Here is a 57,401-nt window from a genome sequence, read left to right on the forward strand (position 1 = left end):
GGTCCCGTTAAATGCAAATGAGCTCTGCTCGCCCCGCCCCTCTCTGATGTGGAATTATGAGCCGTTTAGCGGCGAAACTTGCTAACGAGCATATTATAAAGAAAGGCTGTTTGCAAAGATGCATAAGAAACCCTTATACTCACTTCTGTGGGTGAAGCTGCATCAGGAACGATTCGCACAAACTAGACGCATATGTATATCAGAATCGGCCCTATCCTTTTTAAAAACGAAAGTAACGTTATCTAGGGCTGGGCGATATGGCAAAAAGCTAATCTCGATAATTTTTTCCCATATTGAACGATGACGATATATATTTCGATATAAGCTGTTGATGTTGCCAGCTTTAAAATAGTATCCCAATAATGACTAAAGCCACAAAAATTAAAGGATTCATTAAATTAAATTATTAAGTATAGTTTATTAACAAAAATCAGATTACAGGTTTGGCCTTAAAAAATAAAATAACTTACTAAAATAAATGAAAAAAGTTGTTAAAATTGTGACAGAGTATGGTAAATGAGAGTAAATGTACAAAATGTGAACATAAAATTATTGTAAAAACATTATTTGTAACACATTTATTTATTTATTATTATTAACACAATTGTTTATTTTCTCTATTATAGGTTGAGCTATTTAAATTAGAGGCAACCACTGCATTTTGAAACAATCTACGGTATAAATATCAAAAAATTACGACACAGCTCTTTCTTAATCGTATTAAGTGCAGACAATTCAGCCAGAATCAAAGTAGGCTACTCTCTCATTATTCAAAGTGCAAATAGAGACGGAATATTTCAAGCATGATACAGAGCTATAGACATACACAACCTATTATAGTCTACATGCAGATAACAGCCTAGATATGTCATGTAGCCTAATTTGCGCGCATTGCGGAGTCACTCTCTAAACAAGGGGGATTTAAATTGCTTTTGAATGCGCGTGCGTTTTTTGCTTTCGGTTTCAGTTTTAACAATCGCGCCAAACTCTCAGCTGAGCTGAGAGTCACTTTTCAGATAGCCAAACCACTTACGGAATTCGTGCTACCTTTTTTGTCGACAACTTCAACATCTTTGGATAATAACTCGAGGTTAGTTTCTCTTTCGTCGCTGCTTCCACTCTCTTTTTTTTTTGTCGTCCTAGTGTAAGTTTGCTTCGCAAAGTGCTGTAGAAAATGAACTTTGTACTTTGACGTGCACACGCACGCTGCACGCTGATTGGCCGCTGTCGCATATTTCTGCTGTATGATTGGCTCTTAGATTAATCCATATCGAGCAAAAAATGTCTATAGCTTATCATCGTTATTAACATAAATTTTATCGCGATTCGATATTATATCGTTTATCGGCCCAGCCCTAACGTTATCCTCTGCGCCTTCAGCGGCTCAGATGTCGGGAGTAAATGGCTACTTCTTTGTTCATTATTACATCTAACAACAGAACACCTCAATCGCTCAATCAGAGACATTCTTGTCTTCCCCTGCACCTGAGTCACACAATAGCGGTCGGAGTCAGACTGTTTCATCTCGGTGAGGGCGCTCATGTCAATCAACTATTGTGGGAGGCACGCTGTAGCACAATGCTACAAGCACAGCAGATATTGGAGACATTTTAATCGTCCACTTTATTTCTTCCAAGTGTAACAAACAGAAATTTATAACTGTTTATGCAGTAACGTTGAATGAGGACTAAAGCTTTGAAGATTCAAAAAGGACCATCAGAGGAAAAAAAAGAGGATTTTTTTTTTTATTCACTTAAAGGGATGGTTCGGAGTAGAATTGACTTCATTGCTATGCACTCCGAAGCCCATGTAAATACACCATCCGAAGTTTTTTTGACCTTAGTCAAACATTTATGGAGATATTAGAGTTTTTCGAATTGCTTGTTACAGGAGTGAATGGTACATGTGATGTATCTCGTAAATTGCACCACTAAATGTGCAAGTAATCTTACCAAACTTGTGCAGTAGTGTAAATAGGTTATGTACTCACAAAACGCTGCAACAGAACATTTGTAAGTCCACCATGAGTGTTTTAAAAACACGTTTTAGCCGATCCCTACTAGTCTCAAAAACTACAAATGGAGGCACGTCGACGTCACTTCCCTGGGTTGAAAAAAGCACGTAAAAGTCCTCCTACAAGTTGACATGCACACAGATGTAGTAGGAGGACTTTTACGTGCTTTTTTCAAACCAGGGAAGTGACGTCGACTTGTAGTTTTTGAGACAAATAGTTCTCGGGTAAAACGTGTTTTTAAAACACTCATGGTGGACTTACAAATGTTCTGATGCAGCGTTTTGTGAGTACATAACCTATTTACACTACTGTACAAGTTTGGTAAGATTACTTGCACGTTTAGTGGTGCAATTTACGAGATACATCACATGTACCATTCACTCCTGTAACAAGCAATTCGGAAAAACTCTAATATCTCCATAAATGTTCGACTAAGGTAAAAAAAAACTTTGGATGGGGTATTTAGATGGGCTTCGGAGTGCATAGCAATGAAGTCAATTCTACTCCGAACAATCCCTTTAAAAGTTCAAAAATGTGTTAAATGCTAAAGATTTGAGTATATCTAGCACTGATATAGCTATTACGCACTTTTAAGACTTTAGCTCAATCAGTGAGAGCAGCGGTGCACCTGAGCGGAACGAAGCTGTGTCTAGACGCATTTAAATGTTTTAAAACTCTCAAATGGCAAAAATAAATGACGCATTCTAATGCATGTTTACATAGGAAAATAACTCTCAAAAAGAAGCCTTTTGTGCATATCCACTTCGTCCAGCGTTGTTTGTTCTCTGTGCTCTTAAGTAATGCTGTACTGCTCGTTTTAATGATTGAGAAGCTGCTTTAGATGATTCAGTGAGAGAATGAGTGCAAATCAATACAGACCTTTTTGCAAAAGAAAGATATTCCTAATCTTCTGAAATTGTACAGTGGTTCTGTTTGAGGAACAGACCGATATTTAATCCAGTACTAACTGAAGATCTTGACATTGGCTCTAGATCTGCTTGGTTTGTTCATGAGAGCTAGCCATATCAGAACAAACCATTTTTTAATTATGTTCTGTGTATAGTGTTATGCTTTTGTAATTTTTTTTTTTTTAGTTAATTTTAGTGCTTCATTTAAGTCCATTTTTATGTGAAATTATTAGGACTTCTAATCACCAAGGATGCATTAACAAAATCAGAGGACATTAATAATGTTAAAGTTTTATATATATGCTGATCTTTTGACCTTTCTATTCATCAAAATTCATAAAGCATACACAGAACTATAAAGCAGCACAACTGTTTTCAACATGTTTCTTGAGCAACAAATCAGCATATTAGAATGTTTTCTAAAGGATCATCCAGACTGGAATCATGATGCAGAAAATTCAGCTTTGCATCACAGGATTTTTTTTTTTTATTATTGAAATTGAAAACAATTATTTAGATTTATAAAAAAAAATTCACAATATACTATTTTACTGTATTTATGATCAAATAAATGTATTTGATAAATGACAAAGCACACTATTAATAGTTCCACCCTGTTTACTTAATTGTCTCTATAAGAGGTTTTGTAGTCATCTGGAATCCTGAAAACTTTGTCTAAGGTAGTTTGTGTCAGTTGGAATAGCCATTTGCTTATAAAGCCGCCTTGTGAAGTTGAATCATTTTTGTCTTTGTTTAGTCTCAGTGATTTTTCTTTTATTCTGTTAGTCAAGTATTGCTGTAAATGTCTTGGCTGCTCTTTCTTTTACTACAAAAAATACCTGAAAGTTGAAATTTTAAAAATGATGTGACTGAATGATTTTATAATTATATTATATATTTAAATTCTTAATTATTTTTTATTTTATTATTTTAGTTGTATTATTTATTATTATTATTATTATTATTATTATTATTATTTTCATTTCAGAAATTGCTGCTACTTTGCTTTTTATACATTTTTTTTATAAGTTTTTTGGTTATTTTAGTGCTTCAATTTCATTCCATTGTTATTTAATAATTTAATAATATTGATAATTAATAATCTCTTTTGTAGTTTCAGCAAGTTCCCTGGATATCCTGATGAGTGATGGTGAGGAGGAGAGCTCCTTCCTTTCGTTGCCCAACTCTGTCCTTCAGCGCCACTGTTTGACCTCTGATCTCTCTGAATCAGCCACCTCAGAACAACAACAGCTGCTCATACAGGTACGAACCTGTGAGTGGTGTTTGCTAAGATGAGCACAACTATTGTCATGTTTCCTTCTAAGCATTCTAAAACACTAGTCATTACTAAAGGATCAGTGTCCTTTTAGGAAAACCCACTATCTGGGCAATTAATATTATAAGTTGTGCTCTCTAAAGCAAGCATCATTATTTAGGTTGCTTATAGCTACACATTATCTTCAGATTCTCTGTACTAGAGCATTTGCACTACCATTCAAAAGTGTGAAATGAAGACTTCTAATCACCAAGGATTCATTAATAAAATCAAAATACATTTATGTCTTTATAATATTTTTTAATATTTTGACCTTTCTATTCATCAAAGAATCATAAAGCATGCACATAACTGTTAATCAGCACTACATTTTTAAACATTGATAATAATGTTTCTTGAGCAGCAAATCAGCATATTAGAATGATTTCTGAAGGTTCATGTGACACTGAAGATGCTGAAAATTCAGCTTTGCATCACATGAATAAAAATACACTCTCTTACTGTATTTTTGATCAAATAAATGCAGCATTGGTGAGCCCAAACTTTTGAATGGTACTATATGGTACTATATATGCATTACTCCTCCATCTGTGTTTCTGTGATCCAGTGTTGTGATTGAATCCATCTTCAACAGATCACTACATTCAGGGCCTGGTTTCTGTGTGAGTGGTCTGTTCTCTAGCTGTGTGATCTTTGCTTAATTGGTTTCACAGGGTTAATAAATCACAGCTAACAGGCAGCGCTACCTTTGTGTTCTGTGTTTAAACAATGTTATCAGCTTTAGGGCTTCTCAGAGGAGCTGGTTGCTCAAGCTGTCTGTAAATGACCACAGGGCCTGTGTGTTTCAGTGTGAGATTCCCTCAGGGCAACGTCTGATCACATTTGTTACATTAGATGAGCTGCTGTTTGCTCGTCCACTGATCTTGTTTCTTAGTCTGTATTAAATCTAAAAACTTTATATTTTTATGCTTTAAATGGAAAGTTTTATAACATCAGTCAAGCTAAATGTTTACTTGTGGTGTTTGACTATGATGCTATGTTTGGGAGTTGGTGCCATTGTGTTGCTGTCTGGTTGTTAGGTAGTTGTTTATTGGTTACTTGGTTACAAGTGAAATAAGTTTCCAAGCCTCAGATGTTTTGGGTTGAGTTGCACTATGTGTTTACAAGTTGTTACTTAAATTGGAACACACTAGAAGATAGTTTGTAGATAATTCTGTACTTTATTTGGTTACATTTCGAGTTCTTAAAGGGATAGTTCACCCAAAAATGAAAATTACCCCATGATTTTCTCACCCTTAAGCCATTCTAGGTGTGTATGACTTTCTTCTTTCAGAGCGAATGCATTCAGAGTTATATTAACCCTTTGGTTGTGTTCTGATTCCTGTCACACCCTTCAAATAATTGCTTATCTCTCATTATGCTGTATTATCACCTATTATTGGATTCAATCTTTTTGTCAACTTGTTTTCTTTCATTTAGGATTGGTTTGTGTTTCTCTTTGCATCTGATAAATCATAGGTCTCATTTATCCGAAAGTAGGTGCCTGATTTTTTTTTTTTTTTTTGAGTGAAAAAAGCTTTTTTATGAATAATTTTCACAATACCTGATTTAAAAAATATATTTTTAAAAAATTGCACTGTTTCTCACACTAGTGTGCTTTTAAAGTTTATCAGAAAGTTTGCTTTTAAATGCTTTTATTTTGTACAAAATTGCAAAAAGTAACACTTGCGGTGCTTATAAATTTCTCATTATGGTATATTATCACCAAATACTGGATTCAATCTTTTTGTCAACTTGTTTTCTTTCATTTAGGATTGGTTTGTGTTTCTCTTTGCATCTGATAAATCATAGGCCTCATTTATCTGAAAGTAGGTGCCTGATTTTTTTGAGTGAAAAAAGCTTTTTTTTTTTATGAATAATTTTCACAATATCTGATTTTTAAAAAATATTTTTTTTTAAATTGCACTGTTTCTCACACTAGTGTGCTTTTAAAGTTTAATCAGAAAGTTTGCTTTTAAATGCTTTTATTTTGTGCAAAATTGCAAAAAGTCACAGTTGCGGTGTTCCCGGTCAAAAATGACCGGACTCCAAACAATTGCTTATAAATTTCTCATTATGCTATATTATCACCAAATACTGGATTCAATCTTTTTGTCAACTTGTTTCCTTTCATTTTGGACTGGTTTTGTGTTTCTATTTGCATCTGATTAATTGTAGGCCTCATTTATCCGAAAGTAGGCACCTCATTTTTTGAGTGAAAAAATCATTTTATGAATAATTTTCACAATATGAGATGATAAATTATGAAAATGTGCACTGTTTCTCACACCAGTGTGCTTTAATGTTTAATCAGGAAGTTTGCTTTTAAATTTTCATTTTGTACAAAATTGCACAAAGTCACAGCCTTCAAAAGTGAATGGGGAAGATCACAAAAAAACAGCCTTTATTTTGAAATGCTTTTATGCTTTTAATGCTTTTATTTTCTGAAAAGGGACACAAAGTAACACCTGTTCTGTTTCTTGTTAAATCTGACCATCGTTACATACAAGAAAGAACACATTAAGATTATTTACATTATAACATTTCATGGAACAACAGACCAAAACTGTTATATTTCAGTTATGTACATCCTACATACTGACATTGTCAAATGGAGACAATATCATGGAACAACAAATCTGACCATTGTGACAGAGAAAAACACATTAGCATTGCCATATAGAGAACCACATCAACAAACACCTGGTTGTTTAAACTCATGCATGTTATTGACACTAAACATTAGGTGCCTACTTTCAGATAAATGAGGCTCACGATTAATCAGATGCAAATATAAGCACAAAACCAGTCTTAAATGAAAGAAAACAAGTTGACAAAACAAATGAATCCAGTATTTGGTGATACATATCTCTCATTTTGCTGTATTGTTAGTAATTGTTTGGAGTCTGGTCATTTTTGACCAGGAACACCACAAGTGTGACTTTTTGTAATTTTATACAAAATAGAAGCATTTAACAGCAAACTTCCTGATTGAACATTTAACATAAATTAAAATTGATCTCATATCATGAAAATTATGCATAAAAAATGCTTAAATGAGGTGCCTACTTTCAGATAAATGAGGCCTACGATTAATCAGATGCAAATAGAAATACAAAACCAGCCTTAAATGAAAGAAAATAAGTTGACAAAAATAATGAATCCAATATTTGGTGACAATATATCTCTGATTTTGCTATATTATTAGCAATTGTTTGAAGTCTGATCAATTTTGACCAGGAACACCACAAGTGACTTTTTGCAATTTTATGCAAAATAAAAGCATTTAAAAGCAAACTCCATGATTAAACATTAAAGCACACTAGAGTGATAAACAGTGCACATTTTCATAATTTATATCATATCATATGAAAATTATGCATAAATGCTTTTTTCATTTAAAAAATGAGGTGCCTACTTTCAGATAAATGAGGCCTATGATTAATCGGTTCCAAATAGAAACACAAAACCAGTCCTAAATGAAAGAAAATAAGTTGACAAAAAAATGAATCCAATATTTGGTGATAATATATAAGATTTATAAGCAATTGTTTAGAGTCCAGTCCATTTTGACCGGGACACCACAAGTGTGACTAGGTGAAATAAAACCCATAAATTAAGAAAATTAAAAAAAATAAATAAATAAATAATGGAGTCAGTAAGTTTGAGTCTAATGCCAGTTTATTTAAATCTATATATGCACAACAAGGATGTAAACATTGTCAAATATGTGTAAAAGATTGAAGTTTACTCGTGGTCAAAGGCTTTTGTAAATATTTATTTTTATAAAGCGACATTTCAAAAGTATAATGGTGCAACGCAAAAATATTCAGTAGTGCGGAAGTCTCACCCTTAACGTCAACGCTAGGCTAAGTTGCGTGTATTGTAACTAGTGAAACCAGCCGCTCGTCCCTAGATATGACTGGAGTTACATAACATGATCCACTGTTAGTAAGTGACACATTAGAAATGCAGTCCTCCTCTCTTTGATCTCCAAGGGTGGATCAACATCTCTGAAAAGGACAATCTGGAGTGAGATTTGAGCGTGCTGGGGTTTCCAGTCTTTTCAGCATACCATGAGCACAGGAGAGATCCGATTGGCTGGAGATCACATGTGTGGTGTGTCCCAGCAGCTGCTTTTCAATGCATTGACGACTCTTCTCAATACAAACAATAGTTTAGACATGGGATAGCTTTGTATGTGCTTCTCTAGATCTATCTGTGTTGAGCAGGCAGTGCTACCTGTAAAGGTGCAATGATTTCCAGCCTAATGAATCTCAGGATTTTAAGACATCACATTTTCAAATCTTCAAACGTAGCTTCATCTCAGTGAGTCGGTATGTGCACATTTTCCTGGGATTTAAAAGTTTGAGTAATTTTATTTGATTTGAAGTTTCAGTTGTGCATAATTCTGAGTTGTCTTTTTGTTTTCATGCTTTTCTACTCACCATTTTCCCTCTCTGTCTCTCTGCACTACCTTCTCACCATTTCACCTGTACAGAAGGTTACTTTGTCCTGTTCCTGGACGTCTGCCTACGTAATTCCCTCTGATTCTTTCTTTGTGCTTAGCTGTGAGCTACTTTGCCTCGTTCTGACGTCAACTTGACAAAGCATACTGTTAATAGTTCCACCCTGTTTGCTTAAATGTCTCTTCTAGAGGTTTTGTAGTCATCTGGGATCCTGAAAACTGTATCCAGTGTAGTTTGTGTCAGTAGGAATAGCCATTTGATTATTAAGCTTTCTTGTGAAGTCAAAGGAATAGTTACATTTTTGTCTGCATTTACTGTCATTCCAAACTCATGTGGTTTTTCTTTTATTCTGTTGATCAAATATTGTTGATGTAATGGCTGCTATTTCTTTTCCTACAAAAAAATGCAGTGACCAAAAATACTCAAAGTTTAAATTTAAAGTCTGAGTGACCTAATTAAATGATTACATTTATATTATATATTTAAATTCTAAAATTATTATTTTTGTTTTCAATGGAATAAAGTCAGTCATATGGGATAGGGATTAGTAAATGATGCCTTTTTTGTTTTCAAGTTCTTTCCTTCACAGTTCATGTTGTATGAGTTTTTTTTAGCACAGCTGACATTCCCGGTTGAATTTACGCATTCCTTGTGTGTTTGTGCAGACGCTGCAAGAGCGAGTTTGTGAGTTCCAGGCACGTTTGCGTAGCGAAGACGCTGCAAAAAGACTCCTGCTGCAGCGACTGCAAACACACGACCACCAGCTCAACCAAGACAACCACCTGGAACATTCATCCTTTAACCAAGAACCTCAAGAGCAGCCCAAACTGCAGGACGGACAGCTCAACCAAGCTGTGTCACCTACAGGTGAGATTGTTCAGATTAAAGTGGAAAAAATAAGTAATATTTTTATAATTATTATAAACGATTACATCTGTAATATTTTAGATCTATATTTTTATGCATTTTTTAGAAGCATTTTTTTTTATTTAATAATTAATACATTTACAATAAATATATTTATTGCTTGTTTGTATGGCAGAATATGGAAAGTCATACGAGTTAATTTTTTTTTTTTTTTTTTAGCTTTTATAAAAAGATAATTGCTTTTCAGATTGTAGAAACAGTTACATAAATATAAATGTGATTTAATTATTATGGAAGTTTATATTTCTATAAATTAGTTGTATATTTCATTAATAATTGAGTTTGAGATTATGAGTAGAGTTTTTTTTTTTTTTTTTTTTTTTTTTTTTTTTTTGGCTTTTATAAAAAGCTGCTTGCTTTTCAGATCGTAGAAAGTTACATAAATATAAATGTGGAAAGAGTTACATAAATATAAATGTGATTTAATTATTATTATTAATTATGAAAGGTTATATTTCTTTAAATGTTTTTGTTGTATATTTCATTACTCATATAATCTCAAACTCATTAATTATTAGCTTTTATAAAAAGCTACTTGCTTTTCAGAATGTAGAAATTGTTTATTTAATTATTATGAATTAGGAAAGTTTATATTAATAATTAGAGTTTAAGATTGAGTGGATTTTTTTAGCTTTTATAAAAAGCTACTTTTTAGTAGTTTATATTTCTATACCTTTATGTTGTTTATTTCATTAATTATTATTTTTGGATTATATGACTAGTTTTTTTTTAAGCTTTTATAAAAAAGCCACTTGCTTTTCAGATTGTAGAAACAGTTACATAAATATAAATGTGATTTAATTATTATTTTTAATTATGAAAGTTTATATTTCTATACCTTTTTATGTTGTATATTTCATTAATTATTATTTTTTGGATTATCTGACTAGTTTTTTTAGCTTTTATAAAAAACTACTTGCTTTTCAGTTTGTAGAAACATTTACATAAATGTAAATGTGATTTTATTATTATTATTATTATTATTAATAATTATAAAAGTGTATATTTCTATATATTTTGTGTATTTCATAATTAATACATTTATAATAAATGTTTTTACATTAGTCTTGTGACCTAAAAGTTAGAAAAAGATGTTTTCCATAAAGTGTGTATATATGTGTGTTTGTGTAGGTGTGAGGAGCTCTAGTGTTTTGACTCAGAGGTCTGTGGATTTTCCCAGCGCTGTAAAAGTGAGTAAAGTTTACTCACAGGAAAAACTGCAAAAAGACAAGGGAGAACAACTCACTCTCATTACAGGGCTGCGCACACAGGTACGTTTACACACACACACACACACACACACACACACACAGAATAGGGCTCAGTTTTCTAGCCAGACTCACAAGATCATTTTCATTCCTCTAGCGCCGTGTATTGTGACCTTTTATGCATTGATATTCATTGTTTGTGTCTGGTTCGATTAAAATAGATCAATACATCATGAGGGTGGATGCATGAAGCTGACTCATTTTCATAAAGGGATTTAGCTGAATAATGCTGTTGGTTTGTGGTTTTGTAGGTCAAGGAGCTGGAGGAGAAACTAGTGGATCAGACGCAGGAGGTGGAGAGACTGCGCTCTGAGCTGGTGAGAGACTGAATTATTAGGGACTGTGGGAGTTGTGGCACACTCAGTGCTATTGTGTGAATCACCTGATCCTGGTGAGCTAAAGTCACCGCTCTTGTGTGAACCACATTTCTATTGTTTAATAAAGAGCTCATGCTCCTGCAGCTTTACACTGACCTGATTTAGTTTTTTTGATGGGAGGAGGAGGAGTGTTAACCTGGTGATCTAGTTCATTGATAGCAAAGGAATGTATCCCTTCAGCCCTGGAAGATTTACAGCTGGCACTGATCTCAAATTCGAGATGGGTGTGGGTGTACTTAACTGTACTTTGCAACTAATTATAATAAAACCTCACCCTCTTTTGGAAAAATAATTAAATAAACTGTTAAATCACTCAACCTCTCAGCCTTTCTTGTTTAAAAAAAAAAAAAAAAAAACAAGAAAGAACAAGAAATCAGTGACAGTATAATAAAGTGACAGTTAATGTCAAGACATTTCAGACACATAGTGCTACAAAATATTTTTTTAAACCAATGCTGTTTTTTTACTTTTTATTTATTAAAATAATCATACATGAGTAAATGTGTTTTTGTTTAGGGGGCGACAGATCTGGAGAAACAGCTCGAGGTGCTGGAGACTGAAAACCAGCGGCTCAAACAGGAGCTGAGGGCCAATCAGACCCAGACCACCTGCTCTCCCAGCCACTGCCCACACAGCCAGGTACTCATAAAAACCATAAATCTCAAATACAATCAGATTGGTTGTTTAATGGGTTTAAAATTAACACCCGCCAAATGCAGGTAAAAATCAGCTGTGCCGGGTAACGCTGTCAAACCACTAGCCAATTTTGCTGGTTACATTTTGTGTGTGATCACTCATTAATTTATTGGGGAAGTTCATGCAAGCCAAATCTGCACAAGTTGAGCAAATAATATCAAATAATAATATGTAAAATCACACAAAGAGTGCCTTTTTTTTTTTTAAATCAGCATTACTGCAAATGTGATATTGATTTTATACAGTTCAATAAACAATAAGAGACTTACGTACATTTTAGACACCACATTGGCTATTTTTGCTCCATTTCGCCAACAAAAATCGTTCCAAACACAGCCACGGCAATGTTTTGCGTCTCAGAGCAACATGACAGTGTTTCTTTCCTGAATGAATCAACCGTTTAAATGATTTGGTTCAATTGCAGTGACTCACTTATTAACAGCGACTTGCTTGCTGTTTTAATTTCACATTTAAAGTGTCTTTTCATTTTTAAAATAATTTCAAATATCAGTATTCAACGTTTTATGTTTAAAATATCTAAACATTTATGCATTTGTTACTGCAGGTTAAAGCATTCCATGTCCCTCTGGGCTTCATTAAACGCTGTGGAAATACATCTAAATGACACCTTAGATGCAACTTCTGCAAAGATGAATTTTGTTTTACTGATTTCATTTGTTTGGTAACAGCCTGAATGTATTATTATAATTGACTGATTAAATGTAAGAATTTTAGTCAAAAGATGCACACTTTTTTTTTAAATGGCTTTATAAAGGTAAAAATCAAACTTAATTAAACTTATTGGAAAAGATTGATTTCTATCACTGCAGTGAACTGGCCACACAGAATATGAAGAATATCAAAGAATTCAGGAGTCGGACACAATAACACATTCCGCATAATATTGTCTAATTATCTTTATCAATGCTGTTATCTGTAAAATCCCAGAAAATATTGAGATATTATTTTGTCAATATCACACACCCCTAATACTGACACCAAATGATTTGCAACGGTCGCTTTGTCACGTCCAATGTAGACCGCCTCAAGCTGTTGGTTTATTTCTGTTTTTTTTTTTTTTTTTTGGTGTAGAAGTTATGAATGGCCTGTAACTTAAACATTTAGTAGCCAAATTGGCTGGTGAGTGAAAAAGTTAATTTCAATCCCTGGTTGTTTCTATAATGACTGAATAATTACTTGATGCTATATTTCTGTTCTGTAATACTCCATCTTTCTATCTGCATTGGTCCCAGGATGTGGAGGCCCTGCGTGGAGAGCTGTGTCGTAAGGACGAGGAGTGCCGCGAACGGGAGCGGCGACTGGCTGCATTGGAGCAGCAGGTGCAGGAGAGGACTGGTGTGGTAGTTCAGCTTCAGCAGCAGTTGGAGGAGGCTGCGCAGCGTAGACAGGAGCTCCAGCAGCAGCTGGAAGAGGCGTCACGTCTCAGGAGCCAGAGCGAAGAGCAGCTGACCTCACAACTTCGTGACTCTGAGGAGGCTCTGTCTCGCCAAGCTGCTCAGCCGCTGCAGGTCAAGGTGAGCATGTGCCAGCTAAGCATTAGCTGTGTCTCGTTTTGAAGCCTGCACACTCCGGGTCACATAAGTCAGCTGCATATGTCATAGAGATGTCTCATTTAAGAAAAATAACCTATTATAAATATACAGTGCCCTCCATGAGTATTGGAACAGTAAAGACAAAATTGTTTTCTCTGCTGTGAAGTCAAGACATTTGCAAGTATGATCAGAAAATGAATATGAGACAACTACAGAATGTCCCATTATGTTTTTTTTTTTTTTTTTTTTAGGTTTTTCGACACAAACATGTTTTGCCTAATAAAAAGGACAGCCATTTTAGAGTTCATCCCATTATTTGATGTGAGCATAAGTAAATTTATGGCAGATGTAATTGATTTAAAGCAAATATTTATTAAAGCAGATCCCTTGTGTGCAATCACAGCAGTGAGTCTGCGACCCATAGGCATCACCAGACTCTTGGTCTTATGCTTTGAAATGCTTTTTCCCAGCCTTTAATGCAGCCAATTCAAACTGTTGCATGTTTTCGTGAGTTTCTGCCTTTAAGCTCCTCTTCAGCCGGTGAAATTCATGTTCAATCTGATTTAAATCTATAAAAATGATTAGACTTTCCATTTATTTGCCCCGATAAACTCCTTGACCGAACTGGCAGGGTGTTTTGGGTTATTGTCCTGATCCAATATGAAGTGGTTTCTGATGAGTCTGGTGGCATTTTCATGATTATTGGTAGCCAAGATGGTTTTGGCGCTGTGTATGACTTATTTCTTATAAAGCCGCAAAATATTTTTTTCTTTCTTTACTGTGCATTGTAATGGTTATTTTTCGTAAACAAGGCAGCCTCAATTACCTACACACACGACAGATGTGACCTCTGGATTATGCAGGCTTCAAAATGAGAAACAGTGATTTTATTTTAAATTTATTGAAATGTAATCTTCTATCATAGAGACTTTGTGCAGATAATTTGTGTTTGTGGATTAGTTTTTTTCTTCCTTGCATTTTTTTTTTTAATTAGTTTTAGAATTTTTTTTTGTTTTCATTTTGGACTTGCATTTTCAATACCAAATACCCTGAGAAATCACAGGGAGCCCGCTATAATCAATGCACCCATCTGGTGACCAGAAACGAGATGGACTTTTCCTAACTAAATGCATCTGTTTCACACTCTTCCTACAGTATGTGACCAAGACAGTTGAGGTGGAGTCAGCTCAGTGTAAGCAGGCTTTAATGGAGGCTCAGGCCCGTAACCAGGCTCTGCAGGAGCAGCTGAGTGTGCAGAGGCAGCTCCTCAGAGAGCTGGAACAGCAGCTCCACGAGTCCCAGAGAACCAGCAGTCAGCTCCGCCAACAGGTACCACACTCACTTGTATGCAGTGTTTTGAGTGTCAAATGTTGCTCAAATCTGACCCTGTTTGTGGTGATAATGGTGGTTTGTTGATTTCTAATCTCATGGCTTTCACAAAAGCCAAGTGATTTGATGTAAAGTTTAATTGGGTGCTATGAAATTTTCTATATGTTTTTTTTCCCCCACAAATTCTATGTTTTCAGTTTTAGATTTTCTGAATTTGGTTTAAATTTAAATGGTTTAATTTAATTTTACTTTATAAATGTATTTTATAATTTTAATGTGTTATGTCAAAACACAATGATAATCAAATTAATGCATAAAAAAGTAATGAATCTTATCAAATATAATCAAATGAAATGTGGCAAGCGAAGTGCTGCACAACAGAGGTTAAAATTAAGGTTTGAGTTAAAACATGGATGAAAAATTCTGATATTGTGTGATATTCCAAAAAATTTATTTTTGTTATTACTTTGAGAAGTACATTTCTCCACTACTGTAGTAATCTATTATGGTAATATATTGTCATAACTTTGAAGTAAACCCAACTTTTATGTTGGCTGGTTGTAGTGAAGTGAATTTCTGGTGAAGTGAGTCTCAGAGCAGCTCTGGAGATTATATTCACGTGTTTACATCCCTCACATAGTGGGACAGCAGATGCTGAAAACTCATGATTCAGTATGTGTTGTAGATGAAACTGTCATGTTTGTGTTTGTCTGTGATAACTCATTCACACAGAGACGCTTCATATTTAAAGGGATAGTTAACCCAAAAATTTAAATCTGATGTTTATCTGCTTACCCCCAGGGCATCCAAGATGTAGGTTACTTTGTTTCTTCATTAGAACACAAACAAAGATTTTTTAACTCAAACCGTTGCAGTCTGTCAGTCATATAATGGCAGTCAATGGGCTCCACGGATTAGAGAGTCCGAAAAACATACACAGACAAAACCATTGTAGAGAATGTCATTAGCTCAAAGAATTTAAGATGATCAATATATGTGTGTATATGCATGAGACTGTTTCTCTCATCACATATACACTGCAAAACTCCACCAGGTCTTCCGACCAATGTATAGGGTGAAATGAGTTATTTAAAACATACATTTCGGTCAGGGAAAGTAGTTTAACTCACAGGAAATTGTGTATAATAATCGTCATTAAATATACGCAATTTCCAGTTTCTGATCAGTAACAGTAATGATGATATCGGCTTGTTTCTTTGTCCAGCAAATTACTCAGCGATACTCATTACTCTGACGTTGGCCGTCGTCACGGCAACGTTTTTCTTTACGAATCAGAACGGAGTTAAAACAATTTGAACACAATAGGGCTTTAAGGTAGCAATATGAGATCGACACAGTTTAAGTGACTGTTGTAATGTAAGCATTCAGCACAGAGAATCATTATATGTGAATATATGGTTGTTTATTAAACTCAACTATTTACAAACGATCGCACATAGACAAACATACATAAAACACAAATAGACAGAGAACGCGTGAGAGAGAGAGTAAGAGAGAGAGTGAGAGAGAGACAGAAAGTGAGTTGCATTGGACAGGTATGAAACGGTTCTGAACAACCTGAAATCGTTTTTATAAACGCCTTAAACGCAGCTATCTACGTTAGAAAGGACAGATACTTGCAAGCTTTGTTGTTGTGCATTGGTTCCGTATGTGTTCAGTTCAGAGAGTCCTTTTCAGTTCCTTGAGTGTCCTTGGAGACCGCATGGCTTCGAAGAAGGGTTTGTAGGCCTCATGATTGCAGGGTGAGCACCCCCCCCCCCCCCTCCTCCCATGGATCTGGGGGGGGGGGGCGCGGGTGACGTGTTTTCAGTCCAAGAGAAGAGCGAAGAGTAAAAAAAGAGAGAGGGCGGAACTGTGGGGGAGCCCTTTAAAGGCTTGAAGAATGACGCCCCCCCCCAGCCTGGGTTTGACCAATGAGAGAGGCTGAAATTCCAAGCGGGAGGTTTGGATAGAAAGGGGGCTTTTTATGACCCTTTTCCTGAGAGCATGTGGGTACTCATTCATATCTACTAGGGATTCATGCAACTGTAATATGTTGCATGTGTATTGACATATAATATGTATCATCCTTTAGGCCATCAAAATACGAATTCAGAGATACCAAACATGACCATGTGGTTACACCGCATAACACATCCATCCATATCTATAGTAACACATGCATAAAACATTACACCAAAAGACAAGATACCTAAACCACAATGAAATACACACTGACTTGGGGATTGGTGTGTTCATTCATAGGAAGGTTTGTTAAAGAATTAATGAACGAAGTCAGTTACTATTGCAGTCTGTTTAGGAGAGAGTTGGTTGGGGAAGTTGCGATTCACATTCTTTTGCGTCGTAAAGTTTTTATGGTCTGGCAGAGATGTCCTGGTCACTATAGCAACCGGGGCCTTGTGGGCCATGTGAGACTTGCCGGAGCCTACAGTTGGGGACTAAGAAAAAGGAGTGTGTGATTTTTTTTTCCTACTTCTAATGAACAATTGTGTGTTTGATTGGTCCAGACCCTACATATCCCCTCTTTCGAACGTTGTTGTCCGTCCAACAGACAACAGCGGGCGACGTCAAAGGTGCGGAACAGTCAGACATGCACCCGGCACTCACGGCTGGAAGAGAGAGGTGGCTCTCTGGAGGTTGGTGCTTCAAGGAGTGGCTGTGGTGCCGTGGTCAATGTTATCAGGTGTGAAAATGTAGACGGTGGCAAGGTATGAGTCCTCGAACTCGTGCGGCAGGTGTCGAGGCACTGTCACTTGTCATCCTGACCCAAGTTGGTCTGTGTCAGGTGGTTGTTATCTAGTATCTGTGGTCCCTGCAGTCTGGAATCGCTGGTTGGACTCTGACTTGTGAGATGGCGGGTAGTTCCAGTGTTCGCAGAGAATTGTCATAAAGATTTTGTAGTGTAAAGAAAGTTTCAGACGGACCCGGTTAGGGTTTAATAGGTCAGCTAGCGATGTAACCTACAGCTCATTGTTTCGGGGCATGGCTTGCAAGTGGAGTGTCTTCTATGATCAATATCTTAGCTTTGGATGCTAAGATTTGTGTGATTCTGGGAGTTTTTCTTTTAAGGGCTTAAGCCGAGATTTAATAAATGACTTAAGATGGTTCTTATGGTCAAAGTATTTCTCAGAATCTCCTGATGGCTCGCCTCAGGCTAGATCTCTTAAAAAGTAAAGGAAAGGAGGGAAAGGAAGGAGGACAGCTTTCCTCTTCAAATAATGCTTGTTACCAGTGTGCATGACTATCGTTATGCCCTTGTAATCATTTAGATTACTCATGTAGGAGGGTCATGGTACTTGGTGCACTCGTTGAGAACAAGCAGAATCACAAATGAAGTTTCTCTGGTTCCTTACAGCTCTATGGAGATATGAAACCACACTCGAACGAAAGGGATTAGCGTAACTACATCAAACAGATGGAAATAAATAAGTGAATAGCTGACTGCTAAGTTATTAGCACCACAGGGTGACCTGGAATTGGGAATACTCAATAGCAATCTGGATCGACCATTAAGTTTGCTTTGATCATCATACCAAAGTGGCTCACTGCTGCTGCGTGTTCAAGACCACATCATGGGTGTTTCCTTCCTTAAGGTTTTTAGCCAACGTGCTATTGAGTAGTTCCCAACATGAAATATCTCCAAAAGGAAAATTCTCCTCTAACTGAACAGTTAACATGTAATTAAATATTTAAATTTAACTAAGTAACTGCAAATTTAGTTGAACCAGGAGGGAATACACCTAAAATAGTGATGGCGAAAGTGGCTGAGGAGACCTCAAAGTAAGGGAAAAACAAAAGTTTAAGAAATCAGGAGCCAGAAATATGGTTAAATGACATTGGGTTGGATCACTTTGCACTGCATGCCCACGAGCTGTAGTTAAGGGCTTCGAATGAATGATGCTAACTGCTAGCTACTGACGTCATTAGCTAACTTAGGGTTGCAAGGTATCGTCAGCTTAAATGGCACAGGTGATTTGCTTACAGTCTGTTGTCATGCCATTTGTGCTCTCTGGAGGCAGTGTTCCTGTGACAAGTCATTGTTGTGGAAATATGCAGCAGTGTCCATTCAAATTGCTTGTAGCAAGTGTCTGTAGGTTTCAAGAGGGCCGTGCATAGTCTGTTGACATGTAAGGCTTAGATGTCCATTTAAGATTTCCTTTCAGGCAGCCAAATCCAAAATCTGTTAATGGAGACTCTTGCTTCCCTTGAGCACATGTTTTCATGTTGTGAGTCTTAGGCTGACTAGGAATCTTTATAGGAGGGTCTTGCGCTGAAGCCATACCGGGGTGCCTTCTGGTGCCAACTTTATCCTCTGGGTTTGTAGATCACAGTCAGTGGGGTCTTAAGAACCTTTCTGAGCAGGCCTTGTGTGTGTTTGTTAAAGGCTTTCTGTGCCAGGTGACACAGTTGTTAAAGGCATTGAGTGGAGGCAGGCCAGCATGCCTAAATGGTGACTTGCAATAGGTTGGAGGTTTTGGATGAAAAGGCTCTTGAAGTAAGCCCTTGCAAGCTCCGAAGTAAGCTCATTGAGGTCTATGACAGTAAGCAAAGGGAGTTTCATTATAGCCCTGTTGAGTGGCTAGGTCAGCGTTCAGTCCATGTTCAGACTCCGAGTCTGAGAATTACTTAATGATAGCTTGTCTTAGCTGCTGGTAGTCTGATTGAATGGGTCCTGGGTGTCGAGCCAGGAAGCGTTGGACCTCTGGGCTAGAGGTGACCCAGAGCAGACGGAGTCTATCTTGGTGATTCACACTGGTCCAAGACTACAGGTGAAAGTCAAATGTCTCACAGGTAGGCATGGACATCGTTGTCTCCTACAAGTTCTGGTGTGAATGCAGGGATGTCTGTGTCCATTCGATTGAGATCATGTCACTTCATGTGCTGTTTCAGGACTCACCTGAATGAGTCCTTTTCCTTCTGACACTGCAGAAGTTTTCAGGAAGTCGACTTGTGTCGAGCAGAGGGTTTTGCCCCTTCCCCTCTTGTATCTGTGTACCGGGATAAGGGGGTCTGCACTGCCGGCTGTGTGATGTGCAGCAGGGTGTATGTTATTTGTCTAGTCCATCTGCAGTCCGTAGGACTTTTCCAAGTCCTTCTGGACCGTGTTGAGCTCCTCTTTAAGGTTGCAGAATTGCTGAGTTAAGGTTTGGACTTCAGCTCTGGCTGCATGCAGGAGGCCTTCTACGGCCTTGGCTCTTGTGTCTCTGTTATTAAGTTCTGTGTGCACTGTTTTAACAGTGACTTTGTGTGGAACAGTTCTCTGTTTAAGTCTTGTCTGGTGGCATTTTCAAGCTGCTCCCTGTGTCTGGCAGCTGTTAAAGCCTTCGTAAAGACTGGTGATTTCCTTCCATTGCTCTGTCAGGTTCCTTGCGTCTGTCGGTTCCTTCTCTTTTCCAGCGAGTGTCGGTTCCCTTTGGAACTCTGTGACTTGCAGGTTCAGTTCATTTACCTCCTGTCTGAGACCCTTGAGGGTGTGGGCCAAGGAGATGATGATGCTGGTCAGCTCCTGCTTGTCCAGGCTGGATGTGAGGCGACCATGTTGCAGTCCCGCTGTTCCTTTCTCTGCCGTTGCAGGCTGTTGGCTGCTTTAGGCTAAAGGATGTCCCTCACAGCACTCTGCCGAGTCTCCAGTTGGTCCTGGTGGTTGGCAGGGCTGGATGTCTGAGACACGCTGGTTAACTTGTGGAGACACGAGAGAGAGAGGCAGAAGGCAAATGCAAGTACAAACACAAAACAGAGGTGCTAAGCTATCTTTATGGTGATTGGCTCTGTAGGCCAGGTAAGGTGTGGATAGCTGTCGTTGGGGAGCTAGTGAGATTGGACCCTGAGATTCTGTGCAGGTGAGCACAAAGGGAGTGGTTTGAGTAACTTTAAAACAGGATGAAAGCAAGGGTCAGCTACTGACCATGCTGTACATGTGGTCACATTTTTACTCAATGCACTGATGGTTCTCAGGTTGGGTCACTAGGAAGGTATTGAATAAAACAAACCGAAATAAAATCGTAAAGAGACAGTGGGAGAAAGAAGGGCTTTCCTTATTTAGTTTAAGTCTAAGATACGACCTAGCAGTTGTCACTCGTTCAGAGGAATGCTGCAGGAGTGTCATTAAACCTAGGGGCTGTTAGCTCGGCTAGCAGAGACACATCAAACATCTATGTAAGGAGGGGTATAGAGAGGGACAGGAATTAGTCTGCCAATAACCTGCTTGGTTCGTTAAGGGGGCAGCAGTTTCTGGAACTGCTATAATCCTATACCGGGGCAGAGATGATGGTGATGGTCGGACAAACTTAACTAAGGTGAAAGCTTAATGAAAGTGTCCTAATAGCTTTAGAGAACACAAGAGAGAAGTGAATAAATTGATTTAATCAAATTTCTAATTTAATTTAAATCATCTTAGCTTAATTTGTTACATTCAAGCTAAATAAAGGTTAGTAAATTAAACCAAATAAAAGAGAGGCAGAATGAAGTCAAAATAAAGATAACATGGTCAAAACCAAAGTATGTGAAGAGGGGCTACCCTGACTGATCCTACATAGAGGGTGACAGCCAAGCAGGAAATGAATCCAAGAGAAAGGGGGAGCTAAATTGTTTAAACTAGTGATGGGGTCTTTGAGCATACTTTGTAGAGGTTTGGGCCCTCAGTCAATTCCTTATTTCTCGAATCCATGATTCGGAGTGCATGGTGATTTCAGTAAACGAGGCTTCTTACACCATGGCTTTTCAAATTGAATTGAAATTTCAGCCGTTCGATGCTAGGTCTCATGAACCAATGTCTAAGATTTATATTCAATCTTGGATCAACTCTATATATTGTACACATTTAGTGACACATTTAAAGGCAGGAGGCATACTTTAAAGTCTCATATTGGTCTGATTGGCAAAGCTTTCATTCGTTTACTGAAATATAACTCATTAAAAGACCCTTATTTTTTAAAAGTATTAGGGATCGTTGATCACCTTTAATTAATTACACCTTCAATAAATCATTGTTTATTGGTTTGGTAGGGTGTTTCATTGAGTTACATTTTCACTACAGTTTCCCTGTCTTGACCAGCAGGGGTTTCCAGCACGGGGCGTTTCGCAACAGTGAATCATTTGTGGCACAAATGAATTGTTCGATTCAAACCTCAAGCAGCTTTGCCTCTCCCATCACTAGTTAAAATCAAAGTCCCTTAGTCTAAAATGTTCCAAAGTCTGTATTCTTTGGGTTAAATGTTACACTCCACACTCACACGTGTCTAAGTGTTAGCTGAGTGCTAATAGCTATCAGTTGAGGTGGAGGGCTTTAACTTGCATGCGTTTAGGGCTGCTACAGAGCTAGCTTTAGCTATACGCGGTTGTTAGTTTACCCTAAGGTCTGTGAATTGGGTGGTGCCGTTATCAGATTAACCCAGAAGTGTCTGCTCACATTTCCGGGGTCATGTGTTGCTAAGAGACCAATGCAAGCTCACAACACCGCCCAAGGAGAGCAGTGATTGGTCCGTGCTGTGAGCAAGCACAGGAACTCATATGTGGTCAGATGAGGTGTGCTCAGTCATGACGTCACATGCAACTCTTTCACAAATAAAAAAAAACAAAAAACATGTTCGCTTCACAGACAGTGGTGAATTATTAGTCAGCTACACTAGAATAACAACATTTATTTGACGTAAATGTTTCACATGAGCGGATCGATGTGAATACACTGATACATAATACATAATTAGGCCTTAAATCAGTGAAATGAGAGGCATTGCTCAGATCACCATATTGACCCCCCTTTTGTTCCTGAAAAGCTGGGAGCTGTCGCGATGTTAGGTTATCAGGAACAAATGTGAAGATGTTGTCAGCTAGATGCAGAATGTGTGAGACATCACTGAGTTGTTTTTGGCTTAGTGCCTCAGTGTGGTCGGACAGTGCACGGTTAGGTGTCAGCATTGCTTGTGAGCAGTGGAGGCTGCTTTAGCAGAGCTATTTTGTAGATGGAGCCAGTGTGCATGGGTTTGATGCAGGCGGCGTAGCAGCGTGAGGTGTTTGCTTGTGGCTTAGAAGCGATGTTTGGGTTGGGTGGGTGGGTTTTTGTTGTTGAAAACCTTAGGCAGCCACAAAATCCCTCAGTTTTTTTCTGGGCCTTTCACTGTTTTTCCACGGATGAGCATGTAATGTTCATATTGTGATGGCAATGCTTGTCTGGAATAGGTGTTGATGCTCAGCTGGCTTCTGGTTTGCTCTGAGTGGTGATGTTTGAAACTGAGCTTAGCCTACTTTGAGTCTATGCAGGTTGGTAATTTTCAGAGGGAGTTCTTGCGACTTGCTGTGACAGAAGGGTTGATCCGATTGCCTTCACTCTTGCTGTGATGTCAGGTGGCCCGGCTTAAGGTGTCGCAGTGGGACAGGCTTGTCGTTTTCCACTAGGTACCTGCTCTGGGCGTGTCTTGCCTCGCTCTTGGGTCTATGAGCACATGGGTTTGTGTGCGTGGGATCCTTGGTCTGCAGGCATTGACAGTTATAAACATCACACGTTGGTGGCAGGTCTCTGTGATTGTCACATCGCTGGATGGCTTGTGCAGCGCCGCTGTTGACATCTGGGTGCTGGGCTCTGCTGAGAGCCGCTGCAGGTGTAATCCACCCCCCTTCTGGCCGTGCTGTCAGTGTGGACCAGGGTGGAGGTAGTGGATGGCAGATGATATCCCCTTCAGTGTGTGCAACTCAGGGATTTGGTGTAGCGCAGGTGTCATTTTGGTGTTTGTGACACTGTCTTGCGCGCTTGTTTACCTGAGTGGGTAGTTCTTTTCACAGTTTTCCAAGCTTGTAGGTGGTTTCTGTGTAGCCCTGGATGCAGGTAGGCTTGGTGTGATGTCATGTCGTTCTGTGCATGGGACCATGTACATGACATTAGTTCTGGATCATCGTCATATGTGGAGAGCAGCTTTGGCACTACTTCGGAGTGGCCATTTTCTCTTAGGCTCTTGAAATACCTGTATGGTATGTACACTGCAAAAGATTATTTTCAGAAAGGGGGTGTGGCTTCTAGAGTGGGCACTGCCTCACGTATTCCATTGAATGTGTGTGCACCGTTAGGGTTTTGGCCACACCGTGTTTTGAGCCGAACAGTGACCCCTTTTGGTGAATGCAGGTAGTTCGTTCGCCAGAGTGTAAACATCAGGGAGTAATCTTATCTAGCAGGGCTTTCTCGCAGTTGAGGGAGTATCGTAGGGTTGTGAGAAACAGGAAGTAGCAGGTTTTGCATTGTCTATTCGAGGTTAAGTTCAAAGCACAGGTGTCCTCAGTGTTGGCCATGGTGGTCAGGCATTAGTGCGATGGAAGCTGTATGCACTTGACATCTGACGAAATACCTTGTGGCCTTGTAGTTTTGGGAGTGTGTGAACCGTGGCTGGGATGTCACACTTGACTTTTGTGACCTGGCAGTGGACTTCCGATGAGTTGACTGGTTGGCTGGCTGGTTAAGTTCCCATACTTGTGCCCAAATCTTTGTAATGTGTGGTTTCAACACGAGTCAGCAGGTTGGTGCTGATGAAGAAAGGGCGTGTCCATCTGTGATTTGTACATGGTGCGTACATGCACTTAGTGTTGATGGTCAGGTGCGTGGGAGCTCCAGGCTTGCATCTTTTGGGCCGTGTGATATGGTTTACTGTAAACAAATGCTGCAATCTGCCCCTCAGGCAGATGTAGCACTTTCCAGCTAGCACAGCTCTGTCTTCTACTATTTGCTTAATCTTTTACGCCGTTTCCTATTCTACTCTGGTAACAGTTATGCCACCAAAATGTTTCTGTTCCTAGAAGCCCTTGTTCCTTTTTTTTTTTTTTGTCATTTGTTGGTCTGCACTGATCTCAGATCACTCCCACACAGTGATGTCGCTGCGTGTTCAGCTCCCATACACCACTGTATGTTCGTTCACCTTAGTCAGTCAGACGTTCCTCTTGGCATGGGGCAGCTGGTCAATCACTTTGCTAATCTTTATTGCCTTCTGGTGCTTGGCCGTTTTCCGGCTGTCCGTAGAGTCTGCTGAATCGAGCCATCGCTGTACGGAAGAAGGCCGTAGCATTTGGGTGGTGACTCACAGTGTGATGTGGATATCTGAGGAGAAAGAGTTCTGGCGTTGATGCCGTCTTCCTTTGGTGTCTGTCGTGTTGTCTCACGTAGGCTCAGATGCTGGTCGTAGCAGTCGTGTTCTTAGCTGCTGTATTCAGTTTTGACAGTTTTGACTGCTGGTATAAATGGCTGGGGTCCTGTTGGCTGGAGGTGGAGCTAAGCGGATCTGTCTCGTGGTCACACTGGGCAATGTTCTTGCTTAAAAGTCAATGTTTTGCAGACAGGCGTGTGTTGTAGCCTACTGCAGTGTTCAGGAAGACAGCGTTTTGTGGTGACAGCTGTCAGATTCCCGGCCAGCGTGCTGGCGTGTGAGGTGTGAACGGTGGGCTGTTAGGCCCGGGAGAGATTGTGTGTTGAGCTCTCCTGTTTGTTCACATTGTTATCTGCAAGCCTTTGAGTTCTTTAAGGTGTGCTGGGTTCAGCTCACTTTGTTTCTTTGCGGAGTCGTTGCTTGAACTTCGGCGTACGCTGCTTGCAGGTGGCCTTTATAGGCTTTGGCCGTGGCATGATTGTCATTGTCTGCCTGGGGCCATTGTAAAGAGAGCTTCTGCTGTTTAGGAGTGTTCTGCTGTACTGCTCTCTGCGCTCAGTCTGTGGGGGTGTTGCAGGCGTGTCTTGAAGCTTTTCTCCTCTCTCCTCCTGTAGGTCCTTGTCCTCTCCGTCCGCTATCCCTGGACATCCAGCTGGTCTGGGCGGTTCTGCGCGCTGTCCTGGTTCCGTCGTGGTTGAAGCTTTCTCCGCTGCGGGTTTAGACAGACCATCTTGTTGAGGGCGTGGTCACTGATGATCCGGGCTATAGATGAGTTGATTGGTTCTCTGCAGCTGCAGCTCTTGGCTGGATCGTGATCCATTCGCCTTTGTGCGTGGTCGTCCGGCTGTTCTCCGCTCAGGTGCTGTAGTCACTAGACCCAGGGCAGGATGGCATCTTTGCCTTGTCTGGACTGGATGGCGGGACTGGATGGTGACATGTTGACACAAATAGAGAGGGAGAGACAAAGCACAACGAGCCAATGCAAGTCTGTACAGAACTAATGAGCTAAAATGTTGCTATGTGTTGCGCACTTAACTGATGTCATCAGATGGTGACGCAAACTAAATGCTTATTATCCTAGCTGTAAAGAAAGGGTCAGATAGTTTGTGTGGGTAAACACAGGAAACTATGAGTAAACTTAATGATGAGCGATTAACTTTGGAGCTATTCAGTTCATCGGTGTAGTTACCAAAAGATTTCACTGATGTTCAGACAGGTTCAGTCTCTAATAGGGAGAAAAACAAAAACAAAATCCATCAGAAAGAGAGGTATAAAGGGTTAAAGCAAAAGAGAGAAAGTGAGCTGACTGCCAGCCCTGGGGTCAGTGACGGGGCCCACCGGGTGGGGGCGCTATGGAGTCGTCACACCTGGGAAATGGCAGAGCTGAGAAAGAAAAACAGACCTCCTGGGATGGGCTGAGTTAGCTTTTTGGGGTACTGAGAGTGCAACTTGATCGATTTGGTCAAAGTTTAAATTTTAATCAAGACTGTTTAATCAAAAATTTAAAATGAGCAAATACAATTATAATTGCTAAAGGGAGAGTTGAATCTAAGGCGGTGAAATAATTCAAATTAAATCACACAAAAAAGAAAACATACATTATGTTAATTATCATTATGGTTCAAATAACAATAATTAATAATGTAAAATCAAAAGGGAAAAGAGAAGGGAGAGACTGACTGGGACTATCCATAAGCGTTTTTGCCCAAAGAAAACAAAAACATGAAATCATGCATAGGTATTGGAAAAGGTTTTAGACAGACTTCTAGCTTTTAATAGAAGGAAATACCTTTTTATGCGGGATTTCAGATTCCACCTTGTGTGGATTTAAACGCGCATCTAAGCGCCGTTACCACGGCGAAGAGTTATCGCGGGTGTATATTTCTTATGTCCATTTACTGAACACAGGTACATGTGTGGGTTTGCAAACCTTATCTTAATAGGATGCGTTCACTATTAAAAGGTTGCTTAGTTACTATGCGTGCACGTCGATCTTGAGTCAGGCTGCTGACACAAGACTTGTGTGTGCTTTGCACAAAAACAAATAAATAACACTCGATCAAGATTTGTACAGTAATGACGCGAAGTTGTTTACTATATTAAATCTATTCGACGAGCAAAAGGGGTTAATTTTATCAGGTAGCTAATCTGAGGTTTTAACCCAAAGGAGCAAGATAGCTGATTAGCCTTGGAATGCACATCAATGGCTAATCTATCTACACTCAAAATATAAATATAAAGGCCTTAAAGTGAAAGAGGAAACTCGCTCAATCAGCTTCTTCACGCTAAAAAGAGGATTTCTACGCTCAATTTAGGGTGGCTTTAGGACGCGCTATAAAATATTTCTTAGTTTTATAGGGTCAATATATAAACTGCAGTTAAGTTACATCTTTTACAGCTGTTAGAGTTTCTCTGTGCGAGAGGCTCAAGCATCTGTGAAGGTGTTGAAGGTGGGCGGGTCCACACCGTTCTTACACACACACACACACAAACAAAAGAGACGCGAGTCACGAGCCAAGTTTGAATAAACAAGCATGGAGAGACACAAATTATTCCTGAGTTGCTCACATCACATAGTTTAAAACTGCCCCGCATTCTAACGCCAATATGTAGAGAATGTCATTAGCTCAAAGAATTTAAGATGATCAATATATGTGTGTATATGCATGAGACTGTTTCTCTCATCACATATACACTGCAAAACTCCACCAGGTCTTCCGACCAATGTATAGGGTGAAATGAGTTATTTAAAACATACATTTCGGTCAGGGAAAGTAGTTTAACTCACAGGAAATTGTGTATAATAATCGTCATTAAATATACGCAATTTCCAGTTTCTGATCAGTAACAGTAATGATGATATCGGCTTGTTTCTTTGTCCAGCAAATTACTCAGCGATACTCATTACTCTGACGTTGGCCGTCGTCACGGCAACGTTTTTCTTTACGAATCAGAACGGAGTTAAAACAATTTGAACACAATAGGGCTTTAAGGTAGCAATATGAGATCGACACAGTTTAAGTGACTGTTGTAATGTAAGCATTCAGCACAGAGAATCATTATATGTGAATATATGGTTGTTTATTAAACTCAACTATTTACAAACGATCGCACATAGACAAACATACATAAAACACAAATAGACAGAGAACGCGTGAGAGAGAGAGTAAGAGAGAGAGTGAGAGAGAGACAGAAAGTGAGTTGCATTGGACAGGTATGAAACGGTTCTGAACAACCTGAAATCGTTTTTATAAACGCCTTAAACGCAGCTATCTACGTTAGAAAGGACAGATACTTGCAAGCTTTGTTGTTGTGCATTGGTTCCGTATGTGTTCAGTTCAGAGAGTCCTTTTCAGTTCCTTGAGTGTCCTTGGAGACCGCATGGCTTCGAAGAAGGGTTTGTAGGCCTCATGATTGCAGGGTGAGCACCCCCCCCCCCCCTCCTCCCATGGATCTGGGGGGGGGGGCGCGGGTGACGTGTTTTCAGTCCAAGAGAAGAGCGAAGAGTAAAAAAAGAGAGAGGGCGGAACTGTGGGGGAGCCCTTTAAAGGCTTGAAGAATGACGCCCCCCCCCAGCCTGGGTTTGACCAATGAGAGAGGCTGAAATTCCAAGCGGGAGGTTTGGATAGAAAGGGGGCTTTTTATGACCCTTTTCCTGAGAGCATGTGGGTACTCATTCATATCTACTAGGGATTCATGCAACTGTAATATGTTGCATGTGTATTGACATATAATATGTATCATCCTTTAGGCCATCAAAATACGAATTCAGAGATACCAAACATGACCATGTGGTTACACCGCATAACACATCCATCCATATCTATAGTAACACATGCATAAAACATTACACCAAAAGACAAGATACCTAAACCACAATGAAATACACACTGACTTGGGGATTGGTGTGTTCATTCATAGGAAGGTTTGTTAAAGAATTAATGAACGAAGTCAGTTACTATTGCAGTCTGTTTAGGAGAGAGTTGGTTGGGGAAGTTGCGATTCACATTCTTTTGCGTCGTAAAGTTTTTATGGTCTGGCAGAGATGTCCTGGTCACTATAGCAACCGGGGCCTTGTGGGCCATGTGAGACTTGCCGGAGCCTACAGTTGGGGACTAAGAAAAAGGAGTGTGTGATTTTTTTTCCTACTTCTAATGAACAATTGTGTGTTTGATTGGTCCAGACCCTACACCATATTAAACCCTGCGGCTCGTGACGATACATTGAGGTCTTAACACACAAAACAATTGGTCTGTGCAAGAAACTGAAGAGTATTTATATAATTTTTTACCTCTGATCCACCACAATGTCCAACTGTCCTGAGCGTGTTCACAAAAGCCGGTGTGTGACAAAGAGCAAGCAACCATAACTTCAGTCGATCAGGCTCAAAAGTTGGGAGTTGGTGAAAAGTCAACAAACGCGGATGAGTTTGTGCAAGCAAACAAAATCTTTTAGTTTTGAATCGGTTGCAACAATCAGGATAAGCACAAGTAATTACCATTTTGAGTGGCCGTTGTACACACAATCTCTCTGCACTGTATAAACAGAAGAAGCGACAGATCGCTTCTGCTTGTGTCTCTGCTATGCCAGAGCACGTAAAAATTTATATAAATACTGTTCAGTTTCTTGCACAGACCAATTGTTTTGTTTGTTGAGACCTCAATGTATCATCACAAGCCGCAGGGTTTTTAATTTGGTTTTGTCTGTGTGTTTTTTTTTTTTTGTTGTTTTTTTTTACTCTCAAAGTCGTGGGTCCCATTGACTGCCATTATATGACTGACAGACTGCAACGGTTTGACTTAAAAAATCTTCGTTTGTGTTCTACTGAAGAAGCAAAGTCACCCACATCTTGGATGCCTGGGGGTAAGCAGATAAACAAAATTTTCATTTTTGGGTGAACTATCCCAAACTTTATGCACCTTAATATTCACAAACTCTAGTTGATGTGGTGATATGATTAATTGTACATCCCTGCTTTTGATTTTATGAATCTGGATTTTGCCAAGTTCCACAGCATTCCGCATTATACTGTAAATTCCATTTTTATGACTTGGTTCCGTAATTCTGTCTGCGTCTTAGAAATCTCAGGACTCTAGCCTCTGTGATGTGGGTTTTTTACGGCTCTCTCTTCACTTGCGTTGCAGCTGAGGACGGACCGCGGCCGTCTGTATGGTCTGCTCTCCAAGGCGGTGGGTGGGGGTAACAACGAGGTCACCCACAGGCTCTCTAAGGTTGGCCAGATTACTCTGCAGAAATCAAAGGTCAAAAATGTGTCATGGGTCAGATTCCAACTGTGATTATAGGAAATGATTTACTGTGGGCAGACTTCTGAGTCTGTGTCCTATTTTAAGTGATTATAAAAATTGTAGATGTTGGCTCATGCTCATCTTTGACCTATTTTGCAGAGTAACTAGCTCACATTCCCTTCAGGGTTATAATTTACTACCTGCAGTATAGGGCTGGGCCGATAAACGATATCATATCGAATCGCGATAAAATTTATGTTAATAACGATGATAGGCTCTAGACATTTTTTGCTCGATATGGATTAATCTAAGAGCCAATCACACAGTAGAAATATGCGACAACAGCCAATCAGCGTACAGCGTGCGTGTGCACGTCAAAGTACAAAGTTCATTTCCTACCGCACTTTGCGAAGCAAACTTAACACCAGGACGACAAAAAAAGAGAGAGGAAGCAGCGACGAAAGTGAAACTAACTTCGAGTTATTATCCAAAGATGTTGAAATTGTCGACAAAAAAGGTAGCACGAATTCCGTTATATAAGTGGTTTGGCTACCTGAAAAGTGACTCTTAGCTCAGCTGAGAGTTTGGCGCGATTGTTAAAACTGAAACCGAAAGCAAAAAACGCACGCGCATTCAAAAGCAATTTTAATCCCCCCAATGCACGCAAGTTAGGCTACATGACATATCTAGGCTGTTATTTGTATGTAGGCTATGATAGGTTGTGTATGTTCTGTATCATGCTTGAAATATTCGGTCTCTATTTGCACTTTGAATATTTAGAGAGTAGCCTACTTTGATTATGGCTGAATTATCTGCACTTAATACGATTAAGAAAGAACCGTGTCGTAATTTTTTGTTATTTATACTGTAGATTGTTTCAAAATACAGTGGTTGCCTCTAATTTAAATAGCTCAACCTATAATAGAGAAAATAAACAATTGTGTTAATAATAATAATAAATAAATAAATAATTGTGTTACAAATTATGTTTTTACAATAATTTTATGTTTACATTTTGTACATTTACTCTCATTTACCATACTCTGTCACAACTTTTATTTTTTTAATTTATTTTAGTAAGTTGTTTTAATTTTTAAGGCCAAATCTGTTTTTGTTAATAAACTATACTTTAAATGTAATTTAATGAACCCTTTCATTTTTGTGGCTTTAGTCATTGTTGGGATACTATTTTAAAGCTGGCAACATCAACAGCTTATATCGAAATATATATAGTTATCGTTCAATATGGGGAAAAAAATATCGAGATTACATTTTTGCCATATCGCCCAGCCCTACTGCAGTAGTAATCCCCATAATTTACTGTGAAATAGTTGATGTCACCCCCGTTGTGTACAGTACGTCATATGTATTGATGGTGCGTGGCCCCAGCTGCCCTTCCCATGTTTGACCAACAGCCCTCCACCCACCCCACAAGTCGTTTTTCACTTACCTGACTGCATTAGATCAGTCTAACTAATGACTCTAGTTAGTAATTCATGACGTCTTTTGACGCTAAGTTTGTGTTGTGTTGTTAGAAGTAATAACATTTTATTTAAAGAAGGTGGAATGCAGTCTATCTGTGTGCTTATGTGATGTTGATCTGTTTTTGGATTATTTAGCATTATTTAATGTGGATACAGTGAGGGGAAAAATTATTTGATCCCCTGCTGATTTTGTACATTTGCCCACAGACAAAGAAATGATCAGTCTACAATTTTAATGGTAGGTTTATTTGAATAGTCCAGAAAAACGGATTTCAAAAAAGTGATCAATTGAATTGCATTTTAATGAGTGAAATAAGTATTTGACCCCTTTTGCAAAACGATATCAGATTCTTGACTGGTAGTGTAAATAAAGCATGCAATGTTTTAGCATCACCAATTACTTGCACAAAAGCATTTTAAAATAATTATGTGAGCTTGATAAAATCTGTCAAATAAATAGAATTTATACTTTATTTACAAAACCTTCTTGGTTCTGTAATACTATTAGTTATTTTTGCTAAAAAAGTAGTTGTTAAAACACAAATTAAAAGGAAGTTAGTCTGGACACGGATTACAATTGAGGACTGTTTGGTTGTATATTTTGCTTTTTCAGATGTTTGGATAACTGACATCTCATGACAATTATCTCATGACTCATGACATCTGAATAAGATAAAATCAGTGGCTAGCACCTGTAAAAGACTGTTTACACTGACAGTAATCTTGATACAGTTGAGTATGAGCAACCAGTCATACAGTGAGTTGCTGATTTAATCTTTGTCATTGTAAACTCCTTAATAATGAAAAAAATACCTTATGTAATTCCTCATGTCAACTATTTACCATTTGCATAGAGCTTATGAGCTCAGTGAGGCATCTGGTTCGGATGTGTTGACAGTAGTGTGTGTTTGTGTGTGTTAGATCCTGGTGTATGAGGGTGAGATGGAGAGAGCTCAGGGTCAGCTGGAGGCAGAAATGCAGAATCTGGAGGAGGAGAAGAACAGAGTGATCGAGGAAGCTTTCATCAGAGCTGAGAGTGAGATGAAGGCTGTCCACGAGAACCTAGCAGGTGAGACCATGTGTTTGAGTCCGGTGTTTGAGTTTCATAAAATAAGTTTACCAAATAAGCCAGACTTATTGTCACTTGATTTGGCTCAAAATACGTCAGACTAACTGAAATAAGCCTGGCTTATTTGGTCAAATTGTTTTATGAAACACCCCCTGGTCGTGTTACACCCTCAAAAAAAAAAAAAAAACATTAAACAAAACCCTTGTCTTCTTGTTAAACAAATTAAATGTACTTGCTGTAGAAAAAAACAGTAAAATAATGATGCACAATTACAAGCTATTAACCATAAACCCAACCCAGCAGTAAAACATTATTTCATATTACTCAGTACTTATTTGTGTAATTAAATTGAAACAAGGACACACCTTAAAATAAAATAACCAGGAAATGTATTTACACCAAATTGTGATGCTTTCTGTTATGTAAATATGTAATTGTTATATTAAAATCATATTTTAGTTATATCTTTAATATAGTACAATTGTATTAGTGTTTTTATAAAACACTTTAAATTATAAGCTATAGAAAAAAAAATTACCTTTTAACGGGTTGAAGCACATTGGTTGATTTATTTACATTTACAGCGTAAGTAGTGTATCTTTATTTAATCTTGACAAACTATACAACACTAAAAAGTAAAAATTCTTGACTTTTTGATCTTATATTGACATTTTTCAATTTTGTCAGGAGGTTTGGAAACTCAAAAACAGTCCATGCCTTTAATGTAAAAAATATGAGACCCTTATGCTTCCACTCAGAGAAAAAAAACTCCCTCAGGGCTTTTAGTCTAAAAGTGTGTTCATTTGGAGAAAAAAAACTCAATTACAATCACCATTGAGATTATTGGAGAAAAAATCTGAAGCAAACAAGAAAAATGTACTGAATTATCATGAAAATGTCACAATGCAAAACAATTATTGTTCTCCAATTGAATTTGATTTTTTTTTTTTTTTCATTTTATGTAGTTTAGGCATTCCATGAGAACCTAGCAGGTGAGACCACGTGTTTGAGACCACGTCGTGTTTCACCCTCAAAAAAAAAGATTCAACAAAACCCTTGTCGTCTTGTTCAACATATTAAACATACTTACTGTAGAAAAAAAAACAGTCAAATAATGATGCACAATTACAAGCTATTAACTATAAACCCAACCTTATTTCATATTACTCAGTACTTATTTGTGTAATTAAATTGAAACAAGGACACACCTTAAAATAAAATAACCAGGAAATGTATTTACACCAAATTGTGTTGCTTTCTGTTATGTAAATATGTAATTGTTATATTAAAATCATATTTTAGTTATATCTTTAATATAGTACAATTTTATTAGTGTTTTTATAAAACACTTTAAATTATAAGCTATAGAAAAAAAAATCCTTTTAACGGGTTGAAGCACATTGGTTGATTTATTTACGTTTACAGCGTAAGTAGTGTATCTTTATTTAATCTTGACAAACTATACAACACTAAAAAGTAAAAATTCTTGACTTTTTTCAATTTTGTCAGGAGGTTTGGAAACTCAAAAACAGTCCATGCCTTTAAGATAAAAAAATATGAGACCCTTATGCTTCCACTCAGAGAAAAAAACTCCCTCAGGGCTTTTAGTCTAAAAGTGTGTTCATTTGGAGAAAAAAAATTCTCAATTACAATCACCATTGAGATTATTGGAGAAAAAATCTGAAGCAAAAAAGAAAAATGTACTGAATTATCATGAAAATGTCACAATGCAAAACAATTATTGATCTCCAGTTGAATTTGATTTTTTTTTTTTTTTTTTTTTTTTTTTATGTAGTTTAGGCATTCCATGAGAACCTAGCAGGTGAGACCATGTGTTTGAGACCACGTCGTGTTTCACCCTAAAAAAAAAAAAGATTCAACAAAACCCTTGTCGTCTTGTTAAACATATTAAACATACTTACTGTAGAAAAAAAACAGTCAAATAATGATGCACAATTACAAGCTATTAACTATAAACCCAACCCAACAGTAATACATTATTTCATATTACTCAGTACTTATTTGTGTAATTAAATTGAAACAAGGATATATATAAACTAAAGTATTTGTCATGTTTTATGTAAATATGTGATTGTTATATCAAAATCATATGTTATTATTAACTTTACTATAGTACAACAATTTATAATTTAACTAGTTTAAATTTTATACCTGTTTACGTGTTGAAGCCCCAGTGACCTATTTTATTATTTTTTTTTACATTTACTTTAAGTAGTAAGTCTTTATTTATTCTTGACTAACTATACAGCACTAGAAAGGTCAAAGACATGAGAAATTTTAATTTTTGACCTTATATTGACAAATTAAACTCAAAAACAGTCCATGCATTTAATTTAAAAACATACGACCCTTATGCTTCCACTCAGAGAAAAAAAAAATGCCCTCAGGGCTTTTAGTCTAAAAGTGTTCATTTGGAGAAAAGTTTTCTCAATTACAATCACCATTGAGATTATTGGATACAACAATTTATAATTTAAATAGTTTTAATTTTATACCTGTAAACATGTGTAGAAGCCCCAGTGACATATTACACCACTAGAAAGGTCAAAGACTTGAGAAATTTAGATTTTTGACCTCTGTTTTGCTGTTATCTTATATTGACACATTTTTCATTTTTGTCAGGAGGTATGGAAACTCAAATACAGTTCATGCCTTTAATATAAAAAAAACTTGAGACCCTTATGCTTCCACTCAGAGAAAAAAAATACTCCCTCAGGGCTTTAGTCTAAAAGTGTTTATTTGGAGAAAAATGATCTCAATTACAATCACCATTGAGATTATTGGGGGGAAAATCCTGAAACAAAAAAAAGAAATGATAATTGCTATATTAAAATCATATTTTATTAATAACTTTAATATAGTACAACAATTTATAATTTAAATGGTGATGAAGCCCCAGGGACCTTTTTTTTTTTTTTTTTTTTTTTTTTACATTTACTTTGTAAGTAGTAAGTCTTTATTGATTGTTGACTGACTATACAGCACATTTTTCATTTTGTCTGGAGGTATGGAAACTCAAAAACAGTCCATGCCTTTGATATAAAAAAAAACATGAGACCCTTATGCTTCCACTCAGGGCTTTTAGTCTAAAAGTGTTCATTTGGAGAAAAATGTTCTCAATTACAATCACCATTGAGATTATTGGAAAAAAAAAACTTGAAGCAAAAAAGAGAAATGTACTGAATTATGAAAATGTCACAATGCAAAACAATTATGGATCTCCAATTGAATTGAATTTACTTTATTCATTCTGTCTTTTGATTTTATGGTGAAGCATGACTTACATGTGTGTGATTGAATGTCTGTGTGTGCAGGTGTGCGAATGAACCTCCTGACGCTGCAGCCGGCCCTGAGAACCCTCACCTGTGATTACAACTGTCTGAAGAGACAGGTGCAGGACTTCCCTTACATGCTGGAGAAAGCCATTGCCGAGGCAAAGCAGGAGGTAAGGACGTCACATACGAGCTCACAAACACCTCAGCCCGTCCGCAGCTCATCAGCTAAAGCATTCGTGTTTGTCTGTGATGACAGATCTGTCAGGTGATTGGCGAGGTGAGCAGTGCAAACCAAGAACTGCTGCGCAAATACAAGCGGGAGATGAACCTGAGGAAGAAATGCCACAATGAACTGGTGCGCCTCAAAGGTGAGAGCCACAGAGATTTCTAGGAGTTGTGTAGTTTGATTCAATGAAAATTTGAAAGACATTGTAATTATAAAGAACTTTTTTTGTTTTTTTTTAGGAAACATTCGTGTGTTGTGTCGAGTACGTCCCATATGTGCTGGAGAAGCTGATGCTGCTGACACCAAAAACATAGTGACCTTTGACTCTGATGATGATGCTGTTCTCTACTTGTCTAATAAGGGCAAGCTTATGACCTTTGAACTTGACAAAGTCTTTTCCACTCAGGCCACTCAGGAGGAGGTTAGTGCCTGAGCTAGTTTTCTCATGGTTGAATTTCCTATATCCGTTATTACATCACAGTCTCCTTTTTTGTGATTGGACAGGTGTTCCAGGAAGTGCAGTCTCTGGTCACTTCCTGTATTGATGGCTTTAACGTATGCATCTTTGCCTACGGGCAAACCGGCTCTGGAAAGACCTATACTATGGAGGTATTTCACGTTTCCAAATTTCACCCTCGTACTAAAAAAGAAAAAAATTAGGGCTGGGACACGATTAATCGCGATTAATCGCATCCAAAATAAAAGTTTATGTTAACATACTAAATGTGTGTTTACTGTGTGTATATATAATGTATGTATAAATACACACACAAACATGTATATTAAAGAAAACTGAAAATAAAAATTTAATTTAAATAAATAAAATATTTATAATTCTATATATAATCTAAATTAAATACAAATATAACTATCCACACATATAAGTATTTTTTAAAGGCTTTACATGTATGTGTGTGTATTTATATATACATAATAAATATACACAGTAAACACACATTTAGTATGTTAACATAAAGTTTTATTTTGGATGCGATTAATCGCGATTAATCGTGTCCCAGCCCTAAAAAAAATATATAGTCCTTAAAGAAAACCAAGCACATTGGGACCATTAAGATTTTTTGCATTGTGACATTTTTGTAACAAAAAATATGTAACACTTGTTGCTCATTAGATGTACTTACTATAATAATAACAGAAATGTATGTTAATTAATATTAATGTTCTCTGTACTTATTTGTTTAACACAAACCCTTCAAAATAAAGTGTAACCAAAAATATATTTGTGACCCTGGATCACAAAACCAGTCATAAGGGGCAATTTTTTTGAGTTGGATAACTGAACGCTGAATAAATAAGCTTTCCATGTATGGTTTGTATATTTGGCTGAGATAAAACTATTTGAAAATCTGGAATCTGAGGGTGCAAAAAAAAAATCAAAATCACATCAAAGAAAATCACTTTTAAAGTTGTCCAAATGAAGTTCTTTGCAATGCATATTACTAATTAAAAATTAAGTTTTGATATATTTACGGTAGGAAATGTACAAAATGAAAAGTGAAGTTTACTTAATAACACAATGATTTTTGGCATAAAAGAAAAATCGACAGTTTTGACCCATACAATGTATTTTTGCCTATTGCTACAAATATATCTGTGCTATTTAAGACATTGGTTTTGTGGTCCAGGGTCACATTTAAAATAATTAATGTTATTTGTTATGCATGCTAATTAATATTTAATATTATTTAGTTTTTATTTGTTGTACTTTGTCTTATTTAAAACTGTAATATTACATATATTTTATAAACTATATTATTATTATTTTAATGCAGTTAAAGTGCTTTTTATTGCCATGAGGTTTTTCCTTTTAAATTTGTGCAGTGTCTAATAGTTGCATTGGCAGTTTTTGCATCCTGTATTTCAAAAGAAGTTTCTTACGCTCACTCAAGGCTACATTTATTTGACCAAAAAGACATTAAAACAGTAATATTGTGATTATTACAAAATAGAATTAATAAAATAACATTTCTTTTTTTATATATATATTTTAAAATGTATTTTGTACTTATGATGCAAAGCCATTATTTCAGTCTTCAGTGTCACATGATACTTCAGAAATCATTCTAATATGCTGATTTGCTGCTCAAGAAACATTTATGATGATTATTGTCAGTGTTGCAGGTGAAAAAATTGAGGTTTTTTTTAGGTTCAAAAGAATAGCAATAATTTTAAATGGATTAAGTAGTTTTAAAAAGTTTTTAACGATAGTTTAATTTTTTTATTATAATTATTGGTTTAATTTAATAATTCTCTTAAATGTAATATTTAAAAAAAAAAACTCAAAATAAATATGAAAATAAGTTATTCATACTAATTTATAAATGAAAAAAACAGCATAGAATTTTAATATCATCTATTTATTGTTATCATAACATGTTGGTCATGTAATTTTAATGTCATGTCTCTGTGTCTCATGTAGGGTGTCCCTGAAAACCCTGGCATTAACCAGCGTGCTCTGCGGCTGCTCTTCTCTGAAGTGTCTGAGAAAAAGCCTGACTGGGACTATAAGATCACCGTCAGCATGGTGGAAATTTACAACGAGACCCTTCGGTGAGAAAAACAGACACAAGTAGAGCCACACAGTGACAGTACAAGGAGAAAATGATGATTAAAGCTCTACAGGAGGGCTTTCAGCGTGACATGCTCATCACTGCAGCATATTCGGCACTCTTTTATATAACTGTCCCAGCGTGTAGTGTGTGTGTGGTTTTTCGCTTGCCTGCCACAGATCCTGCTGGTCAGCAGTTATGTAAAAACAGATTAGATTTGAAATCTCTCAGGCCATCTGTAAGACATAAACAGATCACACGTCACGCATTTCTGTTTGGTCACCCTGTCCCTCTTTTTTCACGTTATGTCTCCTGCTGTGTTGCGTAACTCCAACAGATGTGCATAGGTCCTGATTCAGCTTGCCTGCGTAATATTAATCTGCGCCCCACTTTAAGTATAGATAAAATTATGAATTTAATCATTTGTGTTTATCTGATTTCAACAGGAACCTGTTGGGCGACAATCCCAATGAGAAGCTGGATATAAAGATGTGTCCAGACGGCAGCGGACAGCTGTATGTGCCAGGACTCACAGAGTTCGCAGTGGAGAGTGTGGAGGACATTAACAAGGTGAAGCTCACCGCATTCAACTAGAATGATGATTAGGGGTGGGACGATACAGGTAACTCACGATTCAATTCTGTGGCGATATGTGGCCCACGATAATGATAATATCACGATTCACGATATATACGATATTCAATATATTGGAAGAAATTTCATCAACGATATATCACGATATATGTGACTGAAAAAGAAAAAAATAACCATTATAGGGAAATCTTATGCATTTATTAATGCCAACATTTCCAACACTGTACGGCTAGAGAGATAAAAGTGCCTGAACATTAAAAAAACAACATGAACATTAATTAACATGTGATCCTGAAACGTCAGTAGTAAGTTACTGTAAAGTGCTTTATGTTAACCTGGACAGTGGTCACATCAAGGCATATTCTTCTTGAGGAACACTAACTGATCAGCATGCTCAACTAGCGGGTGGGTCTTTGATTTGTTTTTCGTTATTTTCCGCCATTCTTCTCGCGTCTCTTTTTTCTGCGCTTCATCTCTGTTGTTGTTAGTTAACTTGTGTTCTTCACTGGCCGCTGCTTCCGCCACTTTAACCCTATTTACTCGAACAGCACCCCCCGCAAACAGAATGGTAGATATTGGGTAGTGACAGTGACACTGACAACGGGTAAATTAATCATTTTGTGTTGTAATAAAATATCGATATTGGCCGTTAGTGTATCGATTATTTATTGTGACAGAGAGCACAACAATATATTGCAATATCGATTTTTTTTCCCACCCCTAATGATGATACCTGTCGTATAGCATATGAATATCACCATGTTTTGTCTACCGCATGTCCATAGCTACTCTGCTCTGGGAAAAAAGTACATTTTTACTGTTTAAAAGTACAAACAATATAATTTAAGTTAAAATGTTTACATTTTTATTTGATATGTGAATGTCTAAGGCCTCTAAATGATCAAAGTTTTGCTAAAAATAACTTTCTACTACATGCCTCCTGACTTCTGTCATCTGACTGAGAGTTCATACGTTTAGCAAGTAAAATATGTCAGTTCTGATGCAAGGTCTGCATTAAAGGATTAGTTCACTTCCAGAACAAAAATGTACCTATTATTTACTTGCCCTTTGTCATGCAAGATGTTCATGTCTTTCTTTCTTTGGTCGTAAGGAAATTGTTTCTTGAGGAAAACATTTCAGGAATTATCTCCATATAGTGGACTTCAATGGTGCCCCCAGGTTTGAACTTCCAAAATGCAGTTTAAATGCAGCTTGAAATGGCTCTGAAGAATCCCAGCCGAGGAAAAAGGGTCTTATCTTGCAAAACGATCTGTCATTTTCAAAACAAATTGACAGTTTCATATTTTTTAACCTCAAATGCACGTCTTGTCTCGTAATCCGGGTCAATACAGTTAGGGTATGTTGAAAAACTCCCAATTTGTTTTCTTCAACTTCAAAGTCATCCTGCATCACTGTTTTACTTAGTTTTTTGTTTTTTTGTAAAGGGCGTTTGATGATCTTTGGATGTTTGTGTTGTCAACACTGGGTCAAAGGGCTGTGCAATTAATCGAAATTCAGTTTTGATTCTGCTTCAAACAATTATGAAAATACAGTAATCGAGATTAAACTATTATTGTGCTCTATTGCGCCCTCTTTCCAGTTGTGCGCTTTCGCTCCTCCATGAAAGCCTAATTTCACATGCAAATCAGCAAAATCATGTAACGTGACTTTCGTAAAACTGGACGTGCTTGATTTATTAATGATTATTTGTTGTGTTTTAAAAAGCAAGAAAGAGAGCTTGCACTGTTCTGTGTATGCGCTCAGAGACGGAGCAGATCACGGACATGTAAAGTTACCTTTAGCTCAAGGTGCGCACCTAAACAGTCAAATACAAGCAAAAATATTTCAAAAAGAGGCGCTTGGTGATTATTCATGTAAACCCTTGTCAGTTATGTCTTAAATGATCATAAACAGTTGAGAATGAAAATACGTGTATATAACATAATATTCCTTCCGCCGTCTCTGTGCTTAATATTAATAAAACTTAAAAATACAAAGAGAAAAATCACTCACTGCTCTTGAATGAAGGACTTTTGTAGTTTCAATAAGAAACAAAGCATGTTGCATTATTACAGTGAAGACGCGGTTTTATTTTACATTCAAATAATTACATTCAATTTCTGTAGTAGGCTGTTAGACTACTTTAGACTTGCATAAAAGTATTCAATATTTTTTTTTTTTCAAAAAAAGGCTTTTTTTTTTTCAATTTTCATTTGTATCTTTTTTTCTGTTGTATTGCTATCTTTAAATGAATCACTAATATAACGTTTTGGACCCAGTCATAATCGTGATTACAATATTGACCAAAATAATCGTGATTATGATTTTTGCCATAATCAAGCAGCCCTACTGGGTCGGTACTTGTGTAGCGATGTAGGACTATTTTGAAGTTGGAAGTTTTTCGACATACCCTAACTGTCTTGGACCGTAAAAAACAGAGCTCATGCAGGCAGACATGACAAGCATTTGAGGTTGAAAAAAGTATATAAATGATCAGTTCGTTTCGAAAATGATCGATTGCTTTGCTAGGCAAGACCCTTCTTCCTCGGCTGGAATCGTTTAGAACCCTTAGAAGCTGCATTTAAACTGCATTTTGTAAGTTCAAACTTGGACACCATTGAAGTCTGTTATATAGAGAGAAATCCTGAAATGTTTTCCTTAAGAAATATAATTTCTTATTGACTGAGGAAAAAAAGACATTAACATCTTGTATGACAAGGGGTTGAGTAAATTGTGTTGTTTTGGAAGTGAATGACTCCTTTAACCCATTTCAGCTGAATTCATTATTTGTAACTGTTGACTTTTGACCAACCCTGCAGGTGTTTGACCTGGGTCACATGAACAGGGCGACAGCGTGCACTAATCTAAACGAGCACAGCTCTCGCTCTCACGCCCTCCTTATCGTCACAGTGGCGGGTTTCAACTCTTCCACGGGCCACCGTACCTCAGGTACACACACTATTTATTGAAACTGTCTCTCAGGCTGATGATACACTGGGAAACTTTTTGAGCAATGTTGCCGGGCCACTTTGGCAAATGTTGCCGTCAATGGGCAACTAGGTGAGATACAGGGCCCACGATTGATCTAAATTATCCAGATAGAAATCTGTTACCCATTTTCAATGGGAAAGTGGCCAAACAATATTGCAAAAAAAAAAAGTTGCCCGATAAAATTGCTCAAAAAGTTGCCCCGTGTATCATCAGCATCACACAAATAACTGAAATCCAAATATGAAACAATCACGTTTTTCTTTATTTTTGCAGGTAAGCTCAATCTGGTGGATCTGGCCGGTTCCGAGCGGATTGCCAAATCCGGTGCCGAGGGCAGCCGTCTGCGTGAGGCTCAGTGCATCAACAAATCGTTGTCGGCGCTGGGTGACGTCATCAACTCCCTGCGCTCCAAACACTCGCACGTGCCCTTCAGGAACTCGCGTCTCACGTACCTGCTGCAGGACTCGCTCAGTGGGGACAGCAAGACGCTCATGATGGTGCAGGTGTGTGACCGCTCGCTGGATCACTGGGTCAGCAGGGTTATAATGGAGAGAGGCTTACTTTAAACCCTCAACACTTTTTGAGTGGATTATAATGGATTTAGGGGATAAAGTCTGTACTTGGTACAGCATGAGCAGACAAGGTATTTTAAGCAGTTTGTGCACACACTCTAGTGTTTCTTATTTATGCTGATTCCCACAGAAATCACCTAAAATGCTACAGAATTCTGTAAAGAAATCATTAAGTCTGTTGTATTAGAGACAAAATGAAATCAAATTTATTTAATTTGTTAATGTTCACAATGCACAATTTACTAATAGCTGCAATCTCAGCATGTTGTAATTACATATATATATACTGGGACATTAGTTATTTAATTATTTGCTTGATACATTGAACTGTATTGTATGTCTGTTGTATGTCTTAAAGGGTTAGTTCACCCAGAAATGAAAATTTTCATTAATTCGTCATCCTCATATCGTTCCAAGCCCGTAAGACCGTCATTTATCTTCAGAACACAAATTAAGATATTTTTGATGGGCTTTCTGACCCATACAATAGTCCATGTGAATAGTCCATGTGACTTCAGTGGTTCAACTGTAATGAAGCTACAAGAAGACATTTGTACCAAAAAAAAAAACCCTTTATTCAACAGTTCTTCTCCGCGTCATCATCTGCCAACATTATCGAGAGCATCACTACGCAAAGTTATTTTTGCTTTCTTTGTGCACAAAAAGTATTCTCGTAGCTTTATAAAAATACGGTTGAACCACTGATCTCACATGGACCATTTTATCAATGCCTTTATTACCCTTCTGGGTTTGGGAACATTTCAGTTGCATTGCTGTCTATGGAGGGTCAGAAAGCCCTTGGATTTAATCAAAAATATCTTAATTTGTGTTCTGAAGATGAACAATTGTTTTACAGGTTTGGAACCACATGAGAGCGAGTAACTAATGACAGAATTTCCATTTTTGGGAGAATTAACCCTTTAATGTTATGTCTTCATTCTTAATTTTTAAAATTAAATTAAAATTAACAACAACAAACAACAAAACGCTTTAAAGTCTTGAGCACTCAGAATTACACGTTTACAAGTTGTAATCATGAGGCTGTGAATGCTGATTTTTTGGCGTTGCATATTTACAGTGATTCCGACAAACAGAATTATTTTTGGGAAAACAAATGCACTGCAACTGAGATTTAAACATTTTGGTGTTTTTGTAAGATTAATGAAATCATAATTAAGTGTATTATGAATTGGGACCACAGTACTTAAATTCCTTATTCCCATCACAAGTTTACAAAATATAACTATTTCTATCTAAAATGTAGCCACATGAAAAGGAAAAAAAATATATTAGCTATTGTAATATCCTAGCTTGCTCTACACAATACAGGTACATAAAGCCTGCATTATATACATTAAAAAGGTGAAACCCTTTTTTGCTGCATCATGTTAGTTTAGTTTGCAGTTTAACATTCCCTCTGATGCCATTTCTCGCAGCTCTGAGATTCTGAGATCAACTGTAATGTCTCTCTCTGTATCTCAGGTGTCTCCTCTAGAGGGTAATGTCAGTGAGTCGGTGTGCTCTCTGAAGTTCGCTCAACGTGTTCGGACTGTTGAGATCGGGCCCTCGTCTTCCTCACGCCGCCAAGCAGAGAACTCCTCAACATCTTCCTCTCCAACTCATGACAGCGTGGAGGTACACCAGCACAAACACACACATCCTCAAAATGATTAAATTAATTTGATTTGTTAGACATGCTTTTTGATTATTACAATTTAATTAAACCATTAAAACAGAATGCACAAAATTTTAAAAAGCTGGTTTTATAGCCAATAATATAGATTCAAGCTGCAATTACAGGGCCAAGCACTACTTTGGCAAAATGAGGAGCTAAGCATGGCATATAGCATCGGACCAACTGCAACAATGAGCAATCAAAGCAAGTTTAGGGTCATTGTAATTGAAATGGCTGAAAAAAACATAAATACAACCTCTGGTAATACGATTTAATGACTTATTACTTTTGACCAATAGGTGGCACTGTTATCAAATTGATGTGGTGTGTTCTGTGTGAGGTAACAATGGTACACAAAAAGCTTGGTGTCAATATGTCAAAGCTTTGCAGAGATACAGCCTCAGACATAATCTGGCATTATGCCTCAAATTTGTTGCGGCGCTATACAAAAGCGGTTTTGTCTATTAACACGAAATTCATAACTTTTTGCCAGCTTGGTTTGAAGATGATCCGAGTCAAATTTGGTAAAAATCTGACTAACGATCTAGGAGGAGTTAGAAAAAATAGGTTTTGAGCATGAATCAAAATGGTGGACAGGAAGTTCAGCCAATTATGGCAAAATTGGTATCGATGTTCTCAGCATGTTCATAGCATTTTTAGATATTTCATTATAACTTTTCATTATAACTGCCCCCAAACTTTAAGTACATCAGGGCATGGTGGTGAAGATGCATATCAAGATTTGTCAAGATACGCCAGTGCGTTCGTAAAATATAGCATTTTACAACAAAATGAAAAATGGCTGACATGGGGAAAATGGGGTATGGTTCGACTCAGCATCATGTACTGATTCAAGAGACCAGTTTTGAGATTTTCGGTCAAACTATTCAGAAGTCAAAAGTAAAAATAGCCATTTTTTATATCTTCAGACCACTAGGTGGCACTGCATTAAAACACTGCAGGTAGCCTCAGGTCATGCTTGTTATAACACACACCAAGTTTGGTCTCAATACACCAAACCATTGCTGACATATAGCCTCACTTCCATTTTTGCATGCTTCTCGTAGAATTAATTCACGTGTTATTCGAGAACGGTTTGACTGATCAACTTGAATTCATTAACTTTTTGCCAGCATGGTCTGAAGATGATCTGAGCCAATTTTGGTGAAAATCAGACAAACTGTCTGGGATGCGTTCGAAAAAGTAGGTTTTTCAAATGAATAAAAATAGCAAAAAAGCTCAACTTTATGATTTTAGAATTCTCCTTCTGTGCCTCAAGGTTCAAAAGTTATTAGCATAAACATTAGTGAAAGTTTGGACACATAGTGGCACTAGAGAGTTTGAGTTAGAGTCTCCAAACTTGCTGTGGTTAATGTTGGGACTGTCCTCAATTAGTGTGCCAAATTTCACAACTTTCCCACAAGTGGTTCAATGGGCTGCCTTAGAGCAGAAGAAGGAGGCCCCTAATTAACAAAAAATCTTTCTTTTTCTTATGTAGCTGGACTCTCCTCCCGTGACCCCTGTGCCGCTCCCCATCTCAAGGGCCAGCAGCGCAGGTTCAACCCTCTCCTCCACTTCTAAAACCCCCACAACCCGACGGAGGTCCCACAGTCAGCTGTCCACAGGTGAGCAAAGAGACAAACAACTACAAAAATACCTGCTTTTATAAGACTCTGTAAATAATCTGATATAATAATGCATTGATCTCATAAACACAGCCTTGATAAACATAGCATCTGACATGATGCAGGTCACACTATGTGAAGGGGACATCTGTTCTTTGCATTGTGACACTGTAATTGGTTGGTTTCCAGATAGACAGGTAGACAGAAGCAGCCCATTGATTGGGGACGGTGGGCAGGTAGGTGGGGTTTTATGTGGTTGGTCGCTTGGCATGAACCGCTCAGCATGGCATGGTGCCCCACGTATCACCTCTTCAATGCCCACCCATCTAACACAGCGCCTTTAACCCCAGGAAGCTTTGTTTGTGTGTGCGTGTGTAAATTGGGATCAGCTGCTGTTTTGTTCTTGTGTCTTTTTTTAGTTTTGTTTGGCCTTGTACAAGCTTACTGTATTTGTCCAATTGATTTATATTCGTTGTCTTGTGATTTTTGCAACTGTGCACCGTATTCACTGTTTGTCTGTGTTAGTTGTTTGTGTGTGTGTGTGTGTGTGTGTGTGTGTGTGTGTGTGTGTGTGTGTGTGTGTGAGAGAGAGTGGCTGCTGTTTTCTAATACAAGAGGACAGATATTCAGTGTGAAAAACCTTTAATTTGAATTCTGTTTCTGCCACTGAATAAAAAGTAAAAAAAAAAAGTTATTGCGACTTTTTCACAATTCTGACTTTTTTTTCATAATTGTCATATAAACTCACAATTGTGAGAGTCAGAATTGTGAGAGAACAAACTCGCAAATCTGACTTGTTTGTATCTCACAATTCTGCAAATTTTTTTCTTGCAATTGCAAGTTCATTTCACGCAATTCTGACTTTTTTTCTCAGAATTGCAAGTTATAAAGTCCAACTTTGAGGGGAAAAAAAGACTAAGTTCTCAGAATTAATAAAAGGTAATTGTGAAATATAAACTCGCAATTTCAAGAAGTCAGAATTGTGAGATGTAAACTCACAGTTGTGAGAAAAGTCAGAATTGCAAAATGTAAACTCGCAATTGCAAAAAAAAGTAAATTGCGATATAAACTCGCAGTTGCAAGAGAAAGTCAGAATTGCGAGATATACTCACAGTTGTGAGGAAAAGTCAATTGCGAGATGTAAACTTGCAATTGTGCAAAAAAGTCAGATTTGTGAAATGTAAACTCACAATTGCGAAAAAAATGTCATTTGCGATATAAACTCGCAGTTGCAAGAGAAAGTCAGAATTGCAAGATATAAACTCAGTGATGTGAGAAAGTCAGTTGCGATATATAAACTTGCAGTTGTGAAAAAGCCAGAATTGTAAAAAAAAAAGTCAGATATGCAAGTTTGTATCACGCAATTCTGAGAAAAGTCAGAATTGCGAAATATAAACTTGCAGATGTGAGAAAGTCATAATTGCAAGAAAAGTCAATTATGAGATGTTTTCTCGCAACTGTGAGAAAAAAAATCTGAATTGCAAGATGTAGACTCACAATTGCAAATTGTAAAAAGTCAGAATTGCGAGATGAAGTTGCAGTTACTTTTTTTGACACATTAGTTTCACAAAGAAATGTGCAGCATTTTGTCTGAGAAATAATAAAAGGGCATCTCTTCATTTATAAATGGTTTTAATTTGATCCAAAAATTGAGAAAATCTAATTGTGAAATTAGTATTGCGAATCATATCGCTTCATAAGTTGGGTAAATCGTTACATTTTTAACAGTAAATTATTCAAACGATGTTATCGCACAGAATTTTCAAACCAAATATTTGTCTTGGACAGCAATTATAGATCCTCTGTAAAGGCTACTTGTGAAGCTGCCTTAATAATTTGTCCGAAACTTGTTTTGTCAGGCAGCATAATTAGGCTATCTACAATGCCCTAAAATCTAACCTATGTAGGCAGCTTACTTGGTTTTGCAACAGAACGAGTGTTTCTTGTCAGGAATGAATAACAAAATGACTAACTACAACGCCCCCATTGTCTGAACTGCAAGACATTTGAACTATACTTGGAAATATGGTAAAAATAGTGTGCGGAAGTTGCAGTAAGATAGTAAGTGAAATCTAAATGGAACAGTCTTCTTTTGTTGTTGCTCTGTTGTGTGGATTCCATAGCAACAACATGCTTTCTAAGTCCAGTATTTCCTGTAAACTGGAAAAACTTTCTGAATTAGTCATGATTACATATGTAATACCCACATTTTTTCTCATTTATAGGACGAATGAAGTTGACCGCATGAGGAACGCCTCAAAGAGGGTCCATCCTTCAAACCTCTAGACCAATCAGCTTTTTTCTTGAATGAACCAATGAAAGAGATTTCTCGCTGAAGCAGAGGAGCTTAACCGGCCAATCAGGGTTCAAGTTAAGAACTATGATGACTGAAGTGACATTTCTTTTAATCGGAATGAGCGACTTAATTTTACGGTGACGATACGCGATTGATCAACACTCCCGCTGACCTCTCGACAACACCTGCTGCCTCAGGATGAGAAGACCCTTCTGTTATGGCAAAGTATTTCTGGGCAATAAAGCACTTTAGTCTAGTCTAGGCTGTCATTTGTAATGTTGATGTAATGTAAATGCGATTTGATTTCTAGAAGCTTGAATGTACGTGTATGTATATATTCGTGTGGCTGAGCGAGATTTTAATTTTTATTCCTTGATCTTGAAGAGATCCTGCTTTTCTCTTTCTTTTTTTCCTAAAAGAACAAGTCAATATTTCACACCCCATAAGCTTTTGAACAATTCTGTGTTTCATAGTGGCAATAAGAAATAATGCAAACATTCAAATCTCAGTAGCGTTTTGTTGTTTTTGTACATAGAAACTTGAAGGCCGTTAAAAGCCCGGACCGTCTTCCTGATCCATGCATGCGTTCAGCGCTCATTCATTTTAGGACAATCATTAACAGTTTTTGTGCGGTGAAGTCAAACCATGACGGTATACAGTGTTTGCTAAACAGGACGAGGACTAGATCTGTATATAGAAATGCATTCCATGTGACCCCACACTAAAGACAACACTACAAACGTTCATCTGGAACCGTTTCTGGGGTCTTGCTTGCTCGTATTCACATTGGTGTACGTTTGTATGCAGTTTTGTTTTTGTACACACTTTTTAATAAATGCTCCAAACCAAACTTTGGGAGAAATTATTCTTGTTGCAAATTTCCATTTTCTTGGCTCATGTAAAATGAATTTTGGTTTAGTGTACATGATTACATATAGCTTATATTATAGCGCAACATGTTGGACACATCTTTCTGATTTTATCACAGTTTTTAGTAAGGAATTTCATATACAGTACAGTTCCAATACTTATGGAGGGCAAAGACAAAATCATAAAAGCTGTGAAATTAAACCCTAAAATACATCTCTGTAAAATCGCAAACAACCTCCAGAAATCTGGGGTGATGCTCTGACAATCTACTGTCCACGGGAGATCTTGACACAGCAAGATACAAACCTCTGATCCGCACCAAAAGTAGAAATGCAAGAGTAGAGTTTGCAAAAAAGCACAAAGGTGAGCCAGTAGAGTTTTGGAACTGAGTTTATGGACCAATGAGATTAACTTTTATCTAAGTGATGGGAAAGCAAAAGGGAACTGCGAATGATTCTAAGCATACAACCTCATCTGAAAAGCATAGTGGAGGTGGGCATGCATGGCTGCTTCTGGAACAGTCTCTCTCAATTTTAATGATGACTCAATGCATGATGACAGTAGCAGAATGAATTTGGAAGGGTACAAAACCATCTTGGCTACCAATAATCATGAAAATCCCACCAGAGTCATCAGAAACCACTTCATATTGGATCAGGACAATAACCCAATAACCCAAAACACCCTGCCAGTTCAGTCAAGGAGTTTATCGGGGCAAAGAAATGGAAAGTCTTAGATTGCCTTAATCAATCTCCAGATTTAAATCCGATTGAATATGAATTTCACTGGCTGACCGGCTTTTTTTTTTTTTTTTTTTTTTGGGGGGGGGGGGGGGATAAATGTAAAATGTTTAAAAACACTAACTTGAGATCGAGTTTGCGAAAAAATTTTGTATAATGTAGTTTATTATAAAAGGCATTTTAAGAAAGACTGCTGTCACGTAACACATAATATACACAAAGGCATTACAGTGCATATGATTTTTACACTAAAAACTCATCCACAATTTGTTTTCCAAATTAAGAAATGAAAGTGACCCAGCACATCTTGCAATTTAAAAAAAAAATACAAGTATACCCAGTGCAATCAACTGTCCATATATGTAAAAAATGGCAAATGGAAAAACAGTTCTTATTTACAAAATGAGATGACCCAAAATGATGCAGACACATTCTTCAGTAAATAGCAGTGTTCCATGTCAGATACAATACGGCAAACTTTAATAAAAGTACATATTTACAGTTGAAGTCGTTTACCTTACAGAATCTGCAAAACGTTAATTATTTTGCCAACATTTTTGATCAGGGTAAAATGAACTTATTTTGACATCTGGAAAACATGTAAGTATCTACTGTAGCTTCTGAAGGGAAGTACTAAATGAAAAAATATGATATTTGGGCAAAATAAGAAAAATGTACAAATCTTCATTCTGTTCAAAAGTTTTCACCCCTGGCTCTTAATGCATTGTCTTTCCCTCTGAAGCATCCGTGTTTGAACCTTCTGTAATAGAGTCTCTCAGTTGTCCTCAGTGTGAAAAGATGGATCTCAGAATCATACAATCATTGTTGGAAAGGGTTCAAATACACAAAAATGCTGAAAAACCAAAGAATTTATGGGAGCTGATAGATTTTTCTGAAGAACAGCAGGCAGTTTAACTGTTCAGGACAAACAAGGGACTCATGAACAACTATCACTAAACAAAAAACCCCAGCTGTGTATCCAGTTAATGCATGTAAACTTTGGAACGGGGTCATTTTTATAAATTCAACTTATTTTCTCGTATATTAAATGCCAAGATCTTTTATGTGAAATATCTTATTCAGGTCTTTACTTAATTTAAAATAACATGCATTTTGTATGATCCCTTTTATTTTGCTAAAATAATGATATTTTGCAGTATGTAAACTTTTGACCTCAACTGTATGCATTCAGCACCATTTGATTTTTACAGGGATGCTGTAGTAAATAATGTAGTAAATTTGCATTTTGCTGTGACTTCATGTTATCAGCAGTGCAGTTTACTGACTGACAGGTCTTGACTGTTGAGAGTGTTTCAGCGTGTGTGTGTGTGTGTGTGTGTGTGTGTGTGTGTGTGTGTTTATATGTACAGCGTCTCAAACAGCAGGCTGGAGTTTGCTCACGTTTCTCTGATGCATACTGTGATGTCTGACCAGCTCATCTGAGCGGGCAAACTTTTTCTGACAGCTGGGCCAGCGGCACGTAAACGGCTTCTCACCTGACAACCACAGGAACACATTTCAGTGATGCGCTGTAATAAAATCAATGCATATGCAACAAATAGATCAAATGGTTTTGAGAAAAAAAGGCTTACGCACTTGTTTTACCTGTATGAGTCCGAGTGTGGGTCTTCAGATGGTCTGAGCGTGAAAACTTTCTTTGACATGTCTCACACTGAAAGGGTTTGACACCTATAGGAGCAAAGCAGGAGACAGAGACAGACAGCTGTGGTGGGCTTTACATACTTTATGCAAGTGAGGGATATATGACAGCTGGAATTAGTGGGTGGGGCAATCTCAATGTAAAGCATCTGATTGGACAAAAATTGGGTATGCCCCTGAGTACAAGACGAGTCACTATTAACTTTGGGCTGTCTTCCCAGAAGAGTAAGACACTTAAAATGAACTTATTTTGTCATCTGGGAAACATGTAAGTGTCTACTGTAGCTTCTGAAAAGGCAGTACTAAATGAAAAAAAATATGATATTTAGGCAAAATAAAAAAAATGTACTCATCTTCATTCAGTTCAAAAGTTTTCACCCCCCGGCTCTTAATGCATCGTCTTTCCTTTTGGAGCATTAGTGAGCGTTTGAACCTTCTGTAATAGTTGCATATGAGTCCCTCAGTCGTCCTCAGTGTCAAAAGATAAATCTCAAAATCATACAGTCATTGTTGGAACACAAAAATGCTGAAAAACCAAAGAATTTCTGGGAGCTGAAGGATTTTTCTGAAGAACAGCGGCCAGTTTAACTGTTCAGGACAAACAAGGGACTCATGAACAACTATTCACAGTTGAATTTAATATAAAATTCAGTCTTACTCTTCTGGGCTGTCTTTCTTTCTTTATATTCAAATAGCATATGTGACATTTAAAGACAGTTCTCCCCAAAACGGAAAATACTGTCATTAAATACCCTCATGTAGTTCCTATTTTAATTATTTTAATGATATCCTTACTACGTTTCTGAGCCTTGAACATGTCAGTTGCATTTCTGTCTATGCGGGGTCAGAAAGCTCTTGATCTTCATCAAAAATATCTTAATTTGTGCTCCGACGATGAACGAAGGTCTTGCAGGTTTGTAACAAAGTGAGGGTGAGTTATTAATGACATGATTTTTATTTTTGGGTGAACTATCCCTTTAAGAGTAAACTATACTTAAAAATGAAAGGTTCCAAAAGGGTTTTAGGCAGTAGTGTCATAGAACCACCTTTTTTAGTGTCCTTTCAGTCACTTTTTTCTTAGTGTAAAGAATATTTTATTAATCTAAAGAACCTTTTTTCCATTATAAAAAACATTTTGTGCAATCTCATAAATGACTTCAGAGCACAAAACTCCAATATTTCTGTCCTGGAGTGTTTAACCGTGTCTAACCTGTGTGTCTGCGCTGGTGTCTCTTGAGTTGGTCAGATCTGGAAAACCTGCGGCCGCAGCCTGTGAAGTCACACTGGTAGGGCTTTTCACCTGCACATGACAGAGAACAACGTTAGTCCATAACTGACCATATGTGTTAGAGGACTGATGTGTGGACATGAGTGTAAACGCTGCCATTAACATGAAGCTTCCACAAGGGGGCGCCGTTTGAACGGAGCATTTATATTGTTGGAACACAAAATGTCATAAATCATGCATTTATCTTTAAAACTGTACATGCCATGAGGTCACATATTACTCACTCCAGATGTTTCTTAGTAATGTTGGTGATTCAAAGAATTTGGTGAGACAAATCATTTACTATGGTAACATTGCGCCAAAATAGAGATGCTCCAGAGGTAAAATGGTATTACCACCAGTATCTTTAAAATAAATTAATCAAAAATGACAGAAAGGCAACTTAAGACCTATATTGATCTATTATTCTTATATTTTATTATTGTTTTACTGAAACCAATTATGGTTTCTGTGGTAGAAAATAGAATTATTTTATATAACATTTCCAGCAATGAACATTTACATTTGTTCATGTGCGAGACACTTTTATCCAATGCTTCTAATTATTAGAATAATAACAATGATAGAAATAGGTCAGTTTCTATGCAACTTAAATTTCAGTAACAATTTACAATTTAGTTGAGGTCAAACGTTTACATACACCTTGCAGAATCTGCAAAATGCTAATTATTTAACCAAAATAAGAGAGATCATACAAAATTGCATAATATTTTTATTTAGTACTGACATGAATAAGATGTTTCACATAAAAGACGTTTGCATAGTCCACAAGAGAAAATAATAGTTGAATTTCAAAAGTTTACACACACACACACACACACACACACACACACACAGTATTAAGAATCAAGTGTGTGTAAACTTTTGAACAGGGTCATTTTTATAATTTCAACTATAATTTTCTCTTTTGGACTAAATGTAAATGTTTCGGGTTTTTTATCTTATTCAGGTCAGTACTAAATAAAAAATAACATGCATTTTGTATGATCCCTCTTATTTTGGTCAAATAATTAACATTTTGCAGATTCTGCAAGGTGTATGTAAACTTTTGACTGCAACTGTACTTAGTTCTTTAGCAAAAAAAAATAAGCAAAGCATGTGTTACAGTATTTATTAATTATAGTTAATTAGTTATTATCTTACCAAATGGTAGTTTACAGTACAGTAAAATCACCATGGTATTTTCTGTGATAAAAATAACAAAAAATGCATATTTACATTTATTAATTTAACAATCTACAATGTCTATCTTCTAATTAATTGTAATAGAAACAAGAAATATATCAGTTTTTGTGTGAATGAAAACATTTTTGGTAACATTTTACAATAAGGTCCCATTAGCTGATACATTAACCAACTTTAACTCACAACAAACTATATAACCTACCATTCAAAAGTTTGGGGTCAGTACATTTTTATTGTTTCTTTTTTTTTAATACTTTTATTCACCAAGGATGTATTAAGTTAATAATTAAAAGTTTATTAAAAGTTAATAATAAATAATTTATATTGTTATAAAAAAAATATATTTTGAATAAACACTGTACTTTTTAAACTTGTTATTCATGAACGAATCCTGAAAAAAAAATCACAGGTTCCAAAAAATATTTGGCAGCACAACTGTTGATATTATCCAACATTGATCATTCTAATAATAAATCAGCATATTAGAATGATTTCTGAAGATCATTTAACACTGGAGTAACAGCTGATAAAAATTCAGCTTTTCATCACAGGAATAAATTCTATTTTAAAGTATGTTAAAATAAAAAAACATTATTTTATATTGTAAAAACATTTTGCAATATTACTGTTTTTTTCTGTATTTTTAATCAAATAAATGCAGCCTTGATGAGCATAAGAGACTTCTTTTAAAGACTATTACAAGTCTTACTGACCCCAAACTTTTAAACGGTAGTGTATTTCTTACAGTATTTATTAATCTAAATAATAATTGTGCTGCAATGACTAATATTTACTGTATAGTGTCTTTTTTAGGGTGTGTTTTTTCTTTCTTTGATTTGATAAAACAGTACTAAGTGAGCGTATGCCTACTTCTAGTGAAGTGTGTGTGTGTGTGTGTGTGTGTGCATGCGTGCGTGCGTGCGTGCGTGCGTGCGTGCGTGTGTGTGTGTGTGTGTGTGTTTGTGTGTGTGCTTATTCATGGTTGTGAATCATTGCTGTTATCAGACTCACACCGTCACTAGAATAAAGACATTCCTGAGAGCTGAAATTCAAATGTCCAGGGACCTGATCTCATGAATTTATGTTTTTAAGCAATGGAGAAATTTTCACATCTTCTAATTGAATCAATGTCTGAAAAAATAGATTCACGTATGAATTATGACTTTGTTATGCATGTTGCATAACACTGTAAATCTTACCTGCTGCTCTTTTTAAAAGGAAAAATATCTCAATCTAGACTATAAAAGCAGGCTTGTTTGTGACCCCGAAATGAAACTGGAAAACTCATATTTTTTTGTATCGTCCTCATATGGTGCCATCTCACCTGTGTGTTTCCTGCCGTGCATCTGCAGATGGGACAGTTTGAAGTATCTCTTACTGCAGCCGGGGTAAGAACACATGAAAGGCCGTTTCTCACTGCTCTCTGATGATTTAATGGAGGGAGTGATGCCTGGTACTCTCCGCACATCCTGCAGAAAAAAAAAAATAAAACAGAATAATTGGCAATCAACAAAGTCTATGTGCCAATTCTGCTGCACTTTGAGCCACTGTTTGTTTTAACTTCTGCATTACCAAACCCCAGATGAGTTCTGCATCTGAACAAACCCTCTTATCTTGTGGCCTGTTAAATATCAATTTAGCTTTTAAAAGCCTTTAGAGAAAAGCTTTAAAGTAAAGTTATAAACATGCATACATGCACACTATTCTCTGGACAGTATCAGCTTTCTCAAGCTCTGATGGATGTTGCTTCAAGCCAAACACACACTAGAGACTGAAGCAGTGTCAGACTGTCCTTGTACACATATAAAGCTCTTTTGCAGGCCTGATTCATCAAACACACAATTTTACTCTAAACTTCACACTTGAGGTGAGGATGGTGTTCACCACTGTGGCCTTGTGCTTGGCCAGGAAACTGAAGAGAAGGTCTTACCAAACTTTTAAACATTATACAGTTGAAGTCAAAAGTTTAAATACACAATGTTCATTGTTTTAAAATGGGAGGGATCATACAAAATGCATGCTATTTTTATTTACTACTGACCTGAATAAGATATTTCACATAGAAGACATTTACATATAGTCCACAAGAGAAAATAATTGTTGAATTTATAAAAAACGACCCTGTTCAAAAGTTTACATACACTTGATTCTTAAGGATCCACAGCTGTGTTTGTTCGTTTAGTGACAGTTGTTCATTAGTCCCTTGTTTTTTTCCTGAACAGTTAAACTCCTTGCTGTTCTTCAGAAAACTCTTTCGGGACCCACAAATTCTTTGTTTTTTCAGCATTTTTGTGTATTTGAACACTTTCCAACAATGACTGTGTGATTTTGAGATCCATCTTTTCACACTGAGGACAACTGAGGGAATCATATGCATCTATTACAGAAGGTTCAAACACTCACTGATGCTTCAGAAGGAAACAAAATGCATTAAGAGCCGGGGTGAAAACTTTTGAACAGAATAAAAATGTGTATTTTTTTATCTTACCTATATATATATATATATATATATATATATATATATATATATATATATATATATATATATAGAAGCTACAGAAGATACTTATATGTTTCCATGAAGACAAAATAAGTTAAATTTACACTGATCTTCAAATTTAAAAACGTTTAACCCCCGGCTCTTAAAGGGATAGTTCACCCAAAAATGAAAATTTGATGTTTACCTGCTTACCCCCAGGGCATCCAAGATGTAGGTGACACACTAAGTTTTTTAAGGAAAACCGGTGCAGTATGCCAGCCAAATAATGGATGTGGATGGGCACCAGACCTTTAAAAGTAAACAAAAACATGAACAGACAAATCCAAATTACACCCTGCGACTCGTGACGATACATTGATGTCCTAAGATACGAAACGATTGATTTTTGCAAGAAACTGAACAGTATTTATATCATTTTTTACCTTTGATACACAGCCACGTCCATCTGTCCTGAGCACGAGTTTAGCATCCGGCTCGTGACATGTGAACGCGCTCTGGCGTAGAATACGCAAAC

The 57,401-nt window shown here is 37.1% G+C and overlaps 2 protein-coding genes across 6 annotated transcripts in view; one reads left to right on the top strand and one right to left on the bottom strand.

The window, feature by feature from the left end:
* The first annotated feature begins 4,030 nt into the window (after nucleotides 1–4,030).
* On the top strand, nucleotides 4,031–49,495 carry LOC141345893 (kinesin-like protein KIFC3). Of its 4 annotated transcripts, XM_073850817.1 has the most exons (21): nucleotides 4,031–4,185; nucleotides 8,739–8,774; nucleotides 9,372–9,573; nucleotides 10,765–10,904; nucleotides 11,153–11,218; nucleotides 11,795–11,917; nucleotides 13,228–13,509; nucleotides 14,683–14,856; nucleotides 30,146–30,232; nucleotides 32,653–32,800; nucleotides 36,136–36,266; nucleotides 36,353–36,464; nucleotides 36,562–36,743; nucleotides 36,827–36,931; nucleotides 38,763–38,893; nucleotides 39,339–39,462; nucleotides 42,306–42,435; nucleotides 42,751–42,980; nucleotides 44,532–44,684; nucleotides 46,223–46,349; nucleotides 48,575–49,495. In XM_073850817.1, exons 1-21 carry the CDS (start codon nucleotides 4,063–4,065, stop codon nucleotides 48,595–48,597), a joined length of 2,829 nt encoding a protein of 942 aa, XP_073706918.1. In that variant the 5' UTR covers nucleotides 4,031–4,062; the 3' UTR covers nucleotides 48,598–49,495. The 4 variants fall into 4 exon arrangements, with proteins under 4 accessions (XP_073706918.1, XP_073706915.1, XP_073706916.1 ...); XM_073850814.1 differs by lacking the exons at nucleotides 8,739–8,774; nucleotides 48,575–49,495 and adding an exon at nucleotides 46,539–46,711; XM_073850815.1 differs by lacking the exons at nucleotides 30,146–30,232; nucleotides 48,575–49,495 and adding an exon at nucleotides 46,539–46,710.
* Nucleotides 49,496–51,385: 1,890 nt separating this feature from the next.
* LOC141345895 (Wilms tumor protein homolog) overlaps nucleotides 51,386–57,401 on the bottom strand; it is a 21,016-nt gene continuing 15,000 nt past the window's right edge. The window contains exons 6-9 of one of the 2 annotated variants that reach the window (XM_073850819.1): nucleotides 55,712–55,856; nucleotides 53,125–53,214; nucleotides 51,861–51,944; nucleotides 51,386–51,751 (exon numbers count right to left, since the gene is read on the bottom strand). In XM_073850819.1, the coding sequence (XP_073706920.1) occupies nucleotides 51,630–51,751; nucleotides 51,861–51,944; nucleotides 53,125–53,214; nucleotides 55,712–55,856 (441 nt within the window). In that variant the 3' untranslated portion in view covers nucleotides 51,386–51,629. Of the gene's footprint in view, nucleotides 51,752–51,851; nucleotides 51,945–53,124; nucleotides 53,215–55,711; nucleotides 55,857–57,401 lie in introns of both variants that reach the window. The other variant, XM_073850818.1, reaches the window with a different exon arrangement.

The sequence above is a fragment of the Garra rufa genome, chromosome 11 (genome assembly GCF_049309525.1).
Source record: "Garra rufa chromosome 11, GarRuf1.0, whole genome shotgun sequence".
Classification (NCBI taxonomy): Eukaryota; Metazoa; Chordata; class Actinopteri; order Cypriniformes; family Cyprinidae; genus Garra; species Garra rufa.

Bases quoted from the DNA above. Each gene is read 5' to 3' on its own strand.
- LOC141345893 (XM_073850814.1), top strand. From the start codon at position 4,063: ATGAGTGATGGTGAGGAGGAGAGCTCCTTCCTTTCGTTGCCCAACTCT. The intron at 32,801-36,135 runs GTGAGACCATGT...CTGTGTGTGCAG, and splicing joins TGTCCACGAGAACCTAGCAG to GTGTGCGAATGAACCTCCTG. The intron at 42,436-42,750 runs GTACACACACTA...TTATTTTTGCAG, and splicing joins CACGGGCCACCGTACCTCAG to GTAAGCTCAATCTGGTGGAT.